Source organism: Paramacrobiotus metropolitanus, unplaced genomic scaffold, assembly GCF_019649055.1.
Source record: "Paramacrobiotus metropolitanus isolate TYO unplaced genomic scaffold, Prichtersi_v1.0 Parri_scaffold0000031, whole genome shotgun sequence".
Classification (NCBI taxonomy): Eukaryota; Metazoa; Tardigrada; class Eutardigrada; order Parachela; family Macrobiotidae; genus Paramacrobiotus; species Paramacrobiotus metropolitanus.
In genome coordinates this window covers 113,708-183,756 of record NW_026570251.1, presented here as the reverse complement: position 1 = coordinate 183,756, position 70,049 = coordinate 113,708, and the positions used below count along the sequence as shown (strand labels likewise).

The window sequence follows — 70,049 nt, the reverse complement described above, 5'->3', positions numbered from 1 at the left end:
CACGCGATACTTCTCGAAAGCTACTTCAAGGTTTTCCACTGGAATGGTTTTGAGCTCATGAGCATGTGTCGGCAAAAACGTGTGAATTTTGCAGCCACAGTGCAAAACCGGGGAAATGTGATCATGATCAGTATCCCGAATAAACTGTACTGCCACCGCTGGATCTAATGGTATCCAGTATCCTTCGCTGAAACATTTGGAGCGGATGACAAACATCCCCGGCGCAAGTATTCGGCGCTGCATTTCCTCTTCCGATGACGGGTAGCGCACTTGCGACAAGTGCAGCAGTTCGCGATAACGGTTACCAGCAAGCTTCACTTCAACCAAAGCAAAGTCTCGCAGATAAAGGAATCCGGACATAAGCAGTTTTGCTGGGTACCATTTCCGAGGATGAATGGGAGCAGTGCGAAACAACACCTCTACGTCAATTCGATTCGCTCTCGCAGACATTTCGGGACAAGTGTCGCCCTGCTGTTTGAAAAGGAAATCAACCGATCTTTGTCCAATGCCCTGAATTCCTGCGCAATGGAAAATTCTCCCATATGTTACAGGCACTGCGCGTTGCTCGGGACAACCATAATCCACGATCAACTGCGGCACGGTTCCTTTGACATTTTCTAACCCGATGACGTGTCCGTGTTGCAGCTGACCATCCACCTCCACGTCCACGGAATTCCATGTGCACACACATCGTAATTCTTTTTCATACAAACACATCCTTTTTACAGGTTTCGTGATCTTTAAAAATTAAAATCACGCGGAGCGATTTGAGAACTGTTAGTTCGACTTTCCGGCCTTGAGTGAAACTTTCCCGGTTGTATCATGTACTATATATAGTACAAATATAACTCCTGCACGCGTCCTCTGGGAGCATTTATGTGGAAAGCCAGCTGACGTTCGTTCTAAATAATTTAGTCCAAAGTTAATGAATAATGTGTCCTTCGGTCAACTCGCCATTTCGAATAAAACACGTTGCACGTTCGAGATTAACTTGAACTTGCCGCGTGTTATACTGGCCATTGCCAATTTGCCATTATACATTTTTTTAATTTACACATATCGTTAGCTTTGGCGTACTGTAAAGAAAAGATGGGTCGGTTGACAAGTTAACTTTGAAGCCAGTGGAGCTGTTAATTAGGACAACCAAATGGAATTAACGGTACGCCAATCTGACGATAGGTGTGAATGTTACAAATTAAAAGTTATAATGGCCATGCCCAGTATAACACGCGGCAGGTTCAAGTTAATCCAGAACGTGCAACGTGTTTCATTCGAAATGGCGAGTTGACCGAAGGAAACATCAAAATCCTAATTTCGAATTTGAGATTTTGATATTTCCTGTTAGCGGGTGTTGCTATCCGATTTATTTACTGTATCATGAAGTACACGATATGAACCTATGCTTGCAGTGGATACTTAATTTTCTTTTATATGATGCTACAACCCAACCGCTTTCACCAGATTCCTATCAATAAAGCGAACCTCTTAACAGAGAGGCCATCTGACGATTAGCGGAAACGATAAGCAAGCCATTGCCAGGAGAACGCACTGTGAGAAAATGCCTACAACTTCAACGCCAGTTGAAAGAAGGGAACATCTTAGGTTCATAACAGAAAACAACCGATGAACGCCGTGAGCTTGGCTTCTTGGTATACTGCAGTGCATGATCTTATATTTTGAGTTTGAAGCATTTCGAAATTTTTACTGGAATACAAGAACATGTATTTGTACGTTTTACCAGAAAACAGTATGCAATATGTGCATACATGGAATTCCGTGGACGTGGAAATTGATGGGCAGCTACAGCACGGCAATGTCATCGACCTAGAAAGTGCGGAATGCGGTGTGGAGCGTCTGATCATAGATTTCGCCTGTCCGGCGGTGCCCATACTTTTCGGGGCAGTTTTCCACTGCAAAAGTGCAACAGATTTTCACCGATACACTTTCAAGGAGCTGAGCGACAAGTTGCCCAATGCGCCTGCTGGTGCCGAACACGTGGATGGGGAGGTGCTGCTTCGTGTTCAGCCCAGCCATCCCTGGAAATGGTATCCCGGTAAATTCCTCTTGGGGAGATTTAGAAATCTGTTTGATTACGCTTTGGTCGAAGTGACGCTAAACGTGTACCGCGCTCACGAACTGCTTCCATGGAAGCAGTTCGCGAGTGCGGTAAGCGTTCCACTGGCCAATGGAACAGATTTTTTTTATTAGCGCAAGCCAGTTTCACTCGTACAGAATATAAAGAGAATAAAAATAATTACAACAAAAATGGAACAGATACGCTTGCCGCTTTCCAGAAAGGAACTGGACCAAAGAAAACTTGAGCCTGGTTACTTCGCGCGGTGGTTGTGTAGTGCACCAGAAGCCTGTTTGGCACAGTTGGAGCCAGGAATGAAACTTCCGGTGATGGTATGCAATCGCATCGTGTTCTGTAATACGCAGACGGTCAGTTATTTCATGCAATACGATGATAGACCGCTCCCGCTCGATTTTGTTTCCAATCGACCTGAATTTCTTCAATTGTGTCTTAAGAAAGATCACAATGGAAACGAAGACAAGCGCAAGACGAAGTCAGCAGTAACGCAGCCAAGCTGATGCTGCCACGACACCTTGTAAAGGAGATTCTTCACTCGCTGGATACCATTGACCGGCTGCGCTGCCGCCGGATCTGCCCACTGTGGGAGGAGATTCTGACCTCGCGGGAACTCACTCGCGATATCGGTGCACAGATGGCGACGAAGAAACCGCTGAAGAATGCTGTACGGAATACCAATTACGGCGCATATGCTTGCATCTTTAGGTATATCACACCGGCAACGGTTTGCGCGATACCGTCGAGTGCATCGACGATAGTTTGCACTACCCACCGTTTGATGGTGTCACGATGGCCAGTGCAGCGCTGGATTGTATGGGTCTGGTTGTGCGCGCCTCTCACGTCCGCATTGAGCGCGTTATTCTGTCTCACCGCGATATTACTATCTATCGAGAGAGTGTTCGGTCGGATCAATGGGCACTGTCGAGGTATTTTAGTGATTTGGCCGCAACGTACTCCAGCCATGCGGTGTGGTGTGATCGCATTATTTGGACCAATTCCTCACTATCTTTTTCGTCTGCCCTCTACACCGTGCACTTCCGCATTCCGCTTGTGGTCTTCCATCTAGGCACCCTCGATGCGGTACAGGTTTGGGATCTGTTTGAGGGATACTGTTTTAGCCGGGATCGGTTAGATGTGGAGCGCATAGCGCATTGGATGAAGTTGCAGGCCCGGTCAACGTTCGTGCGGGGCTGCGCTCAGATCATTGAGATAACGTACGGTTTCTTCGCGCATATTCCTTCTAGTTGCAGTGATAGCGGTCGTTGTAGATTCTGAAAGTAAATCAGAGTTTTGATCCGCGACCAACTGCGCAGTATGCGCAGTGGAACTGGACTTTGGACACTCTTGACTGTTTGGATATTCGGAAGCTATATAGAATCTGTCAGTACGCTCTGGCCTCTTGTACAGACACTGTAGGACTCTGTATGACAGAATTGAGCGAGACGTCTTCATCGACCGGGCAAACTTCGGAGGGTGAGAAGAAGCAGAGAGCCACTGTCATGCTATTGTAAAAGAATTCGAAGCTAGGCCATAAAGCGTGGAAGACTTGGTTGTGAATGGACTTTCGGTTTACTTATGTTACTTACGTACGTACTGTACGCGTATGCAGGAAAAATGAGACATAGCGTATTTCGTGCAATGCGGTTCAAACACGTTATTCGTGTGAAAATCCAGACTAGAAGTCACTCTTAATGTCAGAATTCTTAATGTCGCATTGGAACAAATGTTATAGTTCATGAAAGGTTTCACACAAAATTGAGAAAACTTCCGAAAACAGTCCGGTGAACTCTGTATACCACGAGAAAAATAGCCAAAAGGCGTCAGTAGTTTTCACCGCAGTTTTTCTCTGTCTCATTATAGCTAAGTTTTATTATCTGTTTTTCATTTTTATTCAAGCACGTTTGTAACGGCATGGTTAATAGGAGCTAAATGTCTTTCAGACGGAAGATACAAAAAAGAGAAAGTCATCTGTGTAATGCCATTTGGACGAATAGGTAAATGGATTGGCTCGGGAGATCTTTCTTGCTATTTTTTGCAGCATGGTTTTGTCATACTGAGCCACAAGCGCATCCAGCCATTGGCGAAATCCATCATCCTTCCTTTTAATCTTCGAACTTTCGTTTCAAGACGTAACATTTACCGAACCTTATAAAACTGTCGTACGATGGCTAGCAAGTGCCTATGCCAGTCCATCGCTTTACGGTTACCTGTAATGCCGTTACAATGTCATAATATTACAACAGCTACTAAAATAACGTTTGTATATTCATTTCATAATCTTTATGACAAGCAGCAAGTGCACATGCTTGGGCGTATACCGGTATTGGGCATTTTGGATGACCGCTGGGCAAGCGTTCGAAGCTAATATACAACATCGATTAAGTATAAGTATAGAATATAGATATTGATAAGTACCAATAATATTAAGTGATAAACTCACCCAATTATGTGAAACGTAGTTACGTACGCCGAATAAACAGACAGGTAGCAACGCATATTTTTAATTAATTTACTAGCGCGTGCGTCGAAAATGATCTACAGGAATTCAACCCCACAGACATCATTATTTTGCCGGTCGTTAGATAGCGACTTGACCAGGTGCATTATCAGCACCAGAGCCGGAAATGTCTCTAAAATTTGGTTTTAATAATTCGTCTAGGTATGTATTCGCTGGGACGAGCATGACCGTACGACGTATGGTACAAAACGTTTTGATCTTTAGCATAAAAATTGCATTTTATTCATTTGTCTTTATTTTAGCAGTTTTCAGATTCTTTTCTGTTGGAAATGAATTACTGTCGCAGTGCGTACTGCATTGTCATCTTTTTTGTGACATGTAAAAAAATTGCCCTCTATTGATACTCTTCTATTAGCAAATTGTTGTGTTGTTATAATCCATTAGGTAAAGCTATCTACGAGAAACCAAAGCTAAAGCATCGTATTGAAAGTTATTATTTCATAGATAATTCTAGTTTTTTGGCATAATTATGTCATATTTTATTGCGCGCCAGAGGGATGAAGTACCAGGTTTTATCCCTTGCCATGCCAGTGGCAACGCCGTAGGCACTTGCCAGTGCCAGGTTTTACACTACAGTGGAACCTCCCGATCTTGAACACCCTCGGTACGTAATTTTTTGTTCAGTGTTCAGAGGTGTTCACGGCTCAAAGGTTACCGCCAGTGTTATACGTTACGACGGTACGAAAAAATCTGTTCAAGGTTCAGAGGTGTTCATCGCTTAGAGGTGTTCAAACTCGGAGGTTCCACTGTATAAGGTTTTTATGTAAGAAATATAAGTTTTTATATAAGTTTTTATATAAGCCCGGTTTTTATATTATAAGCAATTAGCAACTATCTATGGAATATCTTTTCTGATAGCATTTCTTTCCTTTATTGCTTTCCTGTACAAATACCTTTCCAGCGCTTTTGAGGGAGTACAGTGAGTACACCCTTCCTTAATTGCACGTAAAATGTCAAAATACCTGCACGTTGCCATCGCCTGAGCTTAAATGACATGTACAATCGTACAATCTACAAAAACAATTACGGCGCTACATACTACGTGTTACTTATCTCTTATCAACAACGCTGCATTTACGGCTAAACTCTTTTGGGGCATTGCTATACATTGTAAGATAGCACTGGATTAGCGCAGCTTCGTGTTACACAAGCGCGCTGTCCCGTGTGAAAGAAAGGCTTTGCTTCCCGCAGACGAAGCAAAACGTTATATATGGCGATAATGGCGTCCAATAAGTCCATCACACGTAGAAACGATTTCTAATCATGACAGACTGATCATCAGTTTGCAATAACAGCGACAAAAAACTATAATAATTTTTTCTTTCCGTATGCTAATCGGTCAGTTTTCCAAGTTCTGGATTGTTATCTATGAATCGAACATACAGTTGCAGGAGGTAAGTACTGTATCTGCACATGTTAGAGTAGATGGTAGCAAGTCAATTCTCTGACAACATACAGTTGCAGGAGGTAAGTACTGTATCTGCACATGTTAGAGTAGATGGTAGCAAGTCAATTCTCTGACCTCCGTTTTGCTGCCCGACAAGTTGCTGAGTGGTAATTTGTAAGTAATGGCTGATCGTTTACTCACTGACGGTGCGGTTACCCTCGGGGGCTCATTTCAATCAGAAGATTCTTCTGATTCTTTCGGCTGACACGCGCGCTTCTCTTTCCGGATGAGCTTGTATTTAAGGACAAACTCATATTCATGATCACTGTTGTTTGAAGTCGATTCACACTCCTCGTACATGCAAGAGGACAACGCATGGAGACTGATTTTGTTCAATTTGCTGACTTCTAAACTCTGCAGGTTGTCCGTTGTCCACTTGTGCCTTCTGTAATGCGTCGAAGGACGCGGATCGCAGCTCTGATAGTTGTCCAAAATCTAAACAACCAATTCCAGAAACGGTATGAGAAATGTTTAATTTATTTGCCGTTTACCCGTTATCGCTGTACATTGTACGAACCATTATAAGAAAGCGGCATTTGTGCCCAGAGTTCGGTTTAATACGTTCCGCTGTCCAATGCGCAATGAGCTCTAAATTCAGTGGTTCCTTAGAATACAGGTTGTCCTCAAATATATTCCAGACTTGCGCAGCATCTAGAGACGCCAGATGGAATACCGCAAACGGAAAGCGGAACGCAACGCGTGGACAGGGTTCATCTTTACATTCAATGATGAAACGAAGAAAATAGTCATACCAAATGACGCGGTCACAACAAGACGCCAACCCAGCATCTATTTCGATAATGTCGAGAAAGTAGTCATCCAGAGTACCGTCGCATAATACGGTGGACCACCAACGTCGCCATAAAATGAGCCGCTGGATGCGTACATCGGAATCCGTCAGAACTCTTGTGATATAGTTTACTAATGCCGAACCAGAAGTTGTGTAGCGTTCCGGGTGCTCAACCCGTCCGTCACTGTCGTCGTAGTCAAAACAACCGTCTCTCAAACTAATGGTGCGTGTTGCCGGGCTGAGGTGCTTGAAAATGCTGCTGTACACCGCGTAGTCAGGCTGCCACATCCATTCTGTGCGGGGTGAAAAAGTCCCCTGCACCAAGTTGACACGAATATCAGCGCACATTTGCTGGGAAGTGATGACCTCTTCCCACAGGGCGCAAACACGGCGGCAGCGCTGTCGTTGGTGGGTTTTCAGTGATAGAAAGATTTCCACCAAGAGCTCCCATGGCAATATTAAACCGTCCATTGCGATACCCTCGTTCTTCTTGCAATCCACGGTGCCCGGTGTGTTTTGCCCCGGAATCTCGTTTCCACCAGTATGATGGATCTGCCCATACAAAACGCATCAGCTGTACAAGCACCACAGTATAATTTACACAAACGGGAGCTAACGCTTTCGCGCAATCCCAAACAGTCTTTTGAGTGCGCGAAACAGCATCGTTATGAAATATCTTCCCAGAATCACACAACGAACACCAGACTACTCGTATTAAGATTTCGAAGGAGCAGACTTGTAGATCGTAGAACAGCATTTGTGGGAGCCAGTGGGGCTACTAATCGGCATTCAGTTGGGTAATGGCAGCTCAAACAAAATGCGAGAAGAGTCAAGGGCAACAAAATGAATCCAAAGCTTCGTCGCGGCACCACTCTTTTGAAATTTGCATGTACGTACGCATAATATATAGTTCAGATCATTAGAGTTATGCCATTTATGAGATATGTCACCGAATTAAATTCTGCCATTTTCAACATGCAAACCAAAAGCATGTCAAATCTTCACAATCCGTTTTACGATTTCCAAGTAGTATTCGTCTACACGATGATGTAAAACTGATCTCGTTATTATTTTGATGCATTTGGTGCAAAATTGGAAGAGCAGTCAAGAATGAGACTTGCTGTGGTCTGCGTTCCAATCATTTGGGATTCTACTTCCCCCAAGACTTCCCAACCGGAATTCTTCCACCCTGACGGTTCTAACGTTAATATTAACAACTTCGCAAGCCATTTGGCTACGTAATTTCGTACGACATTACAAAGAATGGTTGGGGATGCGCCACAGCGTAAGTCCCCATGCATTTAAACACAGTTTTGGCAGTACGCCAGCTAAACTGGCTAAAGTCCACAAAAGTGTTGACACCACTCACCACTTCCATGGCATTCGCCACCGTACGGCGTTGTACCCGCTGCCATAATTCGGAGACCAGGCGACGTCGCTTTCGCGAACTTGGGCCCCCCAAAACAGACCGTAAGCCAGCTGATTCCTCCCGGGCAATCGTGGTTAAGTATCTTTGCTCAGCGGAGGTATCGATATAAAAGTGACCGGAAGCTAGCTGTCTACGCTGGCGCTCTTCCGCCGTGGACAGCATCCGAATCTGTGTATACGGCAACATTTCGCGGATCCGGTACCCTGACACTTCTGCCTCTACCACCACTTGCACGTTTCTTGATATGGGGGGACACGGCAGGATTTTTCCAGGATACCATTTCCAGGGATGATCGGGATGATCGCGCAGCAGAACCTCCACTTCCGGTGGGTATGCCGGTTCGTTGGACCACCATTTCCCCGGGTAATTTTCCTGCACGTGTTCAGAGCAATCGTAGACTTTTCCGTATTCCACCAGGACTGGGTCCTGTCCGGCGCATTCGAAGTCGTTCACGAGACGCTGGGGATTCTGTTCGCCGTCAGTTACGTCGACAACAAAACCATGTTGTAACTGTCCGTTAATTTCCACATCCACCGCGTTAAATGCGTACACCGAACGGTTTTTACCTTTATATAGATGCATTGTTCGAATTGCCTGCAGAAATTATTTCCCTGCATACACTGTGTAGAAGTCTGATGCCGAATTATATAGACAGTACAGCCATCGCAAGTGTAGAAGTTTGAAATGGTATCAGCAGTCAACAATCTTTATTGTTATGTTGACCTATTGTGTGTAATCTCTTTTCAGCCACGCATAATTTTCCTTTGTATTCGCAACACAGATAAAGTTTCCACCGCTAGTATGCGCCGTAAGATAAGATCATGATAAACTCAGCGGACAGCAAATCAGGATAAACTCAGCGGATCATAATAAACTCAGCGGACAGCGGCGATTAAAGTTAACAGAAGTCAGAACAGCACCTTCGCACTAATTATAAGCACAACGTCACTATGTCATAACCTAAAAGAAACGTTGCTGTGTTCCAATGTTAAAGATTAAAATTATGATACTGCTCCAGCCGCAACGGGTCTTATTAAATTGCAAAAAATCGCTAGCCCACTGTTTGCAATGTCTGAAGAATAAATGCTGAGTAACTATAATTATGAGTGCACAGATCGCAAATCGCACGAATCTTCTGCTAGCTCTTTGTTACGGTCGTTTGTGAAAGGGCTGATTATCTGTATAGTAACCATTCTCGTGAGTTCGTTGATTTATAGCGCCATTTCCGGTTCGAATGAGTGGTCTGCTTCATTAGACTCTGCTAGCAAAACGTTCGTAGGTACCGTGCGCCAAACATGGTTCAAGAGTTAATAAACTCGCCGTTCGAATTCTTCAGCTCTTCTCAACAACCGGTCACCTTTATTACGCATTTTGCTTCATTCACTGCGGCGTGTCTCTGAAAAATCAACAATCAGTTTTCCTTGCTTTTTAGTGCAGCGTGTTATCATGGCAATCAAACGTTTTCTGTTTTATTTTTCAATATTTGTGGTTGTAATTTACAATGCATCATAGGTGAAAAATTATTTTGTCGAAACTGCATCGCACCACAAAGCGATACCATGGCGCATGGGGACTTTTGGCTGTGTGACAATTGTTGGTTCAGCGTGCGGTCAGTATAAGAACTGCAATTATCGGCGCCAGGATATTGTGCTATGCCACGGTTTAATCCCAAACTTATTGCTGTAAATTTACCTAACGATCGGTCACCCAGCGATTATGTCATATGCCATCCTTCTCCCATCGCCTTGTTCATTCTCATGCATGCGACAAAGCTCTTACCCACGCCTCCCGGCTGTCGGCGCTATTTTGCCGTATATTTATAAGGATACTGGATAAATATACAACGCTACAAGAAACGAGATACGTATATACTGGTGTCTGAGAGTCACAGGAACACAATTATGTCTCCCATGTCACTGGTTCCATTGAATATGAGAATATCAAACGCATTGCAGGTAGGTTATGACTTCTTGAAAGAGACAAAAAAATAGGAGGTGAGACGGCAACGCTCAGGCATACTCGTTCGACGTTGTGGGTTTGTTGATTGGTTGCATAATGCGTTGGTATCGTTGTTCCGCCGAATCTGACTACATGAAGAGAGCAATCGGCTTGACATTTGTGACAATTATGGTGTTGAGTACAATTATTAAACCTCTGGGAAATGTAAAGGGATATACCAGATGCACACGGTCCCAAGAGAACATACCCGTACTCGTTCTTTCCTGTCTTGCAAAAGGAGCGCATGTCACGCAAGATTCGGTGGTGAACTACATGTACAGATACCGGTTGCACTTTCTCGGTAAGCGATCACAAAAGTGCACCTTTCTTCCCACCGGTGTTTTATTTGCCGCTCATTCCCCGCAACTTCCTGTTAGCGCGTTTTGTCACAGTAATTTCTTAACACTAATCCATTTTTGGCTGCAAAATATGAACGCCAGCGAATTGGTCAATATATCAAGTATCAACGGATCAATGGCGAGCGTGTCGAGCTTCGTCTGGACGTATTACACGATTGGAGGGTTGGTGGTCTGCCTCCTCGCCGTTATTTTCAACACCGCAGTCCTGGCCATCCTTTTGCATAAACGTGAATTGTTGCACAATCCGTTCTACATTTACATTCTTAATTTGCTGGCAACAAATCTGGTGGTGTTGATAATTAATGGTCCGTTGGCGCTGCTGGTCGGTGGCTATCAAGTGTGGTGGTTCAGTATGGACTTTTGCGATGTGTACTTATACTTTTCCTATGTCTTGGGATCGGTTTCGCTGCTGTGCCACCTTCTGATTACGACCAATCGGATTTGGGCGGTTATGTTTCCCATCTCTTATAAACGGCTGCACACCAGGTAGGCCATCGCGCGGAAGTGCACAAGCAACTATACCACGAAACAATGCAGTAAAAATTTTAATTGGCTCCAGATCTGATTTGTCGGAAATTCAGGTCAAAAAAATTTTATTCCATGCAGGAAAACGCTGTATGAAATATACAAAATGAGTTTGAACAAGAAAATGTAAAGAAAAAATTAAAAGAAATTTTTCAAGCAATACAAGCGAAAAATTTTATAGCAGTACAGGAAGGGAATTTTAAGCAGCAGCTACCATAATAACGAGAAGTTTAGGCGCGGTGACGCAGCTTCAAAAACATAATCCAAAAATCAATATGAAGCAGAAAGCGTATTGATTTACAAAATCAATAACATCATTCATATGTAAAACAGAAATTTCATTGTGCATGCGTGACGAAGGAAAAACGCACCTTATCTGTAAATACGTTCATTATTTTAACAATTTTTCCTAGGTGTTTTTCGTAGTGATTTGTGCCAGTATTACTTTTTTAACAAATTTAAATAACCTAAGAAACCTGAAAAACCTAAGAATTCTAAGAAACATAGAATATTTCAGAAACCTAAGAAACTGGCTTATTGCAGAAAAGTTGCCGCCCTTATTTGCCTGTCAATGTGGATAGCCATCCATGTCCTTATGCTGCCGGGAGTAATTATCAACAAGTTCAACGCTTTGCCATTAGAAGAATATGGCTGTATAATCAACGTAATCTCTTGTGACAAACTGATTGCTTGGAATGCTGTCTCGGAAATGATCTTAACGCTATTGAATCTGCTTATTGTCACCGCGTATCCCTTCATTCTTGTCAAACACCATCGACGCCAGCGCATTCGTCCCGGTGCGTCACAGATGCCGGCGATTTCCGTTCCGCGCTGGTCGACGTTGTGGCAACGCTTCCGTCCAGCAGCAACCGGTAAACTGTAAGACAGAATCTTGAAATTGTCATTTCAAGTTCATGCTTTTTTAGGTGACGAAGCATCGCATAGCAGAGAAGATGGTAGTTTATCGCTCGGGCAAAGAGCAACGGGAAAGCAGCCGCGCCTCAGTCACAGGAAACGCCAGAACGCCAGTGCCTTCTGGGTGTTAACTCTATCAACAGGCTCGGTGTTCTTTTTATTGACGCCGTGCTTAGTATATACCTGCTTTATTAGTCTTGGCGGGGCATACGACGTGAATATTTTTAACATTGTCACAATGGTGTACACCGCGCAAGCGGCGGTGGATCCGCTGCTTTTTGTTCTAGCGTTAACAGAGCTGCGCAGTTTCCGCAAAAAGCAGCCGTAAAAATTGAACACTCGCTGATATATATACGTAATAAAAAAATACTACACTCACTTTTCAAGGGCAACAAAACATCCCGTGCTGAAAGTCTCCCTCTAGCGCATATAGAGTAAAAAAAAGCTTCCTTGTCTTAACTTGTACTGGCAATTTCTGCGCAGTTTATTACTACAGGGTAATAAACTCTATACTGTGTGTCCAAAAATTACAATACACACAGTATTAATGAGAAACAGAAAAAAACCTCTTTTTTCCTTCTTTTGTAAGTGTTACCAACTGTAAAGCGAGTGTTAAACCAATTTTCTCTATTAAATGCACACATGTGATATACGATTGTTTATTGAGCAGCCAAGCCGGTAAACGGATCCGCATTGTCAAAAATTTCGTATTTGCAACTGCATTTTGCGCAAAGCGGACACTTTACAAACAAAGGTTGGAACTGCGGTTAAACGGCAAATTCCAACCTCCCCGGCCGGCGAACAAATGGCAACCTCCCCGGTGTGACACCGTGAGATGACTGTGCACCAAGATCTGCTGCAGACTGCAGAGCACTTGCTAATTTCGAATTTATTTTTGGCATTTTACTAACGATAAAAAACTTTTTTGTCTTTTATTCTTAATACCCGCGTTTGCTATACATGTAGTTCGCCGAAGCTGGACAGTGTTGTCGGCACTCGGCAGTGTGTCGCTCGTAAATACTCTTCAAGGAGAAGTCATCGTTCTCAAATTTCGGAAAGCCAGTGCTAGCGAAACGACACCAGGCTCATCGGAATCGCATTGCTCCTTTCACGGCGCACAACAGGAACCAACGACAGCAACTGCAAGCGAAAACCACAGACAGAAATGCAGACGAATGCAGGACTGGGGAGATACAGTGCTGGGATGCAGGGTCTGCACGAGGAAATCGAAGCCTTCCACGCCAAAATTCATGCGGACGGTAAAGAAATGAGCAATCGCCGAGCTGCTATCCAGTGCATCACCCGCATCATTACGGCGGAGTTTCCTGGCGTGAGAGTGGAGTATTTTGGCAGCACACTCACGGGCTTGCTGCTGCCTGCCAGCGATATTGACGTGGTGGTCGTGGTGGACAGTCACAGCGGCCCTGCTGCATGGTTACGCGGTTGCTTCGCGGCGCTGCGACGACATTCGGAAGTGAGATTCACCGAGGTAGTGACTCACGCTAAAGTTCCTCTGCTGAAGCTCGTGGATGTGGCCACGGGAATGAAACTGGATCTATCGGTAAGTTTCCGTAATTATATACTGTAACATCCATAAGACGAAAGGGTAGTTGCTATAAATTTGAGTTTTATTGCGCCGGTTGAGGAAAAATTTGAAATTTTGGATCGTACGCGTATTTTTGTTTCGGACAATTTTTATGCAGGCTTCTACAGTATTTTTAATTATATTACGTAAATAATAAATTTGAGCGGTGTAAACCCCGCATCAGCGGCGTACTTTAACGCCCGCGGTTCCCTCGAAGTTTTCAATGTGATCATTTATGCAATATTCGCATCTGCTGCACCCTGGGGCAACCACGTTCAGATGTCCCCACGGGCAGCCGTGCTGGCCATGCCAGGTTGTGACTAGTTTCTACAGGTTGCCAGGTTGTGACTAGTTTCTACAGGTTGCCAGGTTGTGACTAGTTTCTACAGGTTGCCAGGTTGTGACTAGTTTCTACAGGTTGCCAGGTTGTGACTAGTTTCTACAGGTTGCCAGGTTGTGACTAGTTTCTACCGATAGTTCTTACAATGCATGGTGATTCTGATCGTGTTACGCTTGTACGAAAAGTCGAGAACTCATAGTTTTGACGCGCATAACCAGCTGGTAGGTATGTGGATGTTGTTGATGATGTACGTTCCAAGAAGCGCATCCCCATTCCTGTAGTAGTGCGGCTGATTGTAAAATGAGTCGTCCACAAATCTGTGTCGGGCTGTATCCGCTTTCTTGCTGAAACGAGGCACAAAGGTGGACTGCTCACCCACTTTTATGCCGAACCATTGTCGGCGCCAACTGACATAACAATGGCGCCATTGTGTGCTTCAGGCACATCGTGAGACCAACGCATGCCGCCACTGTGAGACAGCGAGACCAATGCATGCCGCCGCCACTCCGGCAGAAAGGTGGAGTAATAATTCACTTATCTCTTAATATGCTCATAACTCTTATTTCCATCCCACCTTTTCCCCAGCTACACATTCAACGTGCAACAAGTTTAAAACCATTGGGTAATTCTACCCTGTGGGTCGGTCAAAGTATTCTGCTTTTGACTATTTAATTTGTAAAAAGTCTAAATCACCACGCAGTACAAGCAGTACAAGCCCCACTGTACAATCATCACAACCCGGAGTCTCGGATTATCTGACACCTTTTTCGTAGTCAGTGCTCATGCAAAAAGCGGAAAACCAAAAGTCAAAGTGCTCAGCAAAGAATTTTATGAAATTCCGTTTTCGATCAGCTGAGTTTCTCTACAATTGTGTTTCAATGAAGTCTCGAAATAAGAACCGTTTTTTCATACTTCCCCGCGAAGCACTCATTTTAAAATTTCTGTTGTAAATTTGCAATGAAACACTATCAAGACAGTTCAATGCACTAACAGTTATTACTGTATTTATTTACAATCGGCAAACGCGAAGCACAAGAATTGCCTAATTATTTGCTGAGGAAACGTGGGGAAACAAGTGGGATGACATTAACAATAAGAGCAGATCTAGTATTATATCTACGTACACCTTGCCGCTAAAGCAGAGGCGGCAGGCTGGGCCGTCGTGAGCGAGAACAATAGTACCGCTGCACCAATTCCCGAATTTTCCGCTAGCCTTGGCGGCAAGCTGCGATCTCGTAATGAGCAGAATGCACTGAACGGCACCATGTTATGTAGATCAATTCGTGATTCTCGCCGAGACTGCAGACTGGCACTGTGTCGTTTTGACGTCACTAACAAACAGGGATATTACAGTGCGCCAACAGGAGAATCATGCATTCGCTCTGTTTCTGTTCGTGTGCTGTCATATGGGAGGTGGTGTAATACCGTGGCCATAGCACTAGCGCTTGATTTAAGAATACTGTAAACATTTTTATCACACGTTTTTGCTCGTTTGCAAAGGATGGTTTTTTGTGAATTTTCATGTATCTGCCCAATTACCAAACCGCATAGTTTGCAAACGCGCGGTATTTAAAAAGTGCCGGGCTCAGCACTTGTTGTTATGGGCCTACGATGACTTCCCGGCGCACCTTAGGCGCACGGCTGCCAACCGCCACAGGGTACCATCCCGGCGAGAATCATCAATCGACGCCGGCATAGGATAGGCAGCAGGGTGTACGCGATTCGGAAGCATAGTGGATGCGTATTTACACGGGCTTAAACGCCATTATGGGTTGTTGACGAATGGCTGTGTTATTTTCATCAATGCACCGGTGCAGTTTGGAAAAATTTCGGTGCAATTTTCATTTGTTCACCGCACCGTCCGGTGCGGTTTTCGCTTTACATCGGTACTTTACATCGTGCTTTCTCGTAAAAAACCGAATCGAAGGCACACCTGTGCACACCGCACCGCATCGTTAGCAACCTTTGAAGACACTAAAATGCTCTAGGCCGTAAACAATAGCGCGCGGATCCTCTGAAGTTCAGAAACGCCGTCAGATATTATGTGCGCGCATTCTGGTGGTTCTAAGAGCTCGTTAAATACAGTCGTTAATCGAAAAGGCATAGAACTTGCTGGTTTGCAGGCTAATAAAGAATTACCTTTATCCATGCGCCAGCAAGACAGATCGACAGAAAAAAATGAGAGAAGATGACTTAACACTCGCCCAGTCCATGTGCCTGAGAGGCACATTTACAGTAATCATTCAGAAATTCATGGGACGTTATCCTGGTAGTTGACTTCTTCCAACATAACCTGAATTCCTCAGAAAATTTGTTAGCTTTGCACTTATTGAAACACTTAGTAAAAATAAATTCCCTGAAAACTTTAAAACTACGAATTGCAACCGCTTCCGGTTGGTGAACAAATGGCAGCCTCCCAGTGTGGCAGCGTAATTTGGCTCTGCTGCGAATTTTTGTAGGAAGTCCTTTGCTCGATTTCCGATTCGCGTTCGCTGACTTACGGAATTCTTACAGCTTCTGAAAATGGCGTCTGTAGCCGACAGGGAGACAGATAGGTTGATCATAGTGTGTGGTGGATGACGTCCACTTTTCAGTCAAAGTCCGGCAGAGTGGAAGATGAGTCTACCAGTCTGCCGGACAGCATCCACTTTCCTGCCGAAGCCAGGTGGAAAAGTGGCGCCTCTCTGAGGGTCAGTAATTACTTTGCAGATTATAATCTGCAGATCCCACATTGTATAAAAGCTTTAACTTGAACTACAAAAAGCAAATTTCAAAAAGCAATTTTGTTGATATGCATCTACGTTTTTGGTGATTGGGATGCGAGCCAGTACAGTGAAACTGCCTGTCTATCAGAATCCAAGTACGCACGTCGCACATTATAAAGCTTGATTGTTCGAAATGTGTGCTTGTAGTGCGCATCCATGTCCAATAATAATCCACCCCAAGGCGTGGCGAACTCCAATTGGATCATTTCCGCAATCAGTCGCTATCCGCTGCTACCGAAACTTGTCATCGTCGTGAAGGAGTACTGTAGCCGCCCGCACAAGTTGCTCCATTGGCAGATCCGGCCGCTGCCTTCTCCCTGCACACACTGCGCTGAACAGCGAGCAATGTGAGGCCAAATATCCGTATACCTCACTCTGTGGGGCAACTTGTGCGGGCGGCTACAGTACCTGCGCCGCCGTAGTCTCCACGAAGTCTACCGCAGGGGAGTCAGCTCCTACACAGTCAATCTGATGGCCATCAGTTTCTTCCAGCACCAGGCCACGGGTAGCAACCTGGGTTCCTTACTGCTCCAGTTCTTCCAGTACTACGGCAAAGATTTTGATTTCGATAAGCAGGCCATCATCGTGACCGGAAACGGTGCGATCATCTCAAAGTCGGATATGAAGCGCCGATTGGGCTTTGTAGAGATGAGCACTTCCCTGAGCATCCAGGATCCGGTTGAGGTAGCTCGAGACGCCGCCGCCCCGTCGCACCGCGGTATGGAAGCATTAAAGAGGGCGTTTCGCGAAGCACACGATGCGTTGCAGCGGGCGGTGGACCGCTCGACGCAAGCTGGGGATTCAGTGAGCTTCCTGGAGGTGATCTTCGACTATAACAAGCGTTCGTGTTATTTGCGCTAATTTTGAATGTGTGTATCTAAGTTACGAGGGAGATACCCGAACACGTCCGCGTCAGATCAGCATACACTTGGTACCATTAGAATCCTTAGAATTTCAGCTATTTCTTTGATAATCAAAATACCCCCAGATAAAGAACTGGAGTTCAGGGATCCCTGAGAAGCCAACACAGGTAAGATGGCTGATTTCCATCGAAACGTCAGCAGACGCCATACAGAGCTATACGGCGCCTTGGTACGGATGCGAGATTGCGCAACCGTCTTTCAGCGACAAGTTCAATAGCGCTTTATCGATAGCTATCGCAGTTTTTTGACTCTGTAAGCGCATCAGCATCGACTGGCTCCGTACAGATCAATGCAACCGCGGATGCTGGTGCGCGCGACAGGGCAAAATAGGTGAGACAGCTGTCAAAGATACCAGTACAGAAACTACAGATTGCAGCCAGACTATTCGTAGCGCATGGCGTAGCTAGGCTGGACATTGCGTATGGCGCCTGCTGACGTTTCGATGGAAGTCAGCCATCATATCTATGCTGGCTTCTCAGAGATCACTAAACTCGAGTTCTTCATCTGGGGGTGTTTTGATTCTCGAAGAAAATAGCTGAAATTCTAAGGATTCTGATGGTACCAAGTGTATGCTGATCTGACGCGGACGTGTTCGGGTATCTCCCTCGTTAATAGAAAGCATACTGACATGCAGCAAGAATACAATTTTAATTATGCTGCCACATTGTTATTTCTTTTGGTGTTTGAATTGCAGCGGTCTAGTACGGAACAGAACTGTTGTTCTTCGTTATTGTACACGTATTTGTTGTACTTGTTATTTGTATTTGTTGTTGTTGTATAGACCAACGGTATTTTTACTGAAACATACTACATATGCATTAAAAACTATTATAGCGTATTAAGACTCTTAGAGATGTGTTTGTGTTCAACTTAATAAAACTAAATTTAATTGTAACACGTTAGAAGAATAACTTACACCCAAGTTTTGCCAAAGCATTCGAATTTGCCAATATGTAGCTGCGTACGAGTATATCTGCATGACCGCCCGTGGCAGCTGGGTACTGGAAATCGCGTTTGAGCTAGGGTTTCAACCAGTGCTTCAGTTTATCATTTCCGTTCATCTTCGGATAGTTGTAATGACTGTCGTCATTTCCTTTGCTCCTTTACATATGGCAGAATAATGCGTCAAAAGCAGTCATAGTCATAAACATAAGAAAGCCCATTTCGAGCATCGGAGCGCAGGATGGATGTTACCGCTTCCGCTTGTTTAGAGCAAATAAGATAAACCGATTAGTCAACCACCTCATTACAACAGACCTTCGTGCTAGCATGTAGTGTTATGCGAAGTTCTGAGCGCGTTTTACCATCATTTCATCAGCCCAATTTTGGTTTTGGTTATTGTCTACGACTATGAGAAGTGATACTAATTTTGTGAGTGAATGCGATCCTGCATATGTCCAGACTGCCGATAGCAGTTCTTATACTACCAGTATGCAAACAGATCTAGAATACATTATCATTTATCAGTAAAGTACTTTATCGGTACTTACCAGTAGACAAAATTAATTTCATAATCCTGCTTTGAACAGTCAAAAAACGAGTTCTGTGCGAATATATTAGCCGAGCGGAGTGGAGGCCCCCTTCCAGGGCCAGGAACGGCAAAAATACTTTCCTCTCATTAAGATTAGATGGGGGAGAATGCGCGGGAAGATTAGATGGAGGAGAATCTAAATGCGGTGGCCGGGATGCTGACGGGATTGAAGGTGATGAGCCAAGATATGGGGCGAGAGGTCAGGCGTCAGAATCAGCAGCTTGATCGATTGAACACCAAGACCAGTGAGACGGATGGTCAAGTACGTGTGGCCATTACACGAGCTAACAATATTTCGCGGAAAACTTAGCTGACAATAGTTTGTAATCGAATGTGCGTCTATTAGCATTAATTTCAGTTTTTTTCTGTTGTCGGTGCCTTATGATTCCCTAATCTTATGAACTATTTGGCCCTGTGTATATAAATTATTTTTGATAGTAAAGTTCGGTTTCCTGCTTGTACGCGAGAAATGCTCAATGTTTGCATTGTACCTTTAAAACTTTTTAAGTATTAGCTATTTTCCTACCTTTTGACAGCTCTCATTTTCTGCTCGTGTTATAATGAAATTATCACTTACCCTGCAAAGTATTGGCCAACAAGCTCAGCTGCGTCCGTCAAGTGCAAATACATTGCATATAAACGGCAAATACAGTGCATTCAAACGGCAGATACATTCTCTCTCCAATTGCTTTCGAAACAATGGGCCCATGGGGACCGTCAGCTATTGCCATCATTAAAGAACAGGGCAAACGACTGGAGCAATTCACACAGGCGAAAGACGTTCCCATGAATTTCTGCGTCAACGACTGTCTCTAGTGATACAACGGGAAACGCTGCATCAGTTTTGGGAACGATGGAAGGAGCAGAAAAGTTCAATGAAATTTTGATGTTGTAAAATTGTGTTGTTTTAAGCTGTTGCATAACCGTTGTACCACAGGTAATGAAAGTCCAGTGCAAATGAGAAATGAGAGTGTGCTACGGTACTTAGTGCGCTGTGCAGCTGCAGTTCGCTGCTATATACTCTACCCGTAAGGTGACTTCAACTTTAATGGACCACTATATTACCTTAAGCGGTGAATACACTTAAGCGGGCCAGCTTCAATGATTTGTTTCCCGAGCTCTACGGCTGTCGGCTTTTTGTTTTCGTGTATTCAGGAAAGTTTGCTTTTTTTGGAGTACTTGAAATTTTTAGAATCGGTTTCCTCATTTTTAAGTTCGCGCGAATCTTGGTATAAAACTGCGACGGATGGTGAGGGAAAAAAACAGTAAATAAAGTATTACAGAAAACGCTATTTCTGGGATGAAACGCGTCGCTACTTAGGCTCTTTGGTGCAACCCTTTGAGTTTGAGATTCAACTCACCAAGTCTAAGGCTTTTTATTGATTTAATTCTTTTTCTTTTTATTGATTATTGATTGAGTCTAAGGCTTTTTATTGAGTAATAGTTCAAAATTGTTTTATGTGAAAAAATCAGGCACGACTGTAGACCTCAAATGCAATTTATTCAAGATAAAAATTACCGCTACTTATCCTTTCGCAGAATAATTGGTAACATAAATCTTTAAATTATATCGTTTCCTTTATCCAGATTGTGCGACTTGGCACACCAATACACCAGATTCTCATATTAAAAGCCGGCAACAAATCCAATCGGCGCTGGCGTAAACATTTCATGGCATTTTGGACACCAAACTTCCATAAAATTGCCGGTATATTCGTTGGCTGGGGACGGTTCCGAACATTTTTGGCAATGATAAGGTAAGCGCTTGATCGAATCAGGCAGCTGCCGAGCTAAAATATGTGCCTTGTTGTACCCCGTAAGCAGAAACTGTTCTCTTTCGTCGTCGCTTAATGCACTTTCTTTCCAATAAACTTCATAATATTTGCATTTTAGCACAGAATTATCAGCTACTCGAAACAAACCGTTGTCGGCAAATTCCTTTCCTTTCGAATTCAAATAAACCAGGCATATAGGGTCGCAGTATATCAGTACAACAGCATGACCGTAAGTCGGTTCATCGCCGCATTCTCCCAAGTCTTCCTTCGTCAGTACGCCTTGCTTGTTGTTTTCGTAGAAATGATCAAAATTTTTCCACTGCTGCATGGTTAAATAATATGTGGCTATCAGAGGGCGCCCGGCATTTAACACTTGTCTAGCCTCGCTTTCAGTATTAGGTTCACCTTCGCCATTAACGGCATATCGGGTGCCGGTTACACGCTCCGATGTGGCATACAGCTTACGATATTCAAGTCGATACTCTTGCGCGAATCTGTCAATGACCTTCTCCGTGTTTGCCGGCTTAGTTCCAAAAGTACCAACGAATTTGTTGTATAGATCTTGAAATGTTGGTACGCCACCATCTCTCCCTGTAGTTAAACAACTATTCACAATTTCGCTCTTGAAAGAAAATTCCGCCCCGAATATGCATTCCGGCAAAACCGTCCGCGACGAATATTCAGTCAGGGTCGTTCAGAATCGATTACAGCAGAAAAAACTGGGTGAGCCACATTTACGGCGGAGATTCTTTTGGCCCACCGGACGGTTTTGCCGGCTTAAACGCACAAGTGTCCGGCGGACGATTCATCTGCCCGGACGGTTTTGTCGGCTACAGTCGTCTACCGCTGGTGTGTGGTACCTGTGTTTGCTTTACGAAACTGTTAGAACACTGACCTTGAATCCTCTTCATAACAAGATGAAAGACAGTTGCCGTTGCGTACGCATAACAGGTGGCATCATACTGTTTATGAGGAGAACGCGCTGCACTCTGTACAGTGTATCTCGTAATTTATATATTCGTCCAGTGCGACCCTGGCAAACAAATTCGCAGCCGCGTCGGCATTGTGCGCTAATGATCGCACCACTATTGTAAAGTCTTCGATGGCTTCCGGATCTTTAACGGGAGCAAACAGTCTAACTTTACCCTCTTCTGGAATCTTCCATTTCCGTCGTCTTAAAAACTGAATAGCAGGGTGCAGGAGAAGAAAAGAAGCGTTGAAATGGTCACCGGACAAACATTAACATCTTGTTTATGAATAACAGACATATTATTTATTTACAAACACTCTAAACATCAATAATTCGGCGTAGCTACAATAAACAATAACATCTGGAACACAACAATAATTACGGCTATAATTACAACAACGTTAAACCCATTACAACAACAAACTTATGTTTTTATTTAGTTAGCTATATGGTTATAATCATAATCCTAACAGTAAATTACGTTATTAACTTAAATTCTTAAACAATAATAATAACTATCGCAATAGTATTCTGTATTTAACTATGATTAATGTTACCATAAAGTAGTTTAGTTTAAGTAAATTATAATGATGTTAGTGCAGTGGTGTTGTTCACACTAAGTATCCAGACGTCGGCTGTTGGATTTCGAGTGAAGTTGTGCATGGCGCGCCGGGAGACATTCCTTGAGATGGACTGCCTATTCATATGCCGACCTAATTCAGCATGACGCTGTCCGGTGACCTACTTTTCATGGAATGTCTCCCGACGCGCCATACACATAGTTATAACAATCAGTTAATGCTGGACGCCCGTTTTGTTACCTTACTCCGCCTTATCACACCTGTGATACACTGCGAGAGATGAAAAGGCGGTGCTGGCCACCGTATTTTCTACCCAATAGTGTCTATGTGCGGAGATGGGCACTCAGTGGCTGTAAAATCGGAATGTTTACACTCCCCTTTTGTCTCTCCACAGTGTATCACAGGTGCGATAAGGCGTGGCGATGATCAGATCGGTAAACTGACGCCCTAAGAACTGCTTGCACGAGAACCACTTTGTGCAACGATAATGACTACTGTATATAAATTTTCTACACAGTAGCTTTGTCTGTTTAATTTATGTATGTACTCGTATAGTTATACTGTGTACGTACTGTGTATGCATTTTGTATGTACAGTAATCTGTTTATTGCTGTAGTTCACCGTATGTTTACAATTTTTTGTGTAATGAGCAGGCTATCATACCCATTCTATCATACTCATACTGGCTATCATTCTAATAATTATTATAAAAGTTAAGCCCTGGGGCCTCACGAGATTGTTTGGCGGGGTCCAAATGGACGTACACCTCTTAGCAATGTACTCATACTGTATTTTGTGGGACGTCGGTTTTACATGGCTAGTGGACAGACTAATAAAGCGTATTCGATCCTGGTACGTTACATTGTGAGGAGAACACGGTTGCTGTACCACCCTGGAAACTGATAACTGATGCTGGAAAAGCTAAGGATACGGCACCCAAGGGTTTTTTTCTTGATCTTATTGAACTGGATTTTCGGACAACTACGTCGTTATTCTACACTATACGGTAAAAATAGGTACCTACTACTGACTATTTCGATGCGGTTTGTGTTGTATGGTAGCCAACTGTATTTCGACTTAAGTTCTCATTGATAGACTGTGCACAACTTCTCATTGATACACTCACTTAAGTTCTCATAGATTCTCATTGATGACTGTGCAGATACAGTATTGCCCGAATTTTAATGTCAGTGACTGAAAATATTACTGCTTACTGTAAAGTCGGCAGGATTTTTTTGCTGTCAAAGGCAGTTTATTGTGACAGGCTTGGTAACGCGTTCAGTTATTATGATGTGGTCCTGATGGACTACGAGACTGTCAGGTGTGGGAGACACCTGAAAATTATTTTATTCCAAAACAGAAGTACGGGATAACATTCACATTCCACTGAATATAGATTCCACTCAACTAGCTAAAGCAAGTTTAGTTTTTTAATATTGTTAACATTTCAAAAATTCATGAGGAAAACAAGTTTTTATTAGCACATCAGCACACAGTACGACATCTCGAGCCAAATCTATTAGCGGCGGTTATGGCGATCGCACCATCCCAGGAGCACACCCCACAAGAGCGTTGTAAACTGCGAAGAAGAAAGTATTATTATGATTTCATATACGTAATATCAACAAATAGGTCTATACAGATATGAGCGTTATAAATATTTTAGATAGCTTTTGCGTTGTCGCATACCAGCATGACTTGCAGTACCTGTAGATAATAATAATTGCCGGATTTAATAAGGGTGTATGATAATATTTGTAATATTTAATAAGGGAGTATGATAATATTAAATATTATAATTACAAATTTTATAATATTATATTTATGATATTTAATGATAATTTTAATAAGGGTGTAATGATAATATTTATGCGACCGTAATAAGCAAGTAGCATATGTATTTACAAAACCTACCTCCGGATCGTCACGAATGGCTTGATCAATGTGACCCGGCTTGATGTCGGTGGCACGTGCAACTTCTGCCACGTTTCCAGCAAGGAACAGGAGTTCGGCAACCAAATACTCTAGAACGCCGGCCATGAATACAGATGCGGATTCTTCAGTTTGGCTACCCTGAATCATAGCCTGGTGAATACGGCCAACCGGCAGTATTGCACCGGCTCGCCTGGAGCGGGAGAGGGCTCTACCTCTAGTTTTTTTCGCTACGCGACCGTGCGGCATTCTGTTACAATTTGAAAATTATAAAATGATTAATGCGGTTGTTAGGGGACAGTGAGATTTAAATAGTGGTTTGTACGGATCTTTATTCCGGATATGCACAATCTGATCTGCGTGCTAATTAAAACGTAGAATATGAGTAAAGGTAAAATAAAACAGTATTGCATCATAGTTCCTTCAAATGTTTCTCAAAAGTGTACTCTTTTGTTTGCAAACCAACCATCTGCTTCCGGAATAGTGACACACACGCGGTAAAAATAGGTCAGTGCTTTTATTCTCCAATACCTTATCTGTTGCTGTTCTTTTGTGACCTTATTGTGCAATTTTGCGCGAGGTCGGCCTTGCGCAGCCTGAAGAGTGTACAGCTCGTAAATCTATACCGCAAAAATAAAAAATGTACAAAATAAGTATTTAGTATTGTGTACTACATACTAGAAAAGTGCACTCGCTTTTGCGCGCACTGCAGGATCGAAGCGGAGCAGGACTATATCCTAAATGATGACACCCCGTTTTACAGTGGGCACTCTTTTTCGATTATTTAATGCTCTCATTCCAGCTGGTATAATTTTAGTACAATGACAATAGTGAAATCTCGGCCTCAGGCGCCGGTAAGCATTTACATAAAATTTCGCAATTACGTAAGTGTTTCGAATACATGTTTCGACACTGTACACAAAAATCATAATTTCTTCAACTCTAGTGGAAAAATTTATGCCGGTTCATACAGTGCTGTGGAAGGTCACCGCCACAATATGCATATAATATGCAAAGCAGTCAATGGCACAGTAAATCTGCTGAATGCGGTAGGAGGGGTTGGATTTAGTAACGCTGGTGACGTTTTATAGAAAACTAAAAACTGAACTGAAAAGCAGCGTTCCCGTATAGGTCTATCATGTCAAAATCTGGTGATACCGACTTGGCCGGAGGGCTACCATTTACACGAAATTGCCCTTAGTAATGCTAACGGAGTGCTATTCCGATTAGGCAGTTTTCTAGAAGGTACTTGTTAATAACCGGGATATTAATTTGTTTTGATTTTTTTATCGCACAGGGTTGTTTGGTTCGCTAATGGGGCACTGCAAAAATGTCTGTGGGGACATATTTGCCGGAAATTGCACAATTTGGGGTTTTTCTAGTATTATTTCGTTACTTAGTTTTTGTTATGTTGTACAATGTCAGAAGTCCGGAGTGGGTGTCAAGAAAAGAGTTTCAGGAACAGTATTATGGTACTGGACTGTGTCTGCAACACCAAACTAGAATATTGAATCAAAAATGTTTAACGGAAACCGGTAAATTGATACTGTCGCTATCGGCTAACGATTCCAGTACTGGTGATGAAGCCCATCGCTTGTGACAGGTAATAATGCCCCACGAACGTTCGGTAGCGCTATGTTGCCATTGTTACCAAAAAAGCAAACGCAGTAATCTTTTGATCATATCGGGAGATTACCACCGGCCAATATATACGGTTACCGTGCATAGGTGGGCATCCGGGTGCAAATATCACCGTGCATGTTAGCATTTCCTGACGGTGACCGACGTACAGACACTACGAGTTATATGTGGCGTGAGTATATACGGCAACCGTGCTGTGCATTTGGTGACAGGTACCATCGTGCATACGTGCATTTGCTGGTGGTTACCCACGCATATACACACCACATTTTGCATTATTCTTGAACATAGGCTTTCGTTACGCTTCGGTCGACAAGGTAAGCCTCGCGCTCCGCGCTCGACTTGTGTACTGGAAATGTTAGGTTTGAGTTCATGGAGTGTAACTAGTTACGACAGCCGTGTTAATACATATCGATGTATTGCCAACTGAAATTTGTTAAATGTTCGTATATAAAACCTTAACGAATTACGGGTACAAGGAGGGGTAAATACACGGGAAAGATAAACGGCAATAATAAGGGATAACCCTTCACGTGTTGTGCAACACGGCCAGCCACCAAGGGAAGGCAGTTCTAGTGACACTGTGCAGATCAGTCGTTGAGACTCCAGTCTCGAGCTGTTTCTCCGTAGACTTCTATGTTAAACACAACCACCTTCGTCTTGCATATTTCAGAACTAATCCGCACAATCGATAGCTCAAAAGAACAAGAAAAAATTTACAAGATTTTTGATACGAAATAATTCGCCACTAATTAAAACTGAAGCAAGACTGAACCATTTGAGTTTCTCGTAGACTAAGCATAGGAGTTGGATGATTTGTTTTCACGGAGCTCCATTGCTTTGTCTATGGGAAACTTAATTGGCTCTAACTTGTCTTGTTTCTCATAGATCACGGCTTGCGTGGTATCGAAAATCTTGTTAATTATTTCTTGCTCTTTAAGATGTAGATTACACGGTTTGATTCTGAATTCTCGAAGACGTAGGTGTTTGAGTATAACGTAGGAGTCTACGGAGAAGGCAGCTCGGGTCTCAAAGCATGAATTTTGTGTAGTGTCGCTGGACTGCTTTCCCTTGGCGGCTGGCCATGGTGCACAACACCTGAATGGTTATCCCTTATTATTGCCGTTTTTCCTGTCTATCCGTGTATTTACCCTCCTTCTATTACACTTTGGTCGCTTCAGGATATTGACATTGCATGAATGAAGAATTAAAGATATACTTTTTCGCATCTGCGCTCACTCGAGGAATACGTTTTTATTAGAAAAATCCTACTTTCAAACCTTGTAAAATTAAAATATTATTTACTTACATGGATACGGTACGCTACATGGATACAACTCGATAAGCGAATTGTACCGGTATTTGAAAGTATTTGAAGTACCCCAGACTAGCAGCTAAACATTTCTCTCAGTTAAAATATTGCGACCGTTTAGCACATTGAAGTCCGTACACATAATGTGCAGCCGAAAAGGCGGAGCATGTTGCTGCATTTTACAACCAATCACTTTCCATTTCCAACTGCACTACTACCGGCGTTAAAATACTGCGGCAAGCACCGCCTTTTCTCCCAGACTTGTGTTCAAGTCTAAGTTGTCAGGAATCATGTGGACAGCTTTGTTTAGAGGCGGCGGCGGCGGGGGTGTTTGGGCACTCACCGGCAGGGCCGGTGAGTGACAAACACCGATCCATTACTGAATTCGGCATCACTCATCATCAAGTTCAAGACATGTTTAGTGATCTCATTGGATTGAGTCAGGTTAGTTTTCGGGAAACATGATTGCATATCTCAAGAACATTGAATATTAGTAGTACGGAGATCATAAGACCCCAGAAGATAAGTGTTGCTATTTTTTGGGGTCTATCCATTTTATTAGTTGCCTTATAAAATTATCGTCTCGTAGCGCAGTGTGCAGGTTAAAGTACTTGTTTATAAATTTTCGAATAAATTTGTCATTCACGCCTTTATGCTTGGTTAAGGCGGACATAACATCTTCATAGGAATACCCTCGACAACGTAGAAGTACGTAAAACATACAGTACTGACCACAGACTGTAGAATCTATGCTTTGTCGCATCGTATTTGACATGGTAATGTAGTCTTGACCTATCCAGTCTTTGATGTGTAGAGAATACTCTGCTGGGTTTCGTCCAAACGAGTCAAAGGCTTCCACTGTACCGGGTTTAGTGCAGTAAAATGCGACCCAGTGCTCTCCCGAGGCAGTGCTAGGTTGCGTATTCACGATGTAGGCACCCGGAAATTCTTTGTCAGGAATTTTATCACAAGGAAAGACTCCAACAAAAATATCACGAACTATTGGATCCCTTCTAAGGGCATTGTCGATTTCTATACTGTTCATGGAGCAAAATCAAACAAAACCTGTCTGTTGTTATTTATTTCGATAACGTTGTCAAAGACTAACATTGCAACACACACCACTCCTTCCTTTAAAGCTTTGGCAAATTTAAAATTAATGTTAAGATTGCCTTGCCTAATTAGAGAAAGAGCCCGCGGCCAGTATGTCCGCGAGTGAAGTCAAAGCCGTAAATACAAAAGCCACCAGCATTATAATCCGAACGATCAAAGGGTAGCTCGCCCGGACCTTCTCCTAAACGCTCCAGTGTGTCTAAAAGTCCTTCGTAGGCCTCGGCTGTGGCCCCGTTTTCATAATCTAAATTGTATCCTCGAGTGGGAAACAGCTGGCCGTCGATCTCGGCATGGACATAAGACAGGTTAAAATGATCGAAATTAAAGGGAGTTGACTTGTATTCCCCAGCAAAGAACGACTGGGTGATAGGGCTAGGAACATTACCTTTGGGAGCTGTCCAATCACGATATTCGCCCACACGTGTTGTTGCTGACCAGATATCAGAGTACACTGCCGCATCGCAACGCGTTCAACGTGATATTTTGCATTATTGCCAACCAGTTGCTTTGTCATTGCGGCAAGATAATCCGGAGCTGGTTCGTATTTGCGTATACGCAATCGGGGATTCGAATCGCTACAACTTTAGGTGCTGCCAGGTCGCTATCGGCAATAAACGCTAGATTCTTTCGGTTACGAATCAGTTTGATGCTTAACTCTACGCCTGGTATAAGTGGGCGATCCTGCTGAAACAAGTCGCAGTGCAACTTGCCTGACAACTGGAGTGGCTTCAATGTTTGTATCCACTTTCGCCTTTTTCAGCACCTTCACTATGGAAAGATGATTTTCCGTCTACTTTCTCTGTGAAAATCGGATCTTTGGACATTTCAGTGTCCATAGCGAACCCACCCAGACTTTGTTGGGTTAGCTGCGCTTGTTTTGTATAACCCAAAAGGCTCTCCAAATAAGCGCGAATGTGATACATCGAGCTACTGTCCGATATACTGCGACCGCCTAGAGTAACACTAACTTGCTCGAAAAGACTGTGTACAATGTTGTTAATAGGGGCCAAACAGTCGCTATCCGTTGGTATGGTTCCAGCTGCATTAGTATCGTGAAGATCGCACGTAAATCGAATATCGGCTAAGCTAACCAATTCCGACTGACATGGAGCTACAGTAAATGAAAAATCATTGGATTCGTCGGTCGTGGCTTGTGAGGGCCCCAAATAATAATCTCTGGTATTCCATCGTTCCGTTAGTGTTGAAGGTAAGTAGAATAAGTGACTCTCTAACAACATTGATGGCTCTGAGCCGTTTTCTATAAGCGCCATTGCTACAGTTTGTCTTTTATCGCGTCAATTGCTCGTTGCTTCTTACTAATGCTGACTATTTTTTTCTTTCGTCCCTTAATGCCTGAGCCGCTTTGTTGACGTATTTTTCACTGACGTGCTCGACAGCTTTATCGATGGCTGATTCTACCGCTTTCGAGGCAAATGTCTTCATGTGTGGTTGGGCGGTAGCAATCATGTTGTTGATGTGAGGTGCAGCCTTACTAAACAACCCCGCGCAAATCCTATGATGCGACCCCAAAAGCTGCCACCCGTCATTGGTGCACCGCGGTAAACGGGCATTCCGTAACCGTGCTGACGATTGAATATTTGAATGTAGCGAGATTCATCGAATTTAAGTTCTTGGAGTACCATTTTTAGTGTTTTTTCAGTCGGAAGTGTAGTTTGATTATTGCAGTACCTGGATGGAAAAACACTTCATTATCTAAATCATCGCATACTTTAATTTCAACTGTTTGGAACGTATGACGGGCTATAGGTACGTAGTGAGGGCTTTCAAAACGGATGCACGTTTCTTCAAACGAGCTCGCTTGCGTTGATATCGTGCGCAACAAAGGAACCATAGCATCCCCCACTAGACCGTATTCAATGATGTCACAGTAGACGTGTACAATGCGATTATGTTTCCCCGGGTGGAGGACATAAGTAGGGCTATCACTGCCCGTATAACTGTAGTCTTGCAGCAAACCCAAAGCACGGGTATACTCTGCACCGTGGAACGTCAGGGTGGTGTCTGGTCTGATACTTAGTTCAGAGGAGTTACCACTGACTACGATATGACCATATAAAACTGGTTCATCATCCGTCGCGCCATCACGCAAAAGCACATTAACAGCGTGTATTAACCGGTTTTCGTCCGGATATGCTTTTCACTTAAAAACGAGTCTCCCGAGTGGGATAATTAGTTCGCGCAATACCAACCACTAAGCCGCTATTAAATTTTAACTGCATAGGAGGAAGTATTAATTCTGATAACGCAACTTCCCAGGTACCGTCCAGATCCACTGCCCTGGCTAATAAAGTTGTGAAATGTCCGGGACAGTTTTTTGGATACAAATCACGAGACGCCGAAGATGGCAGTGTCAAGTAAAACTCATTTTAATTCGTTTGCGTTTTCCCAAGAGTCATACGCGGGGCCGTAGCCATACCAATGTACCAGATATTGTTTTTTACCCTTGTGTGTGCGCTCCTTAATATCCTAGAAATGCGATGGTATGGCCTCTCAGTCATTACAAATTTTGACAGTTCGGAAGCATAGAAGTGTCCGTCGATTGCTTCACCAGCTAGGTCTTCGATAGCATACAAAAAATGGCTTTTATGTTTTAAAACTCTGACTACTTTAAAAATTTCTTCCGTGTAATTTGTTTCGTAACCTTTTCGAACGTGTTTTTCTTTTGGCAATTCGCACATGGTCGCCAGCTGTAAATGCGGGCCCCTTTGATTTCTTTTGTTCGCTGAGCATACGTTCAAGGATAGAGTTGCTCTCGTTTACTCCAACGTTTTCTGGAGCATAACCGGTTGAAGAATGCACAGTGCTATTATACCCTTGCATTATCTGTGGCAAAACGTCTATGTATCGATATGTGTTTTTTTCAGTCATGTATACGTACATACGGTTTTTAATGGTACGATTGAGTCGTTCTACCATTGCGCATTTTACATCATCATTTCGAGTAGTAAAAAAGGTTACATTACATTCTTTAAAAAATGCACGCATTTCTCTTCCAACAAATTCTTTACCGTTATCACTTTGACAGCGCAGTGGCGGACTGCATTGTTTGTAAATTGTGCTGAGCGCTGCAGCAATTTCTGGCGGCTTTTTTGACTTCACTGGCTCCGCCCAACCATATCTGGAGAAACAATCAACACACGTCAGCACGTAATTAAAACCATCGTTTTCTTTACGAAACTTTTGCATATCCATCAAGTCAATTTGGTGTTGGTCTCCTACATTTACTGATATAATTTTTCTTCGCTTAAACTTTTGAGCGGTATGCTTTATGTTGTGTATACGCGTCCTTAGACTGTAAGTATTGTTCAACTTGCTGACGTGTATAATTATGTTTTGAGCTTCTTTAAACAGACGCTCAACTCCTCCAAGGCTACCGGGGTTCCCGGCATCCAGGTAAATTTCATCTAGTGTTACCATTTTAAGCAAAGTTTAACCACCCTCCAGTTTGTGTTGTACGCTGTTTTTTACGTGGTGGCCCGTAGAACTTTGTTGGGGCTCTAGCGATTCTCCGCCTATATGTGTTGGTTTCTTGTTCTTCATCCTTTTGCTACTTAACTGAACATTATTTTTTTGTTTTCGCAGGCTGTGGGTTGTATGTTATAGCTTTTCTATGCGCTGCTTCAATTGGCATGGGTGCCGACGGGCCCGTTAGCCCCGGAACAGTTAAGGCATTTTCAACAGACAGTTGCGTAGACGTCGGCAACAGAGCAGTTTTATCGCGAGTCTTACGACGCACCGCGGTTTTAATTGGAGCCAACGCCTTACCTAAAACCTGTAAGCTGGTGGAAGGTCCCTCGATGGCTAGTCGCGTACCAGCATACGGTAACGCTGAATTTTTACGTGTACTTCGTCGCAGTGAGACTTCATTTGGTTGATAATTAAGTGCCTTTGCATTTATATTTGACGGTAGTGCTGGATTTTCATGGGGTTCGTAATCCAGAACTCCGTCAGGAGGAAACTCAACAATTGGTGATTCTTGCGGTGCATCTTGTATGCTTGGTGGTGTCGGTGCAAACTCTATAGTTGGCGCCTGGTTCTTCTTCGGCATGGTGTTACGGGAAGTTTTTGGAACACCACGCTTTTTAGTTATTGGTGGGACTTTTGGGGATTTGTATACGTGTTTGACTAAAGTTTTCGAAGGGGTTGGAACATAGTGGACAACAGGTTCGCTCGGCACGGTTGTAGGAACATAGTGCACGATTGGGTCCGCGGGCACTTGTACGTAATGCACCAACGGCTCGGACTGTACGTACTCAATTTGGGGTGACGAATTTGCTTGAATTTGCTGGTCATTTGTTGCTGTACTAACCTGGATACCACGGCTCTCAAGCAAAGGTCCGGTTTGAAAAATGCATCTTGCATTAGCGGCTTTGCCTCAACGTATTTTGACACGGTTGCTGGCTTATGCAAAAGTTCCGATGGCAAGGTATTGCTTTCTATGGTATAGTTTGGTGTCTCGCTAACCGGCAGGCGCGTAACCGGACGTTGGTTCTCCAAGGCGGCTCGCACCATTAGCTGCTGATTCATGTTATCGCTAATTTCTTGGGCCCTTTTCCAAGTAGATGTTGGACCTGACCTATTTTTGCCACTTACGAATTCTGATTCCGGTACTAACACGTAAGTCTTCATTTTGTTAGGAACGATGTTAAAAGAGTTCCCAAAACTGGTAGAAGAACTCTTAAAAATCCACCTTTTTGCTGTAAAAGCATTTTCTTTTTTTCACGCGTTAAATTCCGATTAGCTAGTCGCTTTATTTTTCCAACATGAGCACGTGCTTTCGCTAAATGTGTTTTACTTAACCCCTTTGGTTGCTTAATAAGGTTCAAGCAGGCTTCTTCAATTGCAGCGACCTGTTTAGTAGTAGAAAATTGAAAAAACGCTCTCTGCTGTCTGGGTGTCATCAAACGTAGAGCGTCGATTAGCTTGAGAATTTCTTCTGGCTTCATTTTTCTACATAGATTCTTCGGTAGCCAAAAATATTCGATTGTAAGCGGGCCTTGTCGGGGGTTTCCGGACGTAAGTTAATTAATAAGTATCCAAACGGTTCCTTTATAGCCTTTTATAAGCTTCTGGCAAGTGTGGCATGCCCAGCTGATGCGCTAGCGTTTTTATTTGCTGTGTGTCGCGAACAGATTTAAATACGACCATATATTGTGAGTTGAGAGAAATATCACGCATGTTCTTTCCTTGCTTGAAAAGGTTTTGTGAGATGAAAACAACAGAAACGTTTTGTGGTGAACATCACGGGTAAATAACGCGGATGCCTTAGTAGCAGATGCTATTTCCTCCATTAAATCATCCAAAATTAGCAGCGTTGTATCACCTTTTCTGAAAAAGCTTTCGTCATTAATAATGGAATCAATGCCTTGTACAAGTTCAATAGATTCGTCAAAAGTTGAAAAGGTTTCTTGCCACGTACCGTACGCGTAAACAATACGAGTAGGGACGGGAGTGAAACTTTGTGAAACGTTTTTCAAGAGTTGCAACGTAAACGTTGATTTCCCAGACATTGTTGGTCCTGAAATGTAAATCGTGCAAGGAGTTTTAAAACGAAAATCAAAAGTGATTTTTTCCATTTCTAAAACCTCAGATAATTCGACCTTAAGCCCCTAGTTCAGCACACCTGTAAAATCCGCAAAAATTCCGAAAATTTTCCGTTGAAAAGTCTAAAATTTTATGATTACTGGGAGTTTTGGTTAATTAACTGCAGGAGGTTTTTTATCGCTTCTGCAACTGCCTGCACTTGTACAACGGATGTACATCCTAAAAGAACGCAGTTACCCGTATGAAACACGTTAACTGTGGCTCCTAAATACTTAAATTTAATCTGAACTGCTGGAAATAGTTCAGGCTCAAAAAATGCCTTACTTACTTCCGGTATTGTTCTGCTTTTATTGTATAAATTGGCAAGATTGACTTTTGTACTATGACGGTAAGTGCTTACGATATTTGCTATACTACGTACCTTAATCTCCAAAGTAAAATCATGCAGAAGTAACATCAGCTTATAAAAGAGCAGCAGTTGCTCCGCTTCATCAACTGACTTACCGCCGTTTATGATGGCCTTGCCGTTCGCAAACAGTTGACAGAATGTGTTACCATTCAAGCGAAGGTTAACGGCGTTAAAGTTTTTCATCTTAGTAGCATCGTTCCCGAAAACACGGGTTATCGCGTCCAAGTCGATCCTTCTGTCAAACCTGACGGACAAAATAACGTTGTGTATCTCCATGGCTGAACACACTAATCGCGACAGAATGAGCACGAATTCTTTATATACGTTTCTTACTCAGTCTGTCGCGAATAGAGGCATTAGCCCTTTTTTTTATCCTATTTAATTTTCTTTTGCTACCTAAAAGTATCCCAGACAAAGCTGTAGATTGTCATTAGTAAAAGACCAAAACATAGTAAATCGAAATAGTGCATTATGTTACACAAGTCAAATGCTGTTAGCCTACGTATCCATGGACACTCCCTCAGGACCCCAGAAGCTGTCCTGTACAATGCGAGCTACATCCAAAAATCCTCGGTATGGAATCTGTAAAGAGTGCCCGGGTTGTGAAAAGCGGATCATCCGCCCATATTTAGGATGGATACTGAGAAGTACATCCATACAAGCAGGTCCGGCAAGAGTGACCTTTTCCGCAGATTTGCTTGTGATTGCCTTGTCCATCGCTGCTTGGATAGTTCCCGCTTTCAACTTATTCAGGACGTCCGAAATTTCACTACATCCCAGACGCACTCCTTTCCGGAACGCCTCTTCATGATCTTTGTAACCGTCTGTTTCCTGATCAAAAGCTAGAACAAGACTGACCTTTTTCGTGTTCCAAAACATACTTACCACATTGTTGACCTTATAGATGATGTATCCGTTCAGCTCTCCCAAAATCTCCAAAGTGCGTGCAAAATCCATTTTTTGATTGCAAAAGCGACTAACAAGTAGCAAACAATTTTTCTTACGGAACTGAAAAGCAACTGACAATTCAAGGTTTACCCGCTAGCCTTTTATATCCTCACGACTACAGCGACTGCAAAGTGTTGGATTTTGATTCGCATAAAATCCTCCAAAACTCCGCCTTTTTATGGAAAGCAATGGTTTCCATTGGTCAAACTTTTCCCAACACAAGACTGTAGCGATTGGCTGAAAAATCGATAATTTTGCTCCGCCTTTTTTCCCCTGCAAGCCTTGTTAGAAGGTGTAAAAGGCGGAGACTTGGGAAGCTTCGTCCTTATTGGTATTATATATAAACTATGATGGTCAAGCAAAATTTAGATTTCGGTTTTAGAAACAGGCTTTTATTGATTCAGTTTTTCTGTCATTAAACAGCAAAAATGGACATGCGTAATGTGATCCATCGTCTGGCTACGTTTAAACACACCAATTGGGACAATAGTTTACTTCCACCGACGTACTTGGCCTTAGCCGGAATGTTTTATCGTGGAACCGGGGATGAAGTTCAGTGCGCATATTGTGACGGTATTATGTCCGGATGGGGTAAAATCCGAAGCCCAAGGCGGCATCATCAATTACTGTTTCCAAACTGTCCAATGTCAAAGAGAACACCTGAACCCATTACTGCGGAAGGAGAAGACGTCGTGGAGGTGTGGGCGTCAGCGCCAGTTGCTATTCCGGGGACCTATAGCTACGCTGTGCGCTTTCCAGACATGATGGATTACAAGGCTCGTTTTTCTACATTTGCCGAGTGGCCTGAATCAAAAGCTCAGCATCCCAGGGTCATGGCCCAAGCCGGTTGGTTTCATAACGGGAACGGTGATTGCGTCCAGTGCTTTCACTGCGGACGAGAGCTTGAAAGATGGGTTCCCACCGATGGAGCATGGGAAGAGCACGCCAGAGCGTCGCCCATATGTCCATTTGTCATAGCACAAAAAGGAGAACAGTATGTCTACGACGTTCAGACCAAGCAAGCAAAGGAATCAGCGCAGACCTGTGACAAGGTATCTCAAGCGTATGCGGCAAGGAAAAGAGAAAATAACCCCCTGGAGAAAGTGCAATGTAAGGTCTGCTTAGACAATGAAGTCCAAGTTGTATTCCGCCCATGTAATCATCTGGCCTGCTGCAATAACTGTTCAGATAGATTGATACAGTGTCCTGTTTGCAGAACTGTGGTGATTCAAAAAATCCGAGTTTTTTTGTGTTAGTGTAAAGTTTCACCTATTATTCGTGAAAAACAAAAACCAAAAATCACAAATCGTCAAAAATACCGATTGCAGTATTGCAGTGCTACGGCTACTTTTGGAAAATGATAAACAACTGTTTCACTTGTTACTTTAAAGCAACAAAAAAAACAAAAAAAAGTGATAAACTCAAAAAAATGATGCATGTTATGTTGGCAAAAACAAAAAAGGGGAGAAAAAGGGAGGGGAAAATTTAATCAAAGAAAGGGGTGAAATGGGTGGGGAAAATTTAAACAAACAAATGGGGTACACCGGGTTGGACGATGTATCGTAAATCAATAACATAAGGTGGTGTTGTGACGCCGAATTGTTTGTGTTAAATGCACGTCGTATGCAGTATGTTTGTAAACAAGATGTTTCTTGTTTGTTTGGCCATCAGTTGTTTGTTTGGTGACCATTTCAACGCTTCTTTTCTTCTTGCAGGCTTGGTACAGTGGTGCAGAGGTTGAACAGATCTTGCCTTGGGCTGCTCCACGTTGTGTCAGCTGCAAACCGGAGTGTTCGGTACTGAAGGCGAGGGTTGTTGTCTTCAATTAAGCAGGTCGCGACATTAATTTTTTGGTTCCAAGGAGCGTGTGGTAATTCGCCATCAGTTGGATAACCGTCAGTCATAACTAGCAACATCTTCCACTCTGCATTCCTGTTTTCAATATTCCCGAAGATGGAATACGATGACTTCAGAGCTGCACACAGAGATGTACTGGGTCCGTAGATATAAGGTTCGATGCTATCGATAATCCGGTCTAGTTGGTGTTTTGTTAAGTTCTTGGTCCTTGTTTTCTTATGGCCTATTTCAGCAGCTTCTTCTATTATATTAACCGCTTCTTTCAGGTGGATGGAGCCAGGATGGCTGTGTCTTTCAAGGATGTGATCGGTGCACTTTTGAACCTGCATTCTCGCATTGAGGCGTTCATTTTCAGCTGTGTCGTTGGTTGGTCCTGTCATATAACCAACCAGGCTTCCCAAACCAGTAGGAGCTGTCATTTTTTTCAAGCCATCGTATGCATACTTTGCAAACTGCCCCCGGCAGGCAGATGGCAGTTCATCGATTGCTGTCGCCAGCAGGTGCGGCTCCTTGGAGTAGAATGTGTGCAAGAAGAAACACTCGCGCTGTGTCAGGTACTTGCGTACATACTCATCACAATTAGGTGCTCCATTGTATCGCAGCAAACTTATCAGTAACTCATAACCAGGTCCCTATCACAAAAACGATGCGAATTATTTTTACGATCATTCTACTATTTCAAGCTTCTTGTTCATCAAGCGGCCACCGGGAATTATACCGATGCATCAGGCCATGAGCTCATCAGCGAGTTTGGCAATTGGCCGGATACAAAGGGCTCAAATGAGTAAGCGCTCTAATAAACGCCATAGGTCTATTGTGTGCAATGTTACTCGTATGTTCACACGAATGCATAAGCCCGTGCAATAATTCACACGGTGGGTTCGTTTCGCATTACTGCAATTACTGCAGTAGACGAACGTTGCTTAAATGCGTATTCAGGTCATATAATAATATTCCTCATACATATGGTCGTGTAATATTCCACGCGCTCTCAGTGGGGCTGAGGTAAGGGCACAATAAGTTTTATTGGAATTATTTTTGTGTAAAAATCCTTATGACTGTTCTCAAAAAGATAATGTACAAGGCAAATGCCAACTATTTCCCGTCGACCTAGTACCGTATATCTCTTTCTCCTGCTGCCGCGCTGGTGTGCGTGAGAGTATGAGCGCACTCGTAACACATGCCATTCAGCCTTGTCAGATCTGACCCTGTTGACTATGTCGATTACCTACCCAGTAGTACTTTGTAATAAGCAGTGGATCACCAGATAAAAATCGAGCTCTGAGTCACTGACCGTCAAATAATTGTGCTGCGTAGAGACAAATGATCGTGAATTGTACTGCAGGGCTGCACATATTAATGCGCATGCTTGATGGCAATTATTGATTAATCTAATAATCTAATAATCTAATAATTTTTAACTTAACTGAATAATGTAATTCCGTTTACGCATTGTAACTTAACTAGGTAAATATTTAGCGTAATTAATTATTGTACGTAGTTAGACTTAAATACGCAGTGAGGCATCCTAAACATTTATAACTTGACGGAACAATATAATTCCGTTTACGCAATGTAAAGAGTATTCTAACGAATTTGTTAGCGTAATTTATTATTGTAGTTAGACCTGATTACGCAAACCAGAACAACATTGGTAATATAAACTAATAGTAATCACTAATAGGAATTACTTTATCTGATAATCATAATTACTAAATTAGAAACCAGTTAATCACTAATAGTCTATTACTAATAGCAAACTTTTTAGTCTAGCGCGCTGAATTAGTAATGCAGATTTAAACTCAGTCACATTTCATTACCAAATTAGCTGACAGAAATAAAATGCTTCAGCATTTTACTGGTGGCCACTGTACAAAGCTCGGTTGCCAATGCTGAAGAACGGAGGTGAATCAGTATCGTATGTATATGTGAAATACAGTAGAAAACGCAGCTGCGACCGTGGATCACGTTCTCAGTCCTACGCATTCTCATTTTTTTGCGCTGTGTCATCCATCAATATCCATCAATCATCCATCATCCATCCTAGTGCCGCATACTGCTTTCACATCTTATTTCGCGATATCTTTCTCGAAAATTTAAGCTGGGACTGATCGGGCCTACCATAAGCTTACTAAAAGGAACAACAGCGCGCTGGTCTTCCGCAGATTACAGTAGCTTGATTTCAGAGATGGAAGGTTCCCTATCCCTTTGAACCGATAAAGGTCAGATGCTTTTTCTGAACAAAACATGTTTCCTGACTTCTAAAGTTAACCGTTTTACTCACCGGTGGCTTTTTCGTCCGATATTTAGTAACACGCAGTTTTACTTCTTATTAAGGCGACCTCCAAGCCTGCGCAACGAACTTGAGATAACGCTTTGCGATAACGTAAAGTTATCTCAATAATAGTTTTCTCATTGCTATTTTCGGAGAAAGTAGCAAAATTGGAAGATACACACAGATGCATTTTCCAAATCAAGGAAATCATTATGGTTCGAACTATCATGAGTTGTGCGAGTCCTGTGGTGGCCCTGGGCTATCCCATATGGCTGCTTTGTAGGGAAGTATTTTTTGATGCAGTTTCTAAAACACGCTGCCAGGCACAAACAGGTCAAATTACACCGTCCATCAGTACAAGAGCGATAGGTTCATTTTGCATAAAAGGACAAACCCAGGTATAAAATAATGGAAAGTTTAACTGCATTCAGCGCTTAAGCTAAAAAATGCTTCTTAGCAAAAGCCTGCAGGTGATGCCGCGCCCATGCGGAAAAACGAGAATCTGTGTGTGGATCGTAGAAAACTTTTGAAAACGGGCGGCCAGCTGGGAGGGAACAGAACTATACACACTTTCACATCTTCGTTCTCACCTGTATTAATAAATGTTTTGAAAGCAGAAATAATACGTAAAATTACGTACCTCGTATAGACTTAGGTGAGTCTCATTGCTTTATTGTTTGCATACTTAGTTTTCTTGCTGTTCAATATGTTTCCAAATCCACATATCATGCACCAATCGTTATTTTATATTTAGTGGAATCGTGCATTACCAATACACAAAAGCCTTTCATTAGAAAACTGCAATTAAACAGATAATCTTTTTCATATGTATATATTTAAAATCTTCTTTAGATCTAATTTCTTGATATTGGTGGCGTTAAAAACCTTACAATGTGAAAGCTCATTCTTTGCAAAAACTGAGTTTATTTCTAAATTTTAGAACCGCAATTTGTTTCTGTCGGAATAAACTTTCCAGTTACTACGCGCCCAGATTGTACTCTGCAGCGGGGTTCCGGATTCTGCATCGCTGTCTTCAGTTATGCTAACAAAGTCAAATTATTATGATGACAAATACAGTAATTGTTATTATAGTGACTGCTCCATAAGCATAAGAAAAAGAAAAAATACGAAACCGAAGAGAACATAAGAAACGTTGGATTACATATTATAAGTAATATAACACATTAACACCATTACGCACTGTATAACAACTGATTCGTAAATATCACGAATAAGAGCCTATTTGTGGTTACAATCAAAAGTTTCGTGAATCGCCCCTACGGAGTACGGGAGAAGTGATCGCCCGATAAATAACAATAGACACGGATCGAAAGTTTCAACCCCGGATCCAACAGTGGATCCGGGTTAGTGGATCGCCCATGATACCGACTGCTCCTTAAGTAGACCGTGTCCTGCCTTTACTCCGTACACAAAGTTTTGCTCTACCTTTCGCTCCGTGCACATGACTCTGTCTTACACCGTGTATACCGGTTTTATCGCATTAAATTTACCTGTCCATCTTCATGCCATCTCGGACGATTACTGTCGTCGTCTGTAATGTATCCGTTTTCCTTCATGTGTCGACGAACAATGTTCTGGAATTTCAGCAACGAGAAAATGTCGATAAGATACTCGACTCCAGATTCTGTTTTGATCCCGAATGCCACTGCAAATAATCCACAGTTGCTTTTTCCGGATTCTTCGGAGGCAGCTTGAACAACCGTATCAAATACCGTCTGCATTCGAGAGGTTTTTTCATCTTCATTTTTACTTTGTATGTCCGAGTACACCTGGCGCATGCTATCGGAAACGTCTATTAGTATACCGATAGCCGTGCGAGACATTTCTGTTCTAGTTTTTCGCTCATAACTGAAGAAATATTATTAAACGAGATGCAGAAGTCAGCATAAACTCAAGTGAACTTTGGCGCTACTTAATCTGATGTTGTTGCCTCAGATGGAAGTGCACGAGTATTATAGTTACAGCTGGCACTACCTCATTCGAAATTTGGTTACGATATTTTTCTGCGCCCTGCAACTACAACTCCTTACTGTGCGCTGTGCCGTGAAGCTTTTATTTCTGCCTTCCTGTGCGAAGCGTATATTCGGCTGGGACAACCGCGGTTCGTTGCAGTTGAGGTCATGTGGAGTTAAGTACAACTGACTCATCACAACTAACTTGTTATCGTTGCAATCAGAACGTATTGTGGCACCGAACGATCACTTTACGACTGTCGCTTGAATGATAACAATTAACAGTTAACTGCGCAGAATTTCGTTGGCCTTTCCTGTTTATGATGGACCAATTCACAACTGTGCAAATATCTTACCTTCCTAACGTTACGTGAACAGTAAGCGCACCTTAAAATGAAATTGGGTTTTATCAAGATTAATGAGCTTCTCTGTACTAATAATTACATTAAAAGCAGTTTATTACCCAACGGTACCACGATTACGTTCGGTTAACAATGCCGTTCGCTCGTTAATAAGTGATAAGCAGGGTTATCATTCATCATTATGCAGAGCTGCTCCTTAAATTGCAATAACTTCATGATTGTACTGGCATACCTACATCAGTACCGCAGTACATCAGTCAACCAGTGCTAGTAAACAACCCGGTATATTACGACAGAGAGACAGAGCCAATCGTCCACGGAATTATAACATCGAAGTGCGTAAGGGGTACCGTACAGCCTGACTGATTTGATACAAACACTCCATAAACTGCGCACCGCCGCTCGACTTTATTTATAGCGGTGCTGGCAAGAAGGGAAGTCGCAACTATATCAGACCAATAAGTAATTACTCCTAATACTCTTAATATTGTTGTAATGACTCTTAATATGTAAAACAATGTGTAGTGGTGCAGTAAGCTCAATAAAGTGCATTGACAAGTAATGCTTCTAGGATGTTAGGCTAGCATACCCGGCATAATCAGATATCAGATGATTTGACAATCATGAAACAGTTTAACAATGTACGTAGCCGCTTTTTTGCCATTATATTAGATTTTTTCACAGCGTACAAGTCGCCGTTTTCGCGTAGGACTTTTATGCGACGCTACTTGCAGTTCTGCAGTTTTGTCTTCACGGTCATGATAATTTTGGATCTCCTTTTGACATTTGCGACATTACGCGGAATTATACTAAGAACCCACTGTGTTTGTCCTCCGATGAGAAAAATTTATTGCTCGCTTTGATATTGCTCCCATTCGGATTTGCGATGATGAGGATCCTCAAGGGCAAAACATCGACAGAAGTGCTGCTTAAGGGATTTGGCCCGGTACATAGCACCAAATTCGTGCACATACACGGGAATATTCGCTTTCGCGCACTTCCAATCACTTTTGTAAGTTGCTTTTTGACAATGTGTAGACAAATGATTTGTATACATAGGCGTGAAATCCGTTTTCGCGCGCAACGTCCGGTTGCGGAGTTGTGAGGGTAACAAAATTCCAAACAGTTTTTTTTTAAATGCATTCAGGTTAACTAAAAGTCTCATTATGGACCGATCCCTTTCAAATTTTGCAAGAAATGCACATAACCATGAAGATCGTTCTTACACGGATCCAGACTTCCACGATTTTTTTCGAATTTTAAAATGAATTTTAGGGCTTCCACATCAAGATCTGCTAGCAAATCCTTATCCCAGCATGGAATCAACATCACCTTGTTGAGCAGTGCGCTGCTCTATCTCATTACGCGCACCCCAAAGTTTTTTGGATTTGTGCGCACAGGCAGTACCAGCTCGGTATTACTGGGACTTTGCTTACATAGATGATGATAGCATACATACTCTCGTGAAACCGATAATAATGGTAGCAACATACTGCGGCTATTCGTTGAATTTCTACATTTATCTGTTGACTGAACGCCAGTATCGCCGCAACGTCGAGCTAGTCGCCCGTCCAGCATGCCATCCATGCTTCGCTTCCCCACAATGTTCGCTTACGGAGATGATGAGCAGCGAACCGGAGACCGGGAGATGAATGAAAGGCCCCCAGCAAATACAATAAATTCGTCGATTCAAAGCAGTAACTCTTAGGACGCTTATAAAAGCAATCGGCTCTTTTGATTGAGTACTAGTACCGGTACTTGTGCAATAAGTTTACTGCGATAAAGTATCGTGAATATTTAACGGCTCCTTCCCGTATTCCATTAGGGCCAGATTCGTGTGTCGTGCAGCCCAGGTAAACAACCAAACGTTCTGAAATGAATAAACGAATAAACCGTCTTCCACGAGAGTGACACGGCTATGTTGTAGCCGCACATTAATTTATCAGTCGTTCGTACAGATGGCCAGATGAATTTTGCGAATACCGGTAGCTAGCCGGACATCCACAAGCCACTATGTATTCGCAAGAGTGTTTAATATACTAGAGCCACTGAAAAGTGAAAGCGATAAGTCTCATTTTGAAAATGTGCTCAATCGCAGTCGGAATACCACTGACAGGCGTGACTGACTATAGCGAAACATGATAGGCATTCTGGCGTTGCTGTTTATCACCACATTCCAAAGTTCATCCTATTTTTCAGTACAGATAATAATATGCTTTCATAACGAAATACACATATACGAGTTACAATATGTTTTGCACAGTGACACAACGTTCAACCACTGAGGCGCTCAAGCAGTACGTGAAATACATGTAATAATGAAAATTAACAGTAACTTATTAGTAATATGGGTGCAAATAATTTGTAATATTGCGCGAGCTCTGATTCGCAAGTTTCGACTGGCGAATTGACTAGTGCGATGGTACAAACTTGTAGTTGGCTTTGTACCTACAGGATAGTGCATAATACGTTTTTCCATACACATCAGACTTTGTGGTGCAAGTTCATCTAGCGACTAAAAGTAGCACTCAAGTGTTATACAATATTATACACGGTTATCATGCGTCAAACATCTTCCACGGTCATGACTAAACCGCACTTAACGTCTAATAACGATAAATAATAATAAATAAATAACAATACTGAGTACTGTGGTTAAACGTTTTTTATTCCGCTTTTTGGTGTGTTATTAGGTGGAGACACCGAAACGTCGTGGAACTGCTTGGAGGTCTACGATATAGCTGGGAACACGTGGCTTAAGAAAAGTGGGTTCTTTCTGCCAACAGCGATGCGGGTTGTAATGATATTGTTTCAAAATTCACAGCAACATTTTCATTCAATTTAAGGTAATACGAATTTTGAAACGCAGTATGGCCGGACGTGGAAGCTTTGCCTGGAAGGTTTACGTTCTTGGTGGCATGACCGAGAAGAGCCCCGACGGGTGCGGTTCGATTGAGTGGTATAACGAAGCCACCGATACGTGGACACTGCATGATTGCCGACTGCCAAAGAACATCAAGGCTTTCGGTTGTGTGATGACGCGGATGAAGAAAAAGTTAGTTCGAAAGGCGGAAGACAGTCAAGTTAAATCAAGATAGTCAGGTTAGTCAACTACTCGCGTATGCTTGATGCTTTCTTTGCTTTACAGGGACAACGGTAATTCCGGCTCATCCGATCTCGAGGTCGGGTTGATCATGATGATGGAATGGACGTGGCCACAATACGAACCATGGATAATTTCGGCGATTGAAGTCCAGATTTATACTGCTTACGTTTTTTTATAGCGATAGTGATAGCCATTTTCATACTGCTTGTTTTGTTTAGCTGCTTGACGTAGTTTGCTACGTAACAAAGATTGGAACTAGTGTCTTTATGCAAATCCGTGTTTTTACCTTATACAAAGTACGTTCTAAAAGATTCTCTCCCTTTTTTTAATTTCTCCGACAAAATTAATCAGGAAAACACGGAAACCAAATCTTACGGGTTCTTTTTTTCGAAGGAAACCAAAATTGTTTGTAATCGAATGTTAAAATATGCTTGCAGATAGCAAAATTATGAAAAGTTAGTGAAAAACATTTTTGTCTCCACTCTGGCAAAGAAATTAATGATGACTTTGGCGCATTGGACTAGGCTAAAGATACAGTTTTTATTGACGAAGCATCTTTAGTTCCGCTAGGCAGGAAATACAAAATCTAAGAAACGAAGTTTCCTATGGGAAAATTGATACTTAAACTGAAAAATTCGTGAGATGTTTTTTGTCATGATGATAACAAGAACTCAAGTAGCACTCAATATCGTAAACCAAAGTCAAAACCGCAAAGCTTGAGAGAAACGGTTGCAAAAAAACTGATTTTTCTGAAAAGGAAGTGGTTTGGCTGCCCGAACCAGCGCCGGGTAAACGATTTTCCTCCTGGACAGTTCCACCTCAACGACTGAAATATTTATTTCCTTCGATAGCTTACAGTATAAGGTATGTAAAACAAGAAATATAACTTTTATGGATTACTAGCTTTTATGGATTACTTTAAATAACCAGCCGGTAAAACATTTAATGAAACTTCTGAAATGCCCTTTGTAGTAGCAGCGCAAACTTGTCGACAATTGATTTTACGAGAAGCTCCGAGAACTACAGTTTGGCGAGCAGGCCATACACAAATACGATATTACAGAATCGCTTGTGACATTAAGCCTGAGTACGGAAGCTGAATGATGCAGTATGACTTGAAAGTTATTGGAACTTGGAAGTGTCAATCATCGTCCGAGACGTCCGTGCCAGCCATTAATTAGGTGGGTCGTGGTAACCAAGCAATCGGTTGACACAGCACCATGCGCACGCGGGCTGCAGTACGCACGGCAGCCTTCCGACTGGGTGTGTTAAATATGGACGTATCTTTCAATTTCTAAAGCTAAGCCCTTGATCTTCGTTTTATGTAGTTTTTCTAAAACTGATGGTCTCAATAATACAGTAACAGTAAATTTAACAGCATCTCCGATATTTTTATCCTGCACATCTTTTCGGGCTTCAACATACGTTTGTCTTCGAGGCAGTCGGTTCCATAATTCCCTGGTGGCTGGTAGCATCAGCAAAGCAAACTGTCCTGCTGGTTTAACATTTTGGCGGCTGTTTTGGGTTCTGAAAATCCCAGCATATTAGTGTCACCATGTCTACCTCATCAGATTCGGAGTCTTCCAGTGAGTTTTGCTCAGACTCAGAGAATTCTTCTCCACTGACTGTCGTGGATCCCTATGTTTCCTTGTCGAAGGGCTTTTTCAGTGCGCTGCATGATCTGCAGCTGACAGGCAGGCTGTGTGACGTGGTGCTGAAAGGCTGCGACAAGGAGGACGCTGGCATTCCGTGTCATCGCGTCGTTCTCAGCGCCTGCAGCAACTATTTCTGTACCATGTTCACTTCGGACTGGAAGGAAGCATCTCAGTCCGAGATTCAGCTGAAGAACATTCCCGTGGAGACGGTCAAGCAGTACGTTACATAATGCGAAACTAGCACAAACCTTAGGTAAATCTTTCTATAAATACTGATGTCCGCGTTCATGAGCACCTAAAATAAGAGCTCATTAACAGGGACACCATTCAGAGCAATATTTATATTATATGTAAAATATTTTCGGGCGCCTTTTGGAGAACGTATTATGGGATTTAACGATCGGTGGGTACTTGGCTTTGCCAGCTGTTCCTTTAAAAAATTAATATGTTTTTATAAATTTGCAAGGAATTATTTTAATTTGCAGAGTAAATTTTTCAAGATGGCAATTAGCGTCGACGTATTTCAGTGCTTACAAAGTTCTTTCTGGCTTTGCTTCCGCAGGTTGGTGCAATATGCGTATTCCTTGGAAATCGCCATCGATGAAGAAAATGTTGAAACAGTATTGGTAGCTGCACTTTTCTTGGATATTCCTCCAGTAGCGACAAAGTGCTTGGATTTCATCGAAAGCCACATGACAGTCGCGAACTGTTTGATGGTGTATTGTTTGGCCTCGTTGCACGCAAATCCGCAACTTGCAGAAAAAGCCAGACCTTTGGTTCTTCGTTATTTTGTTGACATTTGCCAGAGCAGCGATTGTCTGATGCTGGACGGAGAAACGGTAGTCTTTGTCTTCTGGGGGATAATTCTTAATTGGTAAAAACAAACATCACAACATTCGCGGCGAAGGAATGTTGACCGGGGCTTAGGCATATTTAGGAAGGCTCCGACAGCAGAGGGACATGGTGTTCGTATTAAAACTGAATGCCCGCATTATATAAAAAAATTGGTTGATCTATTCTGAGTATTTTATGTTTTCAGTTCTTGAGATTCTCTTGCATATTATTGCAGATAATGCGGCTGTGTGCATCTGATGGTTTGCGCGTGGACACGGAGGATGAAGTCTTCGCCGCCGTGATGCGTTGGTCTGATCACGATCCAATTGTCCGTCAGGCGCCCTTTTGGGACGTGTTGCAGTTGATCCGAGTTTCGTTCCTGGGTCCTAATTGCCTTGAACAGTTTTCCTTGGCAGTTGAAGTATATGGATCCAACAACACGTAGGCGCCTAACAAAGACGATCCAGCAGAAGTTTCCAGCGAACTGCCCGGGAAAAACGCGGTGGTGGTTTGGCGACCACGCGAGTCTTACGGTAATTACCTTGTAGTAGCACTGTAGCACAAATTAGCGAACTTTTGGCGGTTGGCGTTGCCTTTAGAATTTGGAATTAACATTTGTGGAAATTGTTCTGCATGGCGGTAGGTCGACAAGGAAGTACTATATGAAGGAAATCTGTACGCTATGAACAACACACTGCTGCATATCCGGTTAAATCTTCAGTCGATTCGCCTTCTAACTAGCTGCAAGCTGTGTGTGTTAATAATGGATGCGCTCATAAAAGTAAGCGTGGCTGCACTGTTCAGAGTTCCTTCAGTTTCAGGATTAATGTCCGAAATTGCGATGAGGAGACCACTTATGACAACATTATTTTGTAATGTTTTAGCTTTCCCGAAAGTAATTGTTTGTGTTGGTGGTCTTGATGGTCTGGAAGGAAGCGGGGAAAAACAAGAGAAAGTGCACGTGTTCAGTCCATCGACGTCTGTTTTATGGCAAATTGCTAAAACCCGAAATGCCGTTGTTAACTGCGGTGCAGCCGTTGCGGCGGATGAGTCGATTTTTGTCTGCGGTGGACAGGCCACGGGTGCCCAGAGTGGAAGCCGATGGGTCTGTCGGTATGATCCGGTCGGTAACGTGTGGAGGTATGTGGCGGACATGCGCATTCCCCGCATTTATCCCGGGGTAGCGGCGCTGAGTGACCGTATCCACGCGGCGGGTGGAGGCAGTTATATCCAGCATGTGTTTACACCAGTACGGTCCATGGAATTCTACGACTTGCGGACGAAAACCTGGCAGTTTGCGGCTGATTTACCACGAAAGTTGGCTGCTTTTGCTATGGTTGCTTTTAAAAATCGCCTGTATATTTTCGGCGGGGCATCGCTCCGTACAGTCGGAGCCGAAACGCAAAGATCTGGTTTAAAGTCCGTATTTTTGCTATGATCCAACCAGCAATGCTTGGCAGAGACTTTCGGATATGCCCACTGGTCGGAGGGGATGTTGCGCTTGTGTCGGCTCTAATGGATTAATTTATGTCATCGGTAGGCTTTTAGAAACGTCCCTCCGGCTGCATGTTCTGGTACGCACTTTGTATTTCAGGTGGAAAGTCCGCAAGAACGTTAAACTGTGTGGAGGTGTACGACATAACTACGAATACGTGGCTGAAGAAAAGTGAGTACTTCGCTTGGGGCCTCTAGTTTTCCCCTCATACAGTACGGGAATCTTGTTTTCCCCCGCACATGTGCCGCTAGTCGCTTACACGCTAAAGCATACTGCAGTTTAAAGCCGCCTGCGTTGCGGCAACACATTTGCCGTTAACTGAGTAATAGTCTCCACTCTCTTGTTCAGTTGCTCAACCGGATATGCCGAGTTGGCTAGAAACCGGTTTTAAGCTGAAGCCAACTTTAGGCTGCTTTCAACTTTAGCTGAACGTTTGCCAGTACTACAGTGGTGTCGTACAGGTCATATCGTGCGAAAAAGCTGCCAAGTGCTGGGTTACTCTACAGTACGTACATTGGGCCAGGTCAATTACATTTGGGTAACCATTGCGCGGCGGGAAACGAAGGAACGCGTAAAAATCTGTCCAGGGCTCAGCGAAAAATTTATTGTCCAATCGTATGTCGAGTACGCTTCCGTGGCAAGAAAGAAATTGAACAACTGAAAAACTGAAGTGGAACCGAAAATTTTATTTTTGATGCTTTAATGTGGTAACACGTCAAAAAGTTAATTCTGAGTTTACGAGTGTGAATCTGGGTCGCTGGATGCACTTTTGGTTCAAACTGTTACGTAATTTATGGCAGAGCAAAATAAACGGAAAGGTCACGGCGGCATAAGACCGGCCGGTTTTATAGCCTAATATGCTGTGTTAACGGAAAGATGCATAAACGGCAACGAACGAGACGGCAATTGCAAGTCAGGGATTGTTGTTTAAGGAAATCAGACTGTATGGCGGTAACTGTGTCAGAAAAGCACAAAAACAGCGGTATATAAGAGCAACAAGTGTAACGGTATATCAGATAACAGCATGTACGGGCATATCGCCCTTAACAATCAGAAAGCGTATTACAGGAGAATCGGCACATACTAAGTGATTCAGGCATTGGGCAAGGGAGAAGTAGCGAGCCGAGCATCAGAACAAAGTCTACATGTAACAAAACAAACGAAATTTTGCTCATCTTTGCAGGAGAGTACGAGTTACTCGTAGTTTGGGTAACGGTTGCGCTTCGATTTCGAAGCGCAACGGTTACCCGCATGGGTAAGCTGAAAACCCATCCCAGATTCTGGTTTACCAATCAAATCGTTTACCTGCTTACGCGCCCTGACGTCATGTTTTTTTTACCCGACTGCCTCTTGCGCGTCGCATAAGACTTACACAGAGCAATCGACCTAGCCCATTGTGCGTCTCAACTGGGAGTACCGTTGACAAAATCAAAATTTTTATTCTTTTAAGATGAAATTTATAAGTTAGAAACATATAAGTTGGATCCGTAGGATCTGGCAAACCCTTTTACCCCTGAGAATTGATGCAGTTCACCGTACTTCTCGTACTTCGAGTAGTATACTCGTACTTAACCCCAGTGTACTGCCCAGTCCAAGGGAAAGGGCTATCACAGTTCCATAGAATGCTATAACGAAGCCACTGACACGTGGACCATTCACGATTGCGAGCTGCCCAGGGGCATCATGGCTTTCGGTTGTGCTGTGGCGCGGATGAAAGAAAAGTTAGTTCCGCATGATGTCAGTTAATAACCACATATTCCAGCAGTGTTTCTGTTGCACAGAAACAACAGCAATTTGGGAGATGCAGTGAATCCAGAGGAGCGTTAAATTGGTGCGGTTGCATGGAGTTATCAGAAAACGCGCATCATCATTAATCGATGATAGTGACGGTTCGATTTTGTCATCGGATTTTTACTTTGCTGTTTCAGTTTATGAGCTGCCTTCGGTTTTTTTTATGGCGAAGTTTCAAATAAGAAAATGTGTGTAGGGTGACCACATACCCGGAAACGTGTGATTGGGTATTGTCGACTTGGTGTGCAGTATTTCGATATTGAATATTCTTGCTAACTAAAAGTAGGCCTAATCAATCCTACACTTATCTTTTCAAGTACGATATCGCGAAATAAAATGTGAATTCTGTATGCGTCACCGAAGGATGACACATAGCAAAAAACGAGAATGCGTTGGGCCAGTAATAAGCTGTGGATCACCAGATAAAGCGCAAGCACTGACTGCTAAATGAATCGTGCTTTAAGCCTGCATACACAAAAATGAAATGTACTGCAGGGTCACAGGCTCACATTAATCCGAATGCTTGGGGGTGATTATTAATTTATCACTTAACTGATTAATGTAATGCCGTTTACTCAATGTAACTTAACTAATTAATTAGCGTAATTAATTAATATTAAGAATTAGGCGGTAACGCAATCTAAACTACATCATAAATTACTAATAGCAATAGCTTATAGTAATTACTAAATTAGCAATCAGTCAGTCACTAATAGTCAATTACTAATAGCAGCTTTTAGTCTAATAAATTTGTAATGCACATTAATACTCAATCACATTTATTAGTAAATTAGCTGATAAACATAAAGCTCTTCATCATGTTACGGGTGACCACTGTGTAAAGCTCCGTTGGCTATACTGAACCACGGAGGTGAATGTGTATGTGAAATAGAAAACGCAGCTTCGAAGCTGCGTTTTGTAATTCATCTGTGGATCACGTAGCGGACCAATAAGCGCAGCCGTTAGCTTTCGGCTTGAGAATGTTGTGGTGACTAACTCGCGTTATCTTTCACGGGCGCGCAACGGAGCGTTGTGCCCCACTTCAGGCAAAACATCAGTGAGATAATTCTCATAGGATTGATTACCCTTAGTATCATTTCGCTGCCAGTTACTGCAAGAAATCTGCAACATAGCCATAATATTAATAAAATAACCAAGTAGAAAGCGCCAGTTCTACGTTCAAAAAAATTCCGTTTAGCGCGCTTCCAAAACTCGTTATCGTGTTTACCGATCGTGCTTATCGTTTTATCGTGTTTACCACGCTTACCGGCGATGACGATAAGATTCTTTGCCGATTTTGGTTAATGAGAAATTACATGAGCGACTTTCAAGTAATTCGTAAACTCTATCAGTAATTCCGAGCGCGGTACGGGCGTTTATCCTCTCCGTTAGTGGCAGCCAAGATTCTGCAGTTGTAATACAAAGACAGAACAGAAAAATGTTGCCTTAGATCTAAAAACAGCAGAGTGTGTTACGTTTTTACCTGTCGGAAAATTCTACATCGCCAGAGGCATGCATACGGTCGATAAATACAGACTGATTGGAAAGACCTAGGCACCGGACAGCTTTTAGCAGCAGACACAGACAGTATGAAAACATACAAAGCCGTCAGTTATTCGGGAAGTACTGCAACACAGGCAACAAAACGGCATAATATTAAGAGAGTACTGAGTAGCACATGTGATTACAGTAATGATCGCAAAAACTCAGTTACAGTCTTAACGTATCGCCGAAGAGCTTAAAGGCAAATACGTTTTCGCTGCAACTAACGGCCATTAGTCTGTCAAGGCCCATGACAGCCTACTTTTAACAGCAGTTTTTAGTCGGGTCGCAATCGTTAATAATTATCTTTCACGGATCGTAACAACTACTAACAAGGATTACTTTTATCTGTGCGGTTGCGGTTTGATAACCTTGATTCAAGGTATTGTCACGATGGCGGTTGTCGCACGAACAATGATACCGTTGAATTTGCTTTTTCTGTTAGTTTTTGCCTTCGGCGTCGCCATTAATGATTCCAAATGGCAGCTTGCGAATGTTACAGTGGTTCGTAAAAAAGACAATGCAAGTGATCGTCATGACTCAGTCAAAGAATGGCTCTATACTGACAGTCAAGTCAGCGAGGCTTATCGTGCATGCCGAACTGTGTATTATTGTCTGTTGGTTCTGTGCACGGTGGGTAATGTGTTGAATTTGATCGTTCTTCTACGTAGTGTTTCCACGTGGAAGACGTCGGCGTGTCATTACATGATCGGCACCGCCATTGCTGATTTGGCAGCACTGTAAGTTTGCCTATGCCAACTTAATATATCTTGATGATTATACCGACGAGCCTAAGTTGCGCTAAGAAATTCAAATTTATTGAAAAATCTAAGTGCCAGCTCACCATTGCACGCCATCTCAGGCTACATTTCCAACGTCACCATACAACTAACTATCGTCATATATTACGTGGCTGGCCATTACAATTGGCAAAGTGCACTTGCTACTGTCTTTATGAAGGCCATGATAAATCCTTAAAGTCCGTGTGAAGTCTCACAAAATATTACAGATCGTATTAATATAGCCGTACCGGCGATCACGATAAGATTCTTTGATCAGTGAGCAGAATGATCGCAAGGAGTGCGCAGTGCTCAGCAATTCGTCAGCACTGGTTCGAGCAGAGCGCTTGCTTGCGCAAAGTCATAAGTGCTTTAAAACGCAGCATCTAATGTTTTTTGTCGTGCAGGCATTGTACATTGTCGGAACGTTCGGCAGTTTTTCGTCCAGGATTCAGTTTTTAGGTAGTATTCTTCCATTTTTTATTTGCTGTGCATAAGTTGAAGTCTTGAAGAACGCGGGACTGTTATTGTACTGTAGTTCACAACTGCTAAACCGACGTCTTAGTTGGTCATAATTCTCTGGAATCGGGTGTGTTTACTCTATTTTCATCCATCGAAGTACCGGGCTAAAAACGATGGCTGCACAAACGCGATTGTAATTTTTAACTTATACAACTTTTTAACTTTTTAATGAATATATGCATGAAAAAAGTACAGTGGAAGGTCCTGACCCAGAACGCCCTCGGTACGCGGTTTCTTGTTGAGGGTTCGGAGGTGTTCAAAATTCACAGGTACTGCCCGGCCGCGAGACTTTCCTAAGGGGACCCGTAGCTTTGAATGTAGCTGGGCATTGAGCCATATGGGTGACACTATACCCACTCCAAACACCCCGTTTTTTATAGCCATCAGTTTGCTGTACCCCGTTAATTATAGCCACCTTTCTTTAATTCATTAATATATTTTCAGACACCCTGTTTTTTATAGGCACCCTTTAGTGAGTGAATTTTTGCACAAAGTACGAGGAGCGTGTGCCTTTAATTGATATTAACCGAATTATTTGTACATGTGAGATCTCGCCTAAATAACAACGACCATTGTTAACAGGGGGAGCTGGAATATATTGCCGTTAACATCCAGCGCGAGGTTACTAGCCGGACAGAAACATCCGCACAACGGAAAAAAAAATTCGGCTGATTGAATGACATGCAACACAGAGTTTCTTACCAGCGCCAAGCGCTTATATACATACACAAAAATCTCACGGCCAGCGGCCACTCAACAGGAACCATGCAGACGGAAGGTGGATCTCGTAGGTACAAATAATATACAGATTTTTCTCTAAACCTTACACGTTTGCGTGACCATCATTCGACAGCCGTGCCCGTGCTTGTGCAACATAACCAGTTGCCCAGAATGCTACTTATGTAGCATTCGGTGCCGTAGAACAATTCGGTTAAGGAGTGGTTTGCAAAACCAAGTATCACTCAAGTTTAAATGCAAAACAGGATTACGTAGCAAAAATCTCATCAAGAGCCGATGTTATTTGGACTTTGCTCAAAAAATTGCACATAAAGATTATGAAAGTCCTTACACCTAATATAAAGTCGTATTCCTCTGCTAATACTAGTATTTGAAATCAGTTTTGATTTAAAATTTCGTAAAAATTACCATAAAATCATCCGCGAGTTCTGACGCGGCATTCCGATGTGTGAAGCGACGCAGTGTGCGTTTTGAGCAGTGAAAAGTCACCGGCATGGTCGGAGGTGCGCAATTGAGATGAGAGTCTTAGCTGTCGGTACAGATAGCTCACTGCGGGCCCCCGTTGTATGTGCCCGATTTCTTCGCCCCCCGTTATTGAGATAATGGCATACAATATGAACCATGAGAACAACTACTGCCGCTAACTATGGCCGGCGGGTGGTTATCGAAAAATTCTGCAGTTAGTAAAATGTGAAAACCCCTATGAAAAAGCAGTAGCGATATGCTATGTGCACAGGCGAGATGCACACGGCCCAAAACAGTGCCGGAAGGTACAGGGATAGCAAGTTCAGGGAAATGACAGAATTACGGTGACAGAATTGCGCGGTACTTCAATTTCCGCTAATTCTTAGCTGACATTTATAATTTCTATGGTTTTTATGAAATATTTCAAATAAGTGCTTCTTCAACGTAAACATTTCATTTTGATTCTGCCGCACTTTGGAACTATACTTCTATGATTTTAAAAATTTCCGTCATGGACTAATATGCCAAAAGTAACGAGATGCCAAAAGTGTCGTTCTGCTAATCGAAATTTGTTATATAGAAAGTTATTTTATTCAGATCTTATTTTTTCAACTGAGGCTGCCTAGCCGAATACGGAACACGGTCTTTCGGATTACTGCACTGACTTTTGTTATTTCGTCTTGGACGCAGCTTTAGTTTGCATGTTTTTGCGCGTGTAGCCGGCAGGAAGGTTGATAGTCCTTCATTGAACGCCAACCATCAACCCGTCAACCTTCCTGCCGGCTACATGCGCGTCTTTGGCAATACTTCAAGTGTATACAGTATACTCGTACAACTAGAATGCGGGTAGCTGCATTTTGCAGAGAAACTGCAACTGCGCACATCATAAGATTTTGAATGACTATAATGATTATGGATGTTTTTTCATTGTTTAAAATTTAATCGTTTTAATTAATATAAACCTGCGGAAGCATACCGATATGTGCAACAAAGCTTTTTTGTGGTTTGTCACTAAAAGCCAAAATATGTGCAGTGACGGCAAGTTTGAGCAAGCTTTATCTACGCAATTTTTTTAGATTTTAATTTTTGTTTTAGAAATTTTCTCTTTTAATTTTTTTCCAGTTATTCTTTATTCTAGGTGGTGCGGCCTGATCGAATTCTTGCCCACGGAGGGGCTTGGGTATTATCACTTAAGGGGCCTAAGTACACCAATCTTATCGTGGTTCTGTGAAGCCGCAATGAGTCTATCCGATTGGTAAGGCTGCCGTTTATAATTTAGCATAGGAAAACTTGGGCAACGCGTAGGCCGTGCTTTTTTCTCCAGGATCCTGGTGGTGTTCTCGTGGGAGCGCCTACTTATTATTGTCAGTCCTTTTCGATTTGGATTTCTGCAGCGAGTTCTGGCTGCACGCCTTATCATTGTCGTTCTCGTCATTCTGTCGCTGGCCTGCTATGCATTCCGGTTTGTCAAGGGTTACATTTTTGAAACGGTTCATGACTATCATGTGCTCCAAAGTGTCTATGGATGGCACTTTATATGGGAACGAGTAGATAATACAGCGCTGGTACGTACAGAAAGCAGTTGAAAACTTTACTACGCCAAATAAAGTATCTTAAAGAAAAAACAGAAAACATCAGAAATTACAGACCGCTTAATTTAGCTGCATTTTTTAGTAATGCTATCGTTACGCCCTTGTATTGCTATTATTTGTTAAAGAAAGGCGATACTGTCTAGTGATATATGCATTACTTGCAGGTTGTGGTAAAAATTTTAACATTTTTGCTGATTCTTGTTCCCAATGTGATTCTGATTGCCTTCCTTGTGCGCCAGCAACGATCTTCAATTGGTGAAATGCGACGCAACCAGCAAGCCCACAGTGGGGCTTCCACCTCGACATCTGCTAGTAAATCCTTATCCCAGCATGGAATCAACATCATCCTGTTGAGCAGTGCACTACTATATCTCATTACGCGCACCCCTAAGTTTTTCGATTTGTGCGCGCGGGCAATACCACCTCGGTATTACTGGAACTTTTCTTACATGGATGATGATAGCATACATACTCTCGTGAAACCAGTAATAATGGTATCAACATACTGTGGTTATTCGTTGAATTTCTATATTTATCTGTTGACTGAACGCCAGTATCGACGCCGCTTCGTCGAGCTAGTCGCCCGCCCAGCATGCCATCCATGCTTCCCCACAATGTTCGCTAACGGGGATGATGAGCAGCGAACCGGAGACCGAGAAATGAATGAAAGGCACCCAGCAAATACAATAAATTCGGCGATTCACAGCAGTGACTCTTAGGATGCTTATAATAGCAATCGGCTCTTTTGATTGAGTACTAGTACCGGTACTTGTGCAATAAGTTTACTGCGATAAAGTATCGTGAATATTTGACGGCTCCTTCCCGTATTCCCCCAGAGTCGATTCGTATGTCGTGCAGCCCAAATAAACAACCAAACGTTCTGAAATGAATAAATAAATTGACCGTTTTCCACGAGAGTGACACGCCTATGTTGTAGCCGCCCATTGATTTATAAGTCGTTAATACAGATGCCAGATGCATTTTGCGAATAGTTAGTTTAGTCGAACATCCACCAGCCACTACATCTTCGCAAGAGTGTTATACTACACAGCCACTGTAAAGTGGAAGCGATACATGTACAGTCTCATTTCGAAATGTGCTCAACCGCATTCGGAATACCACTGATTATAGCGACACACGATACGATATAAGTATGGGTTATTCCCTTATTTAATTGAACGAAACAGGTACGGAGTACAGGAAAGGCAACGAATCAAGAAAGTTCACTCAGAAAAAGATCGAAGGATCCAAGAAACCATACAATCGCACGTGCAAGACTCTCGGAATGATGAGGACAAAGCGAAATAAAGAGAGTAACCAGCAATTCAATTAACTGGGTATATTACTGATCAATCCTGAAGTGAATTTTCTCCCAAGGTCGGCAAGAATGAGCCATACAGAAATCGATAGAGATATCAGATAGAGCTAGATTTCTCTGTCTGATGAATTACGAGAAAGATTTCTATAGAAATCTGTTTATAACGACGCGTGACCGCTTCCCAGAGACATGGATAACGACCACCCAATCTGCATCTGACCACTTGGTTCACTTTCTTTTTCTGGTCCGATCGCGCCAATTACTTATAACTTCGATTTAGCTACCGCTGTTAGCATTCGTTACAAGTGACCTTTCGTTGAATTGTCAGTATATATTGCATTTTGTTCTGATAGAATCAGTTTCGTTAAAATTGCGTTAAGTTTTATTGTCAGTTGATTTTTAGTCAGTTGTTTAATTTCCTCATCAAATATGGAATCACGCACTAATCTTGAGAAGAAGTCGAACGAAGAATTGAGAAGCCGCTTAAGAGGTTTAGAAAAGGGAATCGCCGGTAACAAAGCTCAGCTAGTGGACCGCTTGTTCAGCGCTTTCAAAGCAGCCCATTCCAATGCCACCGTATCGGCACCGCCCGCGGCGGGCCGTCCTTCAGCGCCTGTCCAGGAGGAGAATCGACAGGTGCAGCCCCTTGAGCTAGAAATTTCCATTGGACCAATTGAGGAGGTTGCCGGTATAATTGGCCTTTCCACAGAAGGGGTCGCGCAACTTAAGGCAAATGGGCTCGTCAAAGGTGATGATTTGGAGTTACTTCGGGAAAATCCGGACCTGATCCCCAAGGCCATTGGCATCCTCTGTGAGCAGTTGAAGCTGACAAAATACTTGCTCCCGGGCGATCCATCCCGCAGTGTATCTGGGCAGCAGCAACCGCATGCGTCCGGTGGACCAACTGCGGCATCCTAATGTCCGGCCGGCAACGGTCCGACCATCATTCCAAGCGTCGGGTGAGTGTGACATGTTAGACGAGCCGTTAGATTTTGCCGCTTTTGAATTGCCTAAGTTTGCCCGAGATTTGAAGCCTCCTCACGAGATAGTTTATTCGCGCGCCATGCTGGCAGATGACGGACGTAAAAAAGTAGGTCCGCGTGACCTTAAGTTTGGCAAATTTATCTGCGACGCACTGAACATAATCCGTGACTTAGCTCGATCGCCCGATCATAACGCGGTTTTAATAGAGTATGTAGAATATATCGAATTTTTGGTTGAGAAGTCCCGCGATTATCACTCGAAATACGTTTTGCAATTTGACGAAGAATTTCGGAAATTAGCTAATCGGCAAAAGCTAGCGCTGAACGATTTTTCGGCGTGCACCAACATTATTCACCGCCATTTCCACGCTGCCAATCTGATTGTAGACAGCGAACGCTTTCCGCGCGGGTCCCGTCCGTATAACGGCCCGCCTCGTTTTTGCTCTCAAATCGCCAGTAGCCAGACAGCCCGTGGGCCATATCTCGCCTGTGATCGGTGGAACGATGGGAGGTGTAACACACGCGGTAACTGCTTGTTCCCACACCACTGCGAATTCTGCTCCGGACCTCATCAAGGACCGGAAATGTTGCCGCACCGGAAATGTCAATGGGCAGCAGCCAAACCGTGGACCGGCATTTCGACAGCAGAGCGGGAACAACACCGCGGATGGACAACGCAATTGAGAGCGTTTCTCTCGCTATTGACATTAGCAGCGCGTTTCCTCCACCGGCGCATGAATTTATTCGTACTGCTTTTCGCATTAATTGCCTTGGTGACAGTGAACTCCTGCATTATACTAATATTGTTGACTCAGATTTAGTTGACCGTTGTTCTTTAACTCGCTCGTTAGCGGAATGGTTTTATGCGCTGGGTGATAATCACGATCGCCATTTTATCTTGCATGTTATCGCCGTTGGTTTTGCTATTGTACCGGATATTAATGAAGTTCGCACTGCAGAGTGCAAAAATTACCGCAGTGCTTTGTCTGGTGACGCGAAATTTTCATTAGATAGAATATTTAGTGACGAGTTAAGTGCTGGCAAAATAAGCAGGCAGGTTACGAAACCAATACGTGTTCAATCTATAGGCGCAGTACCGAAAAAAGATGGCGGGTTTCGCCCGATAACTGATTGCAGTCGCCCGGAAATTAATTCACTGAATTCTTATGCCGATTGTGAAAGTTTCTCTTTTGCCACGTTGGATTCCGCATTAGCTGAATGTAAACCAGGGTTTTATTTTGCTGTCACTGATTTAAAATCGGCGTACCGTTCAGTACCCGTGTTTCGGCCGCACCGGCAGCTGCTGGGTTTTCGTTGGCGTTTTGACAGAGTTGACGAATACTATGTCGATAACTTTTTAAGTTTTGGCCTGTCTTGTGCTCCAAGTATTTTTCATCGATTATCTACCGCCGTCGCGCGGATGATTCGTAGACGTGGTTTTAAAATTGTGCCGTACGTGGACGATTTCCTGGTGATCGCTGACAACTACGAATTATGCGCGGCCGCTCAGCAGGCGCTAATAGCATTACTTTTATTGCTCGGCTTCGTTATTAATTGGGACAAGGTTATCTACCCGACGCAACGAGTACGTTTTCTTGGCATAATTATCGATTCCGTGGCGCAGAAAGTGGAACAACCAGAAGAGAAGATACAGAAATTAGTGTCTAAATGCCCTGAATTTGAAAATAATGAAAAACTTAGTAAAATTCAACTGCAGTCGTTACTGGGTTTGATTTGTTTTGCGTCGCGAGCAGTGAAAGGCGCACGGGCGTTTCCCGAATTTTTATAGATGCAGTTACTCAACTGCAGCGGCCTCACCACAGAGTGAGAGTAACTGCACTAATCCGCAGTGAGCTGGTTTGGTGGCAAACAGTCGCACCGCAGCTTAACGGTATGACGCAATGTGTAATCTCAAAGCCACGCCGCGTGATTCGCATTTCTGCAGACGCGTCGTTTTCTGGGTTGGGTGCTACATTGGGTAATAGCTGGTTAGCCGGCAGTTGGGATTTAGCGAATATCTCCCATCACCTACGCGTACTGACAAATTTTATTCGTCCGCCGCTGGTTAATCATAGTTTACGAACGAACATAAATTATTTGGAAATGGTTGCCGCTTGCATACCAATCTTGGTCTGGGCACCGGCGTTCGGTGGTTGCACGATACTGATTGAAAGCGATAATTCGTCCACGGTTGCCTTTTTAAAACGCGGATTTCGCAAATCTCTGGAGGCTTTAAAGTGGTTGAAGTTAGTATTTTATGCTTCGTGCCAGCATGATTTTTATGTGGACGCTGGCCACATTCCTGGTGCCGATAACAGTTTTGCAGATGCTCTGAGCCGGATCACCACTGCTGACTTCTATAAGTCAACCGTTGTTGACCGCATTAACAGTGGCCAGAGTTCACTGCGCCTGACAGGTGACTACTGTTCCAGGTACCCAAACAGCCAATCTAAACCGGTTCCTGAACTCGTTGCGGCTGAATGCTTTGGCGCCGTCATCCCTTCGCACTAGAAAAGTTAAATGGTGCCGATACTTGAATTTTTGCGATCGTCATCGACTATAGCCAGTACCGGCGAAGCCGCGCACCATCGGGTTGTATATTGCTGAGCTGTCGCGCAACCTTGAATTCTCGTCGGTGCAAAATTATGTGGCAGCCATTGTGACGTTACATCATTTTCGTAACAAACCAGCGCCCAATCTTAAGCATTTAGTGATTAAGCAAGCATTGGAGGGAGTGCGCCGTCAGCGCAGGGAATTTCCTAATAAAAAACCTCCTATTCTAACACGGCATTTAAAAGGCATCTACAGTGCCTTACACCGACTTCCCGCGGAAGTACGGAAAGCGTTTTGGACGGCATGCCTATTTGCATTCTTTTCGCTGTTGCGAAAGAGTAACTTATTTGCCGCACCGAATAATCGACTGCACATTTGCTTTCGGGATGTCACGGGGGGAAAAGATAACCTGTTCGTTTCGGCGCCCGTTATCAAGACAAACAAATATATTGGACATAATATTCTTATTCCACTTCCGATGCGCGCCGGTTCAGCATTTTGTCCTGGAAAAGCCTTCTTGGAACTGCGCGACTCTGGCGTGCTTAAAGGTCACCGATCAGACTTCTGTTACCGCGATTACAGTGGTCGGGTGAAAGAACTGTCAGCGGATTGTTTTACCCAGCTACTACATACCGCGTTAAATGCAGCTGGGTACGATGGCGCGAGTTTCAGTATTCATTCCTTCCGGCGCGGTGGTGCAACATTCGCGTCCGAATGTGGAGCGTCACCAGATGCTATAAAAGCGCAGGGTAACTGGCGTAGCGCGTGTTTTGAGAAGTACATCGCGCGCGACAACGACCGTCGTCTTGTTTTTGCCCGTGCCGCAGCCACGGGTTTTCCTTGGGCTTCGTTTGGGGGCTCACTGCGTTGAGCTGCTTGTTTGTAAGCCTCTCCTCGTGCGGTTTGTTCGTGTTTCTCCTGCTGTTTGTTGTGACGACCGTGTCTTTAGCCAGAATGTTGTCTTCGGTGTTCGCTACGCCCATAAGAAGTAAAGCTTCTGTGCCGATCAGTCGTTCCGATATTTTGTTTACACACATTCACACGCAGAGACGTTATGAGAAAGATTTCTATAGAAATCTGTTTATAACGACGCGTGACCGCTTCCCAGAGACATGGATAACGACCACCCAATCTGCATCTGACCACCTGGGGAAAGACAAAAGGCAGTCGCTGTAATAATTGCATGCTAGCTGCTAATGACTTGTTGTGGACGAGTGCGGTGTCTTTGTATGTGGAAGAGTAAGAATGTGCGGATAGTATATAAGCATTTGCAGAGCAGAATGTACAGTTAGTTCACTTTCTTTTTCCCCCGCCCGCCGCTTCCCTTGTTTCGGTGGAGGGGGCTCACTGCGTTGAGCTGCTTGTTTGTCCGCCTCTCCTCGTGCGGTTTGTTCGTGTTTCTCCTGCTGTTTGTTGTGACGACCGTGTGTTTAGCCAGAATGTTGTCTTCGGTGTTCGCTACGCCCATAAGAAGTAAAGCTTCTGTGCCGATCAGTCGTTCCGATATTTTGTTTACTCACATTCACACGCAGAGACGTTATCTAACTGGAGTAATGTAATATTGTATAATTATGTTCCGCCACAGTTTAACATGTAATGAGCCAACGCAAACAAACTGAGTCGATTTAATTTCCTAATGTCCAAGCTGCCCAGATTGTTGACTGTCCACTGTCGATTAAAGTAATTAACAGAGGGACCCGGATCGCAGCTTTGACACGCCGTCAAAATCTGCAATGTAACGTGGGGCCTTATGGGCGCCCACGTACCTTCGACGGCGAAACAGCGGCGAACCCGGATTGAGGCTTTAATGCCGAAATCTAAGGTGCGCACCGTGGCGCAGCAAACACCGACTAATGAGATCGGATCCTACAGCCAGCGCAGCTGTGCTGTAGGCCCGTCAAAACAGCAGCAATGTGTGGGATGGAAATCCCCAGAACAGCAAAACACAATGGCGAATGGCCAATCATGAAGTCGGAGCTATCGGCCTTCACAGCAACAATGTCGGCTTTGAATCAGCTTGGCGTTAAACGAATTAAAACAAATATCGGTAGGTCACCTTGATAATTCGAACGCTGTTTGTTTTACATGCCGACGCAACCTGACTCCTTATCCAAAGTGCAGTCAGCTCCACGTCCACTAGTTCCCGGCAGTCGAGACGCGCATTTAAGTGATCCCAAATCTGTGTAGCATTAAGGCTTGCCAGAAGAAATTCTGCACTCGGAATTCGGAAGTCGATGGAGTAATTTGCCAAACAGTATGACAAACAACAATGCCTCCAGATAACGCGATGGCACCACGGCGACATTCTGGAATACGTGAGTGCCAGGAAGTCAAAGTAATTGCCGAGCGTCAAAGCATTCTCGATTGATTGAGCTCCGTAAGTCCAAAAACGGCCGACGACGGACATGTTGGTATGGCACAGCACCAACCGCTCAAGGCGGGCGCCGGTGTTTTCTAACGCTTGTTGAATGCACGTGATGGCCGTAACAGCATTACTTTTATGTTCATCATCCATTTTGGCATCGCGCACAACAACGGTTTGCGTCATTGATGTTATGTGCTTGAAGATGCAGGAAAAGCCGCCGTACTTGCAGTTCCGAATGTTATCGGAATGCTTTGAATGGAACTGTAAGTAGACACAGCGGCCCATTTCCTGTAAGCTTAGAATTTCATTCCAGAGTTGACATATGCGTCGGCAGCGCCGTTGGTCGATGACGTCCAACGACTGAAAGATCTCCATGACTCCATCAGTATCTCCGGTAGCAGAGGCAAAACCTGCTGTGGTGATGTTTGCTGCGTCTCAAATGGCAAATCTGTACGGAGAATCTTTTTTTCAAAATCGTTAGGCAACTGTATGCGCGCGCGGTAGTATGGTATCATCGTCTCCTACGGCAAATAAGCAGCCGACATCAGCACTGTCAACTTGAGTATTGATATACTGATTGCATGTACTGGTCTCCTCTTATTCGATACCATCTTGCCATGCGGAGTCGACAAATCAAAGTGCGCTAAATGTCCCATCTATATTACATACGTCGCACACCACTCAGAGCGCCGTATGTGCTGCAACGTTAAATCTACATTGTATACCAGAACTTAACAAAAAAATGTACCCACGTACAAACTTACAATGAAACAACAGCGCTAACGCAGCACAAGAATTAATGGGAGACGACAGCCTCAGCCGCCTAAGCCTTCCTCGGCGGCTGACAAAACAGCCTCTAATGTTATTAAACTGCCCTCACAATTTTTTTCCCATAGACGTATGTTGAGCTCATTAACTTTCGAATGCGCATGTGTACACGTATTAAGTTCGTACTTGTACTACGTACCAGTTATCGTGTAGCTACGCAGAAGAAATTGACCGCAGTTAATCACGCATGTTAATTACTGTACACTCTTGCAGCAAGTTACGATCCAAAGAAACAATTTCTTCCTACTATGTTTTTTACTGTATAATACTATGTTGAAGTGTACACAAGTATTATGAGGACCTCCCTTTGCAAACGCTTACGTCACAGTTTGAAACCTACTGTATTCTGGTTGCATAGCGGATCCTGTCCGCTCAGCTGCAGATAGGTCATCGTGTTCACCAACGACGGATAAAATGCGTAGCCTGCAAGCCCGACATAGACCCGGCCGCAGCATCCTGCATTTGCGTATTGCACATGCATTGCAATCTGTGGTTCCAGCTTGCTCCAACTACCCTCCGGGAACAGAAAGGACCGTACCATAAAATGACCCGGCCGCAGCATCCTGCATCTGCGGTTTCCTCCCAACGGTGGAAACCGCAATTGCGTTTTTGGAAGCAGTTCGCGGACTCTACGATTGCCTAACATTACTTCCACCAAAGCGTGGTTCGGTAAACCTTTATCTAGGCACATGAGGACTTTGGCGGGAAACCATTTCCAGGGGGGATTGGATTGGTCGCGGAACAGCACCTCCACGCTGAGATTGTTCGCATCTAACGGAGCAAGGATGAACTGGTTGCCCCACCGTTTGCATTCGCTATTGCAGAATATCCACGTTCTATCAACTATCGAACTCGGCAAATGGGAGCAGTCGAGAACCTTTCCGTATTTAACGGGCACTGACCGTTGTTCCGGACATTCGAAATCCACGATCAAGCGTTGCGAGCCGTCAGCAACTTTTTCCAGACCGACAACTTAGCCGTGCTGCAGCATCCCATCTACTTCCACGTCCACACTGTTCCATGTGTACACTGCTGAGCGTATCCCGTTTTCGTACAAATACATACTGCACAAGATAATGTGACTGTGCTGTTTCCAAGGTTTAGGTTAAGGAAATTCCCCGGTGATCGAAAAATAGAAATTAACACTGGTTTTACTTCCAAGTCATGAAAACTGAATTTCCTCATGAAAATTAATCGGCACTCGTAGTGTTTTACGCAGTTCTTACATTAATAGGATGAATTTCCTGTAGTTGCAAATTTGTTCACAGAGCTGTAGTTGTTTCCAATGGCAATTTCGTTTTCAGTTTTAAAATTATTACTAGATATTTAGTTCGTATTACTTGACAGCAAGTGATCGGCAGGAGATAGCACGTCGATAATATCTGGGGAAATGCAATATGAAATCCTGCTGACAGCAGTAAGCGGCAAAACGTTGTACGCATACATGATTAGCGCGTGATGTGTGCATGCCGTATGGGGCAGGGTGTAAAACCTGGCAGTAGCGCTTGCCAGTGGCATTGCCAATGGCATGGCAAGGGATAAAACCTGGAGACTCTGGCAAACGTTAAAACCTGGCAGATGCCGCATAAAATGTGGCACCATATACAAGCAGGTTCGGAATGTTTACCACGTATAAACGGTTCGCAATGCTTGGCCAACTCAGACTCAACTGCATTTTCTCGAAGCTCTTTGCCAGTGCACAGTAATTTATTATATACTGTAAAGTGTTAACGTTAATAGTATTGGTTAATGGTTATGCACGAAGCTGGTAAGTAAGCTTCGGCATACTAAGGTTCGAAAAGGCCACGTTCTATTTTGCCGTTTTGCGCATGATACCACATTGTAAATCGATAACGCGACGTATTTAAAATACAATGCGGCACTTCCAGATCTGAGGGTTGCTCGGCTGGAACATGCTTGCCAAGTGTCAACATTAGCATCGTAGCTACGGTACTAGCTAAGTTCCTCCGCACAGTGACGCACACCCCTTTAGCTGCTTAGCTTGTGAAAATCGTTATCGTCAGGTTATATCAGCCATAAAGTAATTAAGGCTCCAGTCAAACCGAAGCAGAACGGTCATTATTTTTAAAAAATTTGTTAATATAAAAGTTCAAAGCAGGTTTACTGGTTTTATTTTAATTTTACCAATTTTTGGGGGTGGTCGTACTTCAGCACAGTAGCGCATTATAGTTTGCAAGGGTTGTATGTACAGAGACAGCTAGAAATCCCAAAGTTAAACTGTATCATTGACTGAAGACTAATTAAATTGAGAAACGAACAAGCGGTTAATACTGTATGACGTTGTACTGCTGGAGAGTGGCAACGATTATGCCTAAAACCACACCGCTCACTAGTGAAGCGATTTTAGTATTCTGTAATTTTTTGGTACGTACCCGGTTTGGCTCAATCAGATCAAAATAATATGTTCTCTGTGAAATATGTTCTCAGTGCTCGTTTCCGCATTTAGATAACAAATCTTATAGCGAGATCCATACTGCATCTCTACCAGTTTAAACACTAATATTAAATGATTAAGGTGATGCTGCTTCTACGCGTAGAAGCAGCATCACCGTACGTTTACTGTGAACTACATTTACAGTTATGCAACTGCTAGGCTGCGCAGTGCTAATTAAACATATCCCGTAACACTCCACGGCTTCTACATATCTGTATTGTATCATGAACGGCAAACCTAAATTCGAACCGGAAATACATTCAGATCGAGGGCTATAATCGCTTGTAAACCTATGAGATCATGTCAAGCTGCAGAGAAAAAACTTGCGAGTGAAGCCGCGCTTTGTGAGTGTTTCGAGTCTTGACTGACTGAAGGCACAGGCCCAGCAAGGAGGTAAGAATGGCGCCATATTTAGTCTTAATCTGCGAATAGTGTTTGTACTACGGTACGTCGGTACCGGCTTGGATCAACTGCTCGGTAAATGTGCACGTGAACTTTGCTGTTATGGCAAAAAAACCGGCGCCATGTATACGCGCACTTTTACATTCACAGAGTAACTCCAACTCCACGAACAGTTAGCCTTATCTTCTGGTTTTGTTAGCTGATTATTTTCATAACGGCGGAAGTAAGCCATGCGACACAAGCAGATGAACCTCAAGAATAGACGAGTAGTTCAGTATAACCTGCTTTGCGGTGTGCGTACGTTGAAATCCGGTGCGTTGAAGGGTTTAATAACACATCTGACTCCGAGTTTGGTGCTGTTTTTAGTGTTTAATAATGCCGGCACCTGCCGTTACACTCATGTTCATGAAATGTATGGACTCCATTTAAGTTGGACAGGAATACCAGGACCATAGTGAAGCGTCACGTGAAATCGTATTAGTCTGTATTTTGCGGTCTCGCTATTCGACTACGATGTCAATTTGCGTAAGCAGTACGTAGTTTAATTGATATTTCAATAAGTTTTGCAATAATTATTGTTGGCATTTGACAGTTTGACACTGTTTTAGTTGAAACTTTGCTTTTTAATACATATTTAACAGTTTTTTACTTGAAAGTTTTCGATAAGCCTGCACACACTACGATTTGTATTTTTATTGTACGTATCAACGGTATCACAGCCGTATATGAAATTTTGCTGGTTCACAGGTTAATTTAACAGATCCTCATGATAACTTATAAATTTTGTACAGAATTCTAATTGCAAATATCTGTACACAGGTATTTGCAGATTTAGGCACCGCTATATTAAGTACTTGCACATCGTTGGCGTCAGTTTGCTACACCAATACAGTATGATAATATTGTCAGCGTCATTGGTTATGTATAATTTTATATTTTTGGTCATTTTCGTACTCCCGGTCATATTTTATTATTAGTTTCGATTGGTAAGGATGCAGTATTGATACGTATGGTCAATGATATTAGTTTGTTATTCTCAATTAGCACCCCGCCAGTATGATGCTAGCAGGGTGCTAACTATTTAAGTACAGTGTATGTTACAATTTTGGTTATTTTTTATCACAGCTTTGACGCACTGCACAGTATATGCTTCATGCAGATACTCAGACAATAATATTATTCTGTTTACATAAGTGAACTAACAACAGAGGAAACGAGCGGTCTAATCACATAGAGCAGTTGCTCTAAATTAGCCGCAACAGGTTCCCTAGTATGGCTTTTGTAAAAATTTTAATAATACATAAAATCATTAAATCGTATAACATGCCATTGCCGTTCTGGATATGATCATTTTGCCCTTTTCCTTTAGTGCAACGTTATACAGCATGAATTTACCACCAAAGAAATAACTGGTAAAACCAAATTAATAAGCCAGTGAACTATTCTCAACGTTCATTTTCAAAGCTGCTCTCATAGAATCTTATCAGATTTGTTTTCAGGTAGACAGAAGTTATTCGCTTAAAAGCTTGCGTTAACTTACGGTAGCCATCGCAAGTTAAACCACCAAATGAGTGTGCGGAAAAAATTAAGAATTCATTCATTTATCAGTCAACCGTTCTTGACTGACCGATTAACGTACTCGTATCACGCAGATTCACGCTCAACCGCAAGTCATATTCCATCAATTTGCCTTACAGATCAGAAAGTGCCGCGATTGTACTTGTAACGCGCCTAGTGATTCTATTTTCTTGCGTTACTTTTTGCAAACGGCAAAATGCAGTGTGACCTTTTGAAATTGTGTATGCCGGTATGACTTCGTGCAAGTCCAGTACTAGTAATGCCGTTAACACTTTACATGTAAAGCTGACAGTGTACTGGCAAGATTTTTCAAAAACTATGCTGTTGACCAAACACTCGAACCCGTTTGTTAGTTATGTCATATTTTCTGTGGCGTATGCCAGGTTTTATCGTTTGCCATGCCATTGGCAATGCCACTGGCAGGTGCCACTGCCAGGTTTTACACCCTGCCGCCGTATGGCCGCTGATGACTCAATAATTTAGCGTCTCAGCGGCACACATACTGCGCGCACATTGCTGCTGGGCGATACTACTCCGGTATAATTATTATGTACTATCAGTCGTAACTAACTGCCTATCTTCCTGTTAACCGAGCGAACGAGCGAGGCGTTAAGTAAGTTGGCGAAATGCCTACGGCTCGGAGTGGAGGTTGTGCAAGTATCGCTTCAGACGAACTAGTTTGTGTCACAGGGGAGCGTTGGACAAAATGGTTTAATCCGTAATTAAAAACGCTGTACAATTATTTGTCATAAAAAACTAATTCTTTGGACAACTTGCTGGCCAGTTACTGTAACAAAACTAACAATTCAAGTAAAACTCCCTATCGGCTTGTCACCGGCTTCTGCCTCCTAAAATTTTGTTTATTGCAGGAGACTGACTAACTCTTAGGTATACTTAAAATACATATATTCTCATCGGCCTTGGTTGAGTGGGTGTGGCCAAAATTTGACTTCCAGTGGTAGATAGATGCAGTATTCAGTAATACAACGCCTTCACCGATCTTTCTCAACCGGTCGTTGTTCAAGCGGACTTTTGGAGGTAGATAACTTTTTCAAGAATTTTGTTTTAAGGTCTTTCCTATGGCGAGCTGGAACATGCCGAGTTCATCGCACCCTAAT

At 43.1% G+C, this 70,049-nt stretch overlaps 6 protein-coding genes and 2 long non-coding RNA genes across 15 annotated transcripts in view; 4 read left to right on the top strand and 4 right to left on the bottom strand.

The window, feature by feature from the left end:
* LOC129588782 (uncharacterized) overlaps positions 1 to 1,398 on the bottom strand; it is a 2,553-nt gene extending 1,155 nt beyond the window's left edge. The window contains exons 1-2 of one of the 4 annotated variants that reach the window (XM_055483161.1): positions 1,372 to 1,398; positions 1 to 902 (exon numbers count right to left, since the gene is read on the bottom strand). The exon at positions 1 to 902 is cut by the window's left edge and continues 846 nt beyond it. In XM_055483161.1, coding sequence (XP_055339136.1) covers positions 1 to 717 — 717 coding nt within the window. In that variant the 5' untranslated portion in view covers positions 718 to 902; positions 1,372 to 1,398. The other 3 variants (XM_055483162.1, XM_055483160.1, XM_055483159.1) reach the window with 3 other exon arrangements.
* Positions 1,399 to 5,726: 4,328 nt separating this feature from the next.
* LOC129588791 (uncharacterized) lies at positions 5,727 to 8,905 on the bottom strand. Its single transcript, XM_055483174.1, has 3 exons — positions 8,217 to 8,905; positions 6,575 to 7,399; positions 5,727 to 6,492 (listed from the first exon to the last, which is right to left on the bottom strand). Exons 1-3 carry the CDS (start codon positions 8,856 to 8,858, stop codon positions 6,229 to 6,231), a joined length of 1,731 nt encoding a protein of 576 aa, XP_055339149.1. The 5' UTR covers positions 8,859 to 8,905; the 3' UTR covers positions 5,727 to 6,228.
* Positions 8,906 to 10,748: 1,843 nt separating this feature from the next.
* LOC129588737 (alpha-2B adrenergic receptor-like) lies at positions 10,749 to 12,401 on the top strand. The gene is made up of 3 exons (XM_055483101.1): positions 10,749 to 11,119; positions 11,702 to 12,030; positions 12,085 to 12,401. Exons 1-3 carry the CDS (start codon positions 10,749 to 10,751, stop codon positions 12,399 to 12,401), a joined length of 1,017 nt encoding a protein of 338 aa, XP_055339076.1.
* Positions 12,402 to 13,008: 607 nt separating this feature from the next.
* Positions 13,009 to 17,624, top strand: LOC129588735 (terminal nucleotidyltransferase 4A-like). The gene is made up of 3 exons (XM_055483099.1): positions 13,009 to 13,634; positions 16,911 to 17,023; positions 17,186 to 17,624. The coding sequence occupies exons 1-3, from the start codon at positions 13,239 to 13,241 to the stop codon at positions 17,622 to 17,624; spliced, it is 948 nt and encodes a 315-aa protein (XP_055339074.1). The 5' UTR covers positions 13,009 to 13,238.
* A 6,160-nt stretch (positions 17,625 to 23,784) lies between these two features.
* On the bottom strand, positions 23,785 to 41,646 carry LOC129588795 (uncharacterized). 2 transcript variants are annotated; one of them, XM_055483180.1, is made up of 3 exons: positions 41,107 to 41,646; positions 24,458 to 24,567; positions 23,785 to 24,122 (listed from the first exon to the last, which is right to left on the bottom strand). In XM_055483180.1, exons 1-3 carry the CDS (start codon positions 41,437 to 41,439, stop codon positions 24,029 to 24,031), a joined length of 537 nt encoding a protein of 178 aa, XP_055339155.1. In that variant the 5' UTR covers positions 41,440 to 41,646; the 3' UTR covers positions 23,785 to 24,028. The 2 variants fall into 2 exon arrangements, with proteins under 2 accessions (XP_055339155.1, XP_055339154.1); XM_055483179.1 differs by lacking the exons at positions 23,785 to 24,122; positions 24,458 to 24,567 and adding an exon at positions 36,903 to 37,952.
* On the bottom strand, positions 33,797 to 35,622 carry LOC129588797 (uncharacterized). Its single transcript, XR_008690516.1, has 7 exons — positions 35,554 to 35,622; positions 35,401 to 35,491; positions 35,175 to 35,346; positions 34,994 to 35,097; positions 34,611 to 34,759; positions 33,982 to 34,080; positions 33,797 to 33,890 (listed from the first exon to the last, which is right to left on the bottom strand). It is a non-coding gene; the product is annotated as an uncharacterized LOC129588797 (long non-coding RNA).
* A 761-nt stretch (positions 41,647 to 42,407) lies between the features above and the next one.
* LOC129588796 (uncharacterized) lies at positions 42,408 to 45,363 on the top strand. The gene is made up of 4 exons (XR_008690515.1): positions 42,408 to 42,942; positions 44,624 to 44,695; positions 44,777 to 44,985; positions 45,079 to 45,363. It is a non-coding gene; the product is annotated as an uncharacterized LOC129588796 (long non-coding RNA).
* Positions 45,364 to 52,418: 7,055 nt separating this feature from the next.
* LOC129588824 (uncharacterized) lies at positions 52,419 to 57,330 on the top strand. 4 transcript variants are annotated; one of them, XM_055483215.1, is made up of 6 exons: positions 52,419 to 52,735; positions 52,799 to 53,093; positions 54,237 to 54,445; positions 55,996 to 56,112; positions 56,182 to 56,422; positions 56,614 to 57,330. In XM_055483215.1, exons 3-6 carry the CDS (start codon positions 54,336 to 54,338, stop codon positions 57,166 to 57,168), a joined length of 1,023 nt encoding a protein of 340 aa, XP_055339190.1. In that variant the 5' UTR covers positions 52,419 to 52,735; positions 52,799 to 53,093; positions 54,237 to 54,335; the 3' UTR covers positions 57,169 to 57,330. The 4 variants fall into 4 exon arrangements, with proteins under 4 accessions (XP_055339190.1, XP_055339191.1, XP_055339188.1 ...); XM_055483216.1 differs by lacking the exon at positions 54,237 to 54,445 and having other exon boundaries at positions 53,025 to 53,093; XM_055483217.1 differs by lacking the exon at positions 54,237 to 54,445 and having other exon boundaries at positions 52,617 to 52,735.
* Positions 57,331 to 70,049: the final 12,719 nt, after the last annotated feature.

Bases quoted from the DNA above. Each gene is read 5' to 3' on its own strand.
- LOC129588735 (XM_055483099.1), top strand. From the start codon at position 13,239: ATGCAGACGAATGCAGGACTGGGGAGATACAGTGCTGGGATGCAGGGT. The intron at 13,635-16,910 runs GTAAGTTTCCGT...GTGTGCTTGTAG, and splicing joins GAATGAAACTGGATCTATCG to TGCGCATCCATGTCCAATAA. The intron at 17,024-17,185 runs GTACTGTAGCCG...GCGCCGCCGTAG, and splicing joins CTTGTCATCGTCGTGAAGGA to TCTCCACGAAGTCTACCGCA.
- LOC129588737 (XM_055483101.1), top strand. From the start codon at position 10,749: ATGGCGAGCGTGTCGAGCTTCGTCTGGACGTATTACACGATTGGAGGG. The intron at 11,120-11,701 runs GTAGGCCATCGC...GGCTTATTGCAG, and splicing joins TATAAACGGCTGCACACCAG to AAAAGTTGCCGCCCTTATTT. The intron at 12,031-12,084 runs GTAAACTGTAAG...ATGCTTTTTTAG, and splicing joins CTTCCGTCCAGCAGCAACCG to GTGACGAAGCATCGCATAGC.
- LOC129588824 (XM_055483213.1), top strand. From the start codon at position 52,747: ATGGCGGTTGTCGCACGAACAATGATACCGTTGAATTTGCTTTTTCTG. The intron at 56,113-56,181 runs GTAAGGCTGCCG...TTTTTTCTCCAG, and splicing joins GCAATGAGTCTATCCGATTG to GATCCTGGTGGTGTTCTCGT. The intron at 56,423-56,613 runs GTACGTACAGAA...CATTACTTGCAG, and splicing joins GAGTAGATAATACAGCGCTG to GTTGTGGTAAAAATTTTAAC.
- LOC129588791 (XM_055483174.1), bottom strand. From the start codon at position 8,858: ATGCATCTATATAAAGGTAAAAACCGTTCGGTGTACGCATTTAACGCG. The intron at 7,400-8,216 runs GTGAGTGGTGTC...TTGTATGGGCAG, and splicing joins TGGCGAATGCCATGGAAGTG to ATCCATCATACTGGTGGAAA. The intron at 6,493-6,574 runs GTTCGTACAATG...TTGGTTGTTTAG, and splicing joins AATGCCGCTTTCTTATAATG to ATTTTGGACAACTATCAGAG.
- LOC129588795 (XM_055483179.1), bottom strand. From the start codon at position 41,439: ATGTCTCGCACGGCTATCGGTATACTAATAGACGTTTCCGATAGCATG. The intron at 37,953-41,106 runs GTAAATTTAATG...TTTTTGTGATAG, and splicing joins GATGGCATGAAGATGGACAG to GGACCTGGTTATGAGTTACT.